At 35.6% G+C, this 72089-nt stretch overlaps 4 protein-coding genes across 6 annotated transcripts; 2 read left to right on the top strand and 2 right to left on the bottom strand.

Annotated features, from left to right (window-relative positions):
• Nucleotides 1-37811: 37811 nt before the first annotated feature.
• On the top strand, nucleotides 37812-38249 carry LOC132279624 (uncharacterized). The gene has a single exon (XM_059781650.1). It carries the CDS (start codon nucleotides 37812-37814, stop codon nucleotides 38247-38249), a length of 438 nt encoding a protein of 145 aa, XP_059637633.1.
• Nucleotides 38250-40157: 1908 nt separating this feature from the next.
• On the top strand, nucleotides 40158-48096 carry LOC132311483 (mannosyl-oligosaccharide 1,2-alpha-mannosidase MNS3). The gene is made up of 6 exons (XM_059809400.1): nucleotides 40158-40578; nucleotides 43642-44603; nucleotides 45532-45784; nucleotides 46790-46987; nucleotides 47159-47307; nucleotides 47428-48096. The coding sequence occupies exons 1-6, from the start codon at nucleotides 40501-40503 to the stop codon at nucleotides 47684-47686; spliced, it is 1899 nt and encodes a 632-aa protein (XP_059665383.1). The 5' UTR covers nucleotides 40158-40500; the 3' UTR covers nucleotides 47687-48096.
• A 113-nt stretch (nucleotides 48097-48209) lies between these two features.
• On the bottom strand, nucleotides 48210-52873 carry LOC132311468 (potassium channel KAT1-like). Of its 3 annotated transcripts, XM_059809376.1 has the most exons (11): nucleotides 51917-52873; nucleotides 51622-51837; nucleotides 51350-51505; nucleotides 51191-51248; nucleotides 50773-51090; nucleotides 50082-50321; nucleotides 49808-49906; nucleotides 49683-49715; nucleotides 49411-49596; nucleotides 48578-49313; nucleotides 48210-48361 (listed from the first exon to the last, which is right to left on the bottom strand). In XM_059809376.1, the coding sequence occupies exons 1-11, from the start codon at nucleotides 52099-52101 to the stop codon at nucleotides 48219-48221; spliced, it is 2370 nt and encodes a 789-aa protein (XP_059665359.1). In that variant the 5' UTR covers nucleotides 52102-52873; the 3' UTR covers nucleotides 48210-48218. The 3 variants fall into 3 exon arrangements, with proteins under 3 accessions (XP_059665359.1, XP_059665362.1, XP_059665369.1); XM_059809379.1 differs by lacking the exon at nucleotides 51917-52873 and having other exon boundaries at nucleotides 51350-51464; nucleotides 51622-51790; XM_059809386.1 differs by lacking the exon at nucleotides 51917-52873 and having other exon boundaries at nucleotides 51350-51431; nucleotides 51622-51790.
• Nucleotides 52874-60753: 7880 nt separating this feature from the next.
• Nucleotides 60754-65491, bottom strand: LOC132311458 (prefoldin subunit 6). The gene is made up of 5 exons (XM_059809365.1): nucleotides 65312-65491; nucleotides 65101-65171; nucleotides 64836-64960; nucleotides 62558-62618; nucleotides 60754-61047 (listed from the first exon to the last, which is right to left on the bottom strand). Exons 1-5 carry the CDS (start codon nucleotides 65388-65390, stop codon nucleotides 60991-60993), a joined length of 393 nt encoding a protein of 130 aa, XP_059665348.1. The 5' UTR covers nucleotides 65391-65491; the 3' UTR covers nucleotides 60754-60990.
• Between the last annotated feature and the right edge of the window lie 6598 nt (nucleotides 65492-72089).

Genomic DNA, 72089 nt, shown 5'->3' with positions numbered 1-72089 from the left:
GGAGTTTACCTTGGCATGCACAGAACACAGGTTCAAGGGAAGAAGTTAGAATAAGAACTTACCTTTAGGTTTCTGTTCAAAAACTTAAACCTCCATCTCTGAGTTTTCCGACCACTTCCTAGACTGCCGTTTTACACCTTCGTTGCTCTTGGTTCAACCCAGAAGCAGTCCGTCCCGTCTTCCTTAAACCCCTCTGTTAATCCCTCAAGTTTCACTCTCTATTTCTCTCTGCCTTTCAAAACTCTCTATTTGTGGAACTTAATTTATGTCTGAAACCGTAGACAGACATAATATGATAATATATATAGGCGTCTCTGAAAACCTAATTTTAATACCACACTAATTCTAAGGCGGCTAACTCACGATGCCATAAAACACAAAACCCTAATAGTATCTTATGTCGTTAAACAATTAATAAAACAAAGTTAATCAATTAAAACAATTAATTCATTTAATTAAAATAAAGAATACAATTAAACCATTAAACAATTAAAACATGTAATTTCATTAAATAAAAAAATAACACAATTAACTCAACTAAGCGAATAAACAATTTAATTAAATAAAAAAAATAACACAATTAACTCAATGAAGCAAATAAACAAATAATCAAATAAAAATACCCTAAAATAATAATTAAAATGCCAAGACTATCCTTTTAAAATAAGGGGTATTAAAGTCCATTACTACTATCCAAAGCCAACTCCTTTTTAAACATTAAAATTAAAATTAAAATTAAACAATTAATCATTTAAACTAACAAATAAGTTATAAGAAATTCCACACAATTAAACCACATATTTCAAATAAACAACTTATAAAGAAAACATATAGCCACATAAGCACATAGCTACATAATCAATTAAAAATGCACAAGAAATAAAAACTTAAATTTCAATTATATCATTTTGAAAACTAGGGGTATTATAGGGGTACTAAAGTTATATATTGTGTTTATAATTTAAGTTATATATACGTGTTGTTAACTCAAAGCATTATTGTTGTAAGTATTTTATCTTATTATATTTGTTTTATTACATTCCTTAATATGCATGCTACATCTGTTCTGGTTCTCAATAGGACTCACTTCTTATAATGGAATGATAAGTTAAGTTCAAAATTTAGGTGTGCTAAATCTTGATTTAGCATTTTAAATTGAGAAACCTGTGTCATTACGGATAAAGACAGCAATGAAGAAAATATTCTCCATAAAGCTTGGGAGAGATCGAACAGATTAAGTATTATGGTTATGCAAATAATTGTTCCCCATAGTGATAGTGCTAAGGAATATTTGACTAGAACAATGTTTTCTTATTGTAGATAAATTTCTAAAACAAAAATTATTGATTGATATCACCACTATGCATTTTTGTTGGTACTCATATGTTTTTTTAGATAACTAATGTTGCTGCAAAATTGAAAACCTTATGGATAATTATTAATGAGAATTTCCTAGTTCAATTTATTCTCAATTTCTTGTTTACTCAGTATGGGTCGTTTCGAATTAACACTCTTAAAACAAGTGAAAATTGAATGAATTGACCATTATGTTAATTTATGAGGAGACGAGGCTTAAGCAATAAAGTAATCATTATGTTCATCTCATGACTCAAGAAGTTAGAAAGATATTTGGGAGGAATCTTGAAAGGGCATTAAGTAAGTAACACCTAAAAATAAAAAGCTTTGGTCAGTCTATTAAAAGAAAGGAATGCAATAATGCAAAAGTGTCATTTGTGTATTGAACACTTTTAGAAAGATTAAATGAAACATAAAGAATGATTCGCAAAGAAAGAAAAGTACTTGGCTTTTGTATATTTTGAATTACTTATTGAAAATATTTCTAATACATGATGGATTAACTTAAGTACTAATGTTTATATTTTTAATAGATGAAATGATTTCTTATGACCTAAATCACAAATTTAAATGAGAATTTCTTATTTATAAGAATTGGAAAAAAAAAAAATTAGTTAAAACTATTGAGACATTTTGTTTAGTCTTAGATAATGGATTTTATTTTATTTCAAAACTTTATGTTAACGGTTTTTCATTTAAATTTGATAATGATGTTTATTTGAGAAATTCTAATTTGTAAGTTATTATATTCTTGTTGATATTTTTTATAAATTCAAACTTGATAGTTTATTTATTAAAACCATTTTGACCTTACATCATAATGTTATAATTAAGCGTACCTTAATTAATGAAAATTCAAATATATTATGACATAAAAGACTAGGACAATATTCAGTAAAATGTTACAAAAATTAATAAAGAATGTGATTCTTCTGAATATGAACTTTACTAATTTTGGTGTGTGTGTGGATTGTATTAAGGGTAAACAAAACAAACACATAAAGAAATGAGTCACAAAAAGTACAAAGTTTCTTAAAATTATTCATATAAACATTTGTAGACCTTCCGATGTTCCATCTTTTAGTGAACAAAATTATTTTATCATATTTATAGTTGATTTTTTAGGTTATGAATATATCTATTTGTTGTATGAAAAATCTCAAGCAGTGGGTACTCTTGAACTATACAAAAATTAGGTTGAAAAACAACTAGATAGAAAAGTGAAAATCATAAGATCATATAGGGGTGGTGAATATTCTGGAAAGTACGACGAAATGGGTCAATACTCTAACCGTTTGCTAAACTCCTTAAAATGTATGACATTTGTGCTCAATACACTATACTAGGCATGCCACAACAAAAACGTGTAGTTGAAAGGCGTAATCGTACTCTTATAAATATGGTTAGGAGTATGTTAAGTAATTTCTTGTTACCCATCATCTAAAAGGCATAAGTTTTACTATCCTAAACATAGTACGAGAATTGTTGAAACCGAAAATGTCATATTCATTAAGAATGGTGAAGTCAGTGGGAGTGATAAAAATAAGAATGTGATCATTCAAGAAGTTAGGGCATAAATTTCTTTGCCCGTAACTTTTAAGGAAATAATTATTCCTACAGTTGTTGAACTGTATAACAACGAAGAATAATTGAATGATTAACAACTCTATGATGAGATTGCCACCAATGAATAGATTATAGAAGAACCACAAGGAATAACATTAAAACGATATCAAAGAGAAATGAGATTTGTTATTCCGGATAACTATGTGGTATATTTGCAAGAATCTAATTTTGATATTGGGATATATATATATATAATGATCCGGTTACATATTTACAAGTCATTGACAGTAATAATTTTACTAAATGAATTAGTGTCGTGAATGAAGAGATTATAGAAACATTCTTTATAGTATCTAAAAAGAATTCTCTTAAAATATCATGGCATTAGTAGCTTATTATGATTTAGAGTAACATCAAATACATGTGAAAGCAACTTTTCTGAATGAGAGTTTAGGGAAAAAAAAAAAAAAATGGAAGCCTATATGGATCAACCTGAAGGCTTCACATTAGAGGGTAGAGAATTCATAATTTGTAAACTTAAGATGTCAATATATGGACTTAAACAAGCTTCCGGACAATGATGTATTAAGTTCAATGATTTCATTATTTCTTTTGGTTTTAAGAAAAACACTGTTGATCAGTGTATATACAATAAGGTTAGTGGGAGTAAGTTTATATTTCTGATTCTATATATATTGATGTTATTTTGTTTGCTAGTAGTGATCTTAGTTTATTATATAAAATTTAAAGTTATCTCTAAGAACTTTGAAATGAAAGATATGGATGAGGCATCCTATATAATGAAAATAGAAATATTGCATGATAGATCACGTGGATTTTTATGATTGTCTTAGAAAACATATATTGAAAGAGTTCTATAAAGATTTCCTATGAAACATTGTTCAACCAGTATTATTCCATACATAAAAGGGGATAAATTCAGCCTAATTCAATCTCAAAGAATGAGTTAGCTAAAAGGTAAATAAATGAAAAAATATATATATTTTATATGCATATATTGTGGAGTTTGATGTATGTACAAGTTGGTAAGGGATAAAAGATTATATGTTCACACTTAGGAGGACATTTTTATTAATATGTGGATAATAATTAAGTTACAATTGGTTATTTGTTCCTTTTGGCTGGAGGAATAATATTATGAAAAATTGCAAAGTAATTTATTATTACTTTGTCTATTATGGAGTTTTAATTTGTAACATGTTTTGAGGCTACAATTTATTGTTACATAATTTATTTCGGGACTTGGAGTTACGGGTACCATTTTCAGATTGCTGAAAATTTATACTACAACTGTTAATCTTCTTGTATGAAAAATGATATGTATTCTAAAGCTGAAATACTTTATATTAAATAAGATGTCTAGAAACAACGAGTGTTTATTGAATATATAAACACACAACTTATGATTGCAATCCATTAATTAATGGACTACCACCCAAAACATTTATGAGACATATTAGAAGAATGGGACATGAATGCAATCAATGATGATTACTATTTTTAGTTGATTGCTTAACAGTGCTTATATATATATTTGATATTTTGATCTCATTAAATGTGTTTTCTGATATTTCCTGTTAATTTATGTATGTACATGTACATATTATTTTGAATGAATGATAACAGGAATAGTCTTGGAAAAGACATTATTGTTAGACTATTATCAATACTTCTCATTTTTAGACTATATTAAATAGGTTACTAGTGAAGCGGTACATGAAAGGGACTATGTCATTTAGTGACATATAACCGCCATGACTCGCATTGGTAGTTTATTTACCATGGTATTTATAATGACCAGCTTAATTAATCAATCTGATTTATGGTGCACACTAATAACTATTTTACTGAACCACTACAGAAGTTATCATATGGGCCAAGTGGGAGACTTTAAGATTATTTATTAATTGTGTGGCCCACACTATTTGGATATATGACATTAATTAGTGGTTAAGTAAATAGATATCAGATTATTATTTGGTCAACTTATAAATTATCTTTTTGGTAATTAATTATTAGGGAAGTGTTATCCTATTTGTTCCTTACTTTGATGAAAAGTGGAATTAAGGTTACTAAAAGAAAAACTGGTCATCTCTCTGCCTTTATAAATGTACATATTTCCATCAGTTATGTATAATAATGAAAACAACACGTATAATGTCTATGTGTGTAAATGGCCAAGAGAGATAAATCGTTTTTCTACACGTTGTTCGTTCCATAGAAAGGATCTCGACGTTTGGCTTGATCTCTATGAGATTTACAATTACAGATCGAGGTATTTATATTTAACTATTTATTTATGTATTATAGACATGTGAAAATAATGAAGTTGTAAGATTTAGGATTCATGTTTATTTATGATTAATACTTGACATGAATAATTATAATTTACAAGGGTATGTTGGTTGACGTTTTATTTTTGCGTTATTGTTTTAACCCAAAACAAAACAAGCATAAAAATAGTATTACAAGTTAAAAAAATATAATGACTACTTAAAAACAGTCATTAAGAGTTTTTCGATTTGTTCTTTCGTGTACTTTACAGTTGGCCACCATTCATGAAATGTTTTGTCACTATACAAAACAAAATATTTTTACCAAACGTATTTTTTTTCCTATTTATTACTACACTATCCGACACCAATAACAAAACCCGAGGCTGTTATTTATAAAATACATAAAATTGAATAAAATTTTCTTGAATTTTTTTTTAACCCGGCAAAAGTCGCCATACGGCATCTACACGGGCAAGAATAAGGAACCACAGATAAAACAAATAAAACACTAGCAGCGCCAACCAACATTAAGCCCTCCATAAACAACACTAACACCCAGCAAGGTTAACAAAAACCTAAATCTTTAAAGGGTATTAGTAATGGTGGTAGTGCTAATCCTTCCCATAGAGACTATTTCGACAAAGGTGGTCACATTGGGCAATAACATCCACCGACAACACAATTGGCTCTTTCTCTGTAGGAGTCAGGATCATTCCTTGAAATTGCACAAGAAACTGTTGGTCCATCTCCGTCATCAAAGAATGAAACCAGAAGGAAATCAAAGGAAGAACCCACCACCGACATCGCCCGACCCAGGAAGAACTATCATAAAACGCTTCAAATGATGACCTCAAGAAAAAGGAACTGTAAGTTACAATAAGAGTAAACCAAGAAAATACAGTTATGGTATCCCAAAGATCATCCATATGGAAAATAAAGAGTCTCACCAACACGTCATCATAAAATGCGTATCCAATACGCCTTGCACATTTACCCACATAAGTCAGCAAGATAAGGAACAAAGGAAACAGAGAAACATAAAAATTAAAAATTGTACCTCCATAGATATGAACGTGCGCTGCCACACACAAATTCCAAGATTCCATCATTACCTGGCCTACCAACAAGAAAAATAAAACTTCTATATTACCTTTCCTGAACGTCAACCTTGATGTCAGGGACTCCCTAATCGGAGATACCAAAGCCGATCCCTTAAGCTGACTCACCGATAAACCGCCGAGCATGACAACACGGTTACCAAAGGTTTGGTACGCCGACGAAATAAGCAGATCAATCAACTCCAACCCCAGTTGCATAGCACCAAAACATACAATTTCCACAACAGATCTAACAGAGATCTTCATCCCCAACTACCAACAACAAGACCAGAGATCCCCTCACAACGCCAACAAAGGATACGCGTATTAACCCTATTCACACAACTGGGCAGTAAAGTAAACAGACCTGTATATAAAAACGTACCAATTACTAAAAGATAATTACCATCAAACAGGGTTCTGTAACCATCACGTGCCCCTGGCCCACCTCAATCCAGCATAAAGCTTCTATTGGAAGCTTCTAAGATGTCACCCATGACATCTCCCCCAACCTTACCGACAAATTATACACTAACCTTCGAAGCCAACATATCGAGAAGCCTAAAGCTACTCCAAAACCACCAAAATCTCCAGTGATCAGTAAGAAACACCAGCAAATGATCCAACTAGATCGCAACACTCGCTAAGAACAACCCTAAATATACTGGTGCAACCACCCCCAAACGGGTTTCCCAATCCAGATCCAGCACCGCAGGAGAACAAGTAAACCGAGGATTATACACAAACACAAAAACACCCAGATTCGATCACATCTTAGTCGAATCCATATCCAAAGCTGATGTATAGCACATAAGCACATCAGTACCCCATAACAGTAACAGACCACCGCCGCAAAGTATCCCACCATTATTACATACCAAGAGACGGAACAAAACAGAAGAAGAGAGAAAAAGTAAAGAAATAGTACACCGCCTAATATTCCAAAGAATAAGAAGTTTGCCAAGAGCAAACTAAAATAGGGAATAATGACCGAAAGAAGACATGCCTAAGAGAAAGGATTTAGATCACCCAATCCGATAATCGCTGAACACCTAATTAGAGAGAAACAGAACGACCTCCTAAAAACAGAGAACTCTGAGCACAGAAAACTTTACTCTGTGAGGAACATGAAAATAGTTAAGATCCAAAAAAAAACACAAAAGCAACCTAAGAGATGAGAGAGTAGAGAAGAAATCAAAGAAAAAAGAGAATTGGCAAGAAATCGAAACGAAGCAATTGAATTGGATCTGGAAGAATCATACTCTGACTAGCAGAGAAATCTCCAACAAAGAGGAAAACACCTGTATAAATGTAATTCTCATGATTAATTGTGTCTATATATATTCAAGATTATCTACTTTTTAATTATAGATGTGTCTATTTAAAATATTGAAAAGTCATTGTCAATATCTTTGAAAAAATGTTGCCCTATCAGCTCTCAAGCTAGCATATTACATGGTCAGAGCTATTATTTTCTTGTTGCATGAGAAATATAATATTTCCATATTTAAACAAGAAAGATTCATGTGAGGTTAGCTTTAGTTCCTAGTGAGGGCAATACAGTGGCTCACACTATGAACTAAAGCTATTATAGTGGATTCACACTGATGTATAGTTTAATTTTTATGACTTCAATGTAAGATGCTTAAATTGTAATGTTATAATATATATATAGTACTTCTGTAACGACCCGAACCCATGGGTTCGAATTGTTAACCGGCTCCTTACCCGAATCCGAGAACACACTAGGGGTAAAATGGCCATTTTACATTTTTAGAGGGTAATCCATCCTTCAAACTAGTCAAATGAAGTTAAGAGATCAAAGCTGATAAATTAGGTTTTTATTTATTATTATTTTTATTTTTATTTATTTATTTATTTTCAAAACTGGAGGGCTTGAACCTTATCCTAATATTTAGAACATGTTCCAAATGGGCAGAATACCAAAATGTAAATCTTGAACCTGATCCCAATATTTGGAATAGGTTCCAAATGGGCAGAATGCCTAAACTTGAACCAAAATACCCTCTGAACCTGTTCCTTGAAAACTGAACAGGTTCCAAATGTCCAGAACCTAAAAAAAATGCTCTGAAAGCCTGAGTTATGTATTTGTGCACTTAGGCACTCCTTTGGTCCTTTGGTAACCTTAATCCAAGTTCAAAACCTATCCCAACACAATGCAAAATAATGTTCTACATGCCATGGTCACTCTAATCAACAAATTAATGAAACTCAACATCATTTTTCCCATTCAACTAAAAATTAATACAAAGCTCTTACACTTGTGCCCCAAATTTACATCAAAGTGGAGTCTAAGCACACAATTATATTACAAGGTCATACCATACAACTTAATACATTTCAAGATGTTACTTTAAAAAAATGGCTCAAGACTACAAAATAGTTGCAAAACACACTCCAATCTCCTCAAGCTTGTGGAGGAATGTCATCCGCCACCTCCTTCCCGTGATCTGAAAAATGTTAATAATAAGGGGTGAACAAAATTTGCTCAGTAGGTGGTACCTAAGACACATCTCTTGTAACCCCGTGAATCCAACAATGAATAGAATAATAGGGAACGGGATCATGCTATACCGAGAGAAAATACAACAGTTTAATTTCAAATCCAATGAACAATATGGTGCTATGAAATGTAATGTTGTGCTATGTCGCTCCCCATTTTCAAAATCATCTATCACTTTTCAAGTTGTTAATATAACCCGTCCATTGGTGACTCTGCGGCGACACAAGAGAATGATTGGCTATTATCCCTGATGCTTGGTACTTCCGCGGTATCATTTGGGGCCTAGATAGCAGAACCACGCTAGGGTGATTTTCCTAATTCCCTCAGGTTATATTAACACCACGGTTCTTTGGTGACTCCGCGGCGACCGGGTTTTTCACAAAACCATTTTTATCAAATCTTTTTCCCAAAAATCCCTTTCTTTCATTCATTTCAAATCAACTTTCCCAATTCTGTTCCCTCCTCCTCTGTCGGTTAGCCTGTGGCTGACCCTGTCCTGCCTGTGGTCCCCCATTCTGTTGCCTCTGAATAGGTGCCCCATTCCGGTGAGCATCTGAACCTCCCTTGAGCTTCTTCCAAGGCTGTTGTCCCTGGAACTTGCCTTTGTCATTCTGCCGGTGACCATTGCCATTCCCCTTTTCAGCTGACTGATTAGCAGAGTCTTTATCACCCTGCTTCTCACCACGAGCCTGTCTGAGGTCCACAGTCAACTGATACTGTTGTAGAGCGGCGTCTACCACCTGAGCATAGGTAGTATAGGTTGGACTACCTGTAATAGCTCTCTTGATAGACCACATCAGTCCCTTGACGAAACTGTTGCGCTTCTTCTCCTCTGTATCCACCTCCTCCGGTGCAAAGAGAGACAAGCGTGTGAACTGCTGCTCATACTCCGCCACTGTCATGTTTCCCTGCTGCAGATTTAGAAACTCGGTCTTCATAGCTGCCCTGACTGCATAGGGAAAATATTTCTCGTCAAAGTGAGTACTGAACTCATCATAAGACAATGTCATCCTCTCCTCTGGGGTGGTAACTGATTCCCACCACTGTAGTGCATCCCCAACTAGCTTGAAAGTAGCAAGCATCTGCTTCTGAACCTCCGTGCACTGAACCAAACAAAGATGACGCTCAATGTCCTGTTTCCACTGGTGAGCTGCTCTCACATCGGTTGAGCCTGAGAACACGGGTGGACTCCCCTTTGTGAAAGAACTCCTAGCCTTTCCCCAAGAATCCGTCTGAACCACTGGTGCTGGTACAGGTGCCTGCTGAACCTGTGGTTGGTTCCGAAGTGCAGCTGTTACCCCAGCCTCTATAGCCCGAGCAACAAGGTCATTGAGGTGTGGAGGAATCTCTGGATCTCTGACCCGACCCTGAGTCTGTTGAACTTCCTCCTGCTCCTCCTGATACCCTGGCATTTGCTGCTCTTCTTCCATTTGCCGACGTTGTAAACGTTTCTGCTGTCTACTTGCCGCTCTCCTCTGTCGACTGTTCATGTTCTGTCCTCTTCTAGTGTTAACCATGCTGTTAACATAGAAAGACAGACATCAGTACGAGTTTAAACGAACCGTAAAAGAATTCAACGAATCCTAAACATGAGCTCTATATAAAAAAAACGCTACGCGGAAGACTTATTACGAAACGTCCTAAAGACACTTGAACCTGGAGTGCTCTGATACCAACTGTGATACCCCTTGGATCCAAAACACGGGTTGATCAGGCACTGGCCCAAACCCGAGGGAATATCAAAACAATTATAGTATTTTAAAACGAACACAGACGACAAAATGAAATAATAAAGATGGAAATAAAACTGAAAGAACATTTAATTATAAAACCCTCCATGCATAACTGAAAAATAAAACTCCAATCCTCCAAAACTCCAAGGTTACAACTTAGGAATCCATTGGTGGACCCCTAACCAAAAGTTCAACTGAAACTGAAAACTGAAAATAGATAACGCTAGAAACATTGAGAGAAGTCCTACGTAATCAGATGAAGGTGAGACTGTCCTCGACTAGCACGATCAAGCTCTAAGGCTGGAACCGTCCTGTACCTGAAAAGAATAATGAAGGAGTGGGTCAGACCCACGAGCAAGTTCTAATCTAACTGCAATCCATACAGTGACCCGATACGCAGATACATCGTAGACACCTCACAATATCTATCTAGTCCATACGTATAAATATATCCACACTAAGGGACATTCACTAGTCTATAATAAGAGTCTCAACCTAAATAAATGGCAACATGCGAATACGCACCCAAAGGTGGGCATGAGTACCTAGACCTAACAGGGTACACCTCAACCTATTATAACCAGCTACGCATCCACTGCATATACGCACCCTAACCAACGAGTCTGAGACTCAAGCTCAACTCGTGGTACCATAAACATATATATAAAGTCCGTCCAAATCCAGGGTATGCAATTCAACTATTTATTAAACTGACATACAATAAACCAACTAGTTAGTCACTCAACTTATTCAGTTGATATGACTTAACTACCATCCGTTAATCCAGGAAGTCATCCAACTTGGTTACAGCTGATCTAACTTAGTCACAATTAGGATTCGATATCTTTCAATCCATTCCATTAATCCATTAGGTTAGGTTTATGCATTTTGAGCTAAACCGTCCCTAGTATGTCACCGTCCCATACCGGTACATACAATCCTCCATATCCATGTAAATTACAACACATATATAACAGTGTAGCAATTTATAAACCAAAACTAATATCCAAATAATTGCAGAAAGAAGATTACAATCTAGCAATTAAAATACAGTACTAATCCATGTAATTGTAATAAAGAATTTAACATTCTAACAATTCACCTCCAGTGCATGTATAGTTCAAGTTTAAACATAAAATGATCTATCATGCATTCAAAATAAGAATTATAATCTTATTATACTCCATTATGTTGCCTAAAGTTAAGCTAAGCAATTGTATTCTTTACAACATATAAACAGTATGCACAATTTTATGTTTCCCACTGTTGTATCCTTTAACACGGTGACATAAACCATCTAAACAGAAGCTTAATTAACACTTACCACTTGAATTAAGTAATCTAGTATACTCTCAACTCAGTTCAGAACAAGTTAAGACCCCCATAGTCCAAACAGTATTCCAAAAACGACCCTGTACGCATCAAAATGGAATAGCTTGCTCTAAAACTTTGGAGCAGGCTCTTTTTAGAGCATGGAGCCGGCTCCATGCTTCTTGGAGCCGGCTCTAAACATCATAGAGCTGGCTCTTTTAGATGGGGGAGCCGGCTCCTTCCATTGTGGAGCCGGCTCTCTCCTCTTTGAGAGCCTACCGTCCGTCTGTTCTTCGTTTCAGTTTCCCTGCTTCGTCACTGGGTTACTCCTATCACTCTGTGGGTTTTTAGAACAAATCAAGAAGCCTTAATTAAGCCTAGAATCATCTCTAAGATTTGTTTACAATATTGGAAACAGTTACAGAGTTTAAACTAAACCATTGAACTAGCATGCTTGAAGAGCAACACTGTAAACAATTTGCAATATTAGTTATGATCCAACCCATCTGTTTCTCTTCACCCCTACACCTAGGAGTCTTATATCATCCCAATAACATCTCCATGATCCGTTTACAGAAGATGAAAACAAGTATGATAATTAAAACTACAACAAAGTTTAACATGCTTTACTGAATAGAACTAAAACAAACATGCACAACCTGTAAACATATTTGATTTTCAAGCAACCAGATCATCAACAGAGCATATAATAAACACGTAAGTTTCAATTATTAATTAGTTCATCCCTAGAGATAATCTAAGTGCACAGAACACGAGCCAAGGGAAGGAGGAAGATAAGAACTTGCCTTTGAGTTTCAGACTTGAAACTCTAAATTCCCAGTTTCTGTATTGCCCGTTCAATTCCCCACTGCTGTTCCACAAACCCGCGTTCCTTCTACCTTGCTCCTACCTATCCTTCCTCTCCTATCTCTCTCTATTCTCCCTCTGTATCCCATGGTCTCTGTTTTTTTTTTTTATTACAGAAATTACGTTTAATTATTCTAAAACCCTAAACCACCGTGACACACATACTTATAGGCTTAATGATTAAACCCTAATCCATGTATAACTTGGCTCATAAAAACCTAGGTTATACTCACTGTCGGCTCATAAAGCTATCTAGGTTATAAGATACTCGGTTTAATACAGTAACTGATACTAATTTAGTCTATAATTTAATCTAATTAAAATATTTAAATAAACTAATTACACATTAGAAAGACCAAACCAATCCAAATACAGAAAACAAGAAATAATTAACAAAAATAAAATTCATAATTAAACAATAAATGCCAGTTAAACAATTAAAACACATAAACAATAAATGCCAATTAAACAATTAAAACACTTAAACAATAAATGCCAATTAAATCCATGTCACATAGGTAAACAATTAAATAAAATAATTAAACTAAATAATCACGCAAAAATACAATAAAAATAATAAATAAATGCCAAGACTATCCTTTTAAAATTAGGGATATTACATAATAGCTGTATCACCCAATGATGTAGAAATACCCTGAGGTCTAGTGCATACCCTCGTCCTCATCCCAGATAAAGTAACAAAAGTCCTAGCTACAAATGAGTGTGTAGCACCTGTATCAAATAAAACACGTCCATGCAAACCATGAATAGGAAACTTACCCTGAATAGTCTGAGGTGCCTGAACATCCTGTGGCATAGGGTTATACACCCTGCCATAGTGCAACTGCTGTAGTGCCTGTCCCTGAGTCTGCAGCGGTGCCGGTAAAGTCAGATGTGTCTGTCCCTGAATCCGTGGAACCTGTGGAGCTGGTAGAGGCACTGGCACTCTCTGTCCCTGCTGCACATACTGTCCTGTCCCTGTCCTGCTTTAGGACACTGCCTGGTGGTATGACCATACTCTCCACAAGTGTAACAACTACCCTGGAAAGTACCAAATGGCCTCTTTTGTCGGTTAACCTGTGGCTGACCCTGTCCTGCCTGTGGTCCCCAATTCTGTTGCCTCTGAATAGGTGCCCCATTCCGATGAGCATCTAAAACACCCTTGTGCTTCTTCCAAAGCTATTGTCCCTGGAACTTGCCTTTGTCATTCTGCCGGTGACCATTGCCATTCCCCTTTTCAGCTAACTGATTAGTAGAGTCTTTATCACCCCGCTTCTCACCACGAGCCTGTCTGATGTCCACAATCAACTGATACTGTTGTAGAGTGGCGTCTACCACCTGAGCATAGGTAGTATAGGCTGGACTACCTGTAATAGCTCTCTTGATAGACCACATCAGTCCCTTGACGAAACTGTTACGCTTCTTCTCCTCTGTATCCACCTCCTCCGGTGCAAAGAGAGACAAACATGTGAACTGCTGCTCATACTGCGCCACGGTCATGTTTCCCTACTGCAGATTTAGAAACTCGGTCTTCATAGCTGCCCTGACTGCATAGGGAAAATATTTCTCATCAAAGCGAGCACTGAACTCATCATAAGACAATGTCATCCTCTCCTCTGGGGTAGTAACTAACTCCCACCACTGTAGTGCATCCCCAACTAGCTTGAAAGTAGCAAGCATCTGATTCTGAACCTCCGTGCACTGAACCAAACGAAGATAACGCTCAATGTCTTGTTTCCACTGGTGAGCTGCTTTCGCATCAGTTGAGTCTGAGAACACAGGTGGACTCCCCTTTGTGAAAGAGCTCCTAGCCTTTCCCCAAGAATCCGTCTGAACTACTGGTACTGGTACAAGTGCCTGCTGAACCTGTGGTTGGTTCCGGAGTGCAGCTGTTACCCCAACCTCTATAGCCCGAGCAACAAGGTCATTGAGGTGTGGAGGAATCTCTGGATCTCTGACCCGACCCTGAGTCTGTTGAACTTCCTCCTGCTCCTCCTGAAACCCTGGCATTTGCTGCTCTTCTTCCATTTGCCGACGTTGCAGACGTTCCTGCTGTCTACGTGCCGCTCTCCTCTGTCGACTGTTCATGTTCTGTCGTCTTCCAGTGTTAACCATGCTGTTAACATAGAAAGACAGACACCAGTACGAGTTTAAACGAACCGTAAAAGAATTCAACGAATCCTAAACATGAGCTCTATATAAAAAAAAAACGCTACGCGGAAGTCTTAATATGAAACATCCTAGAAACACTTGAACCTGGAGTGCTCTGATACCAACTGTGATACCCCTCGGATCCGAGACACGGGTTGATCAGGCCCAGGCCCAAACCCGAGGGAATATCAAACAATTAAAGTATTTTAAAACGAACACAGATGACAAAAAGAAACAATAAAGATAGAATAAAGCTGAAAGAAAAAAATAATAATAAAACCCTCCATGTATAACTGAAAATTGAAACTTCAATCCTCCAAAACTTCAAGGTTACAACTTGGGAATCCACTGATGGACCTCTAACCAAAAATTCAACTGAAACTGAAAAGTGAAAATAGATAATGCTAGAAACATCGAGAGAAGTCCTACGTAATCAGATGAAGGTGAGACTGTCCTTGACAAGCACGATCAAGCTCTAAGGCAGGAACCGTCCTGTACCTGAAAAGAATAATGAAGGAGTGGGTTAAATCCACGAGCAAGTTCTAATCTAACTGCAATCCATACAGTGACCCGATACGCAGATACACCGTAGACACCTCACAATATCTATCTAGTCCATACGTATAAATATATCCACACTTAGGGACATTCACTAGTCTATAATAGAGGTCTCAACCTGAATAGAAGGCAACATGCGAATACACACCCAAAGGTGGGCATGAGTACCTAGACCTAATATGGTACACCTCAACCTATTATAACCAGCTACGCATCCACTGCATATACGCACCCTAACCAACGAGTCTGACTCAACTCGTGGTACCATAAACATATATATAAAGTCCATCCAAATCCAGGGTATGTAATTCAACTATTTATTAACCAACTAGTTAACTACAATCCGTTAATCAACTAGTTAGTCACTCAACTTATTCAGTTGATATGACTTAACTACAATCCGTTAATCCAGGAAGTCATCCAACTTGGTTACAGCTGATCTGACTTAGTCACAATTAGGATTTTGATATCTTTCAATCCATTCCATTAATCCAATATGTTAGGTTTATGCGTTTTGAGCTAAACCGTCCCTAGTATGTCACCGTCCCATACCGGTACATACAATCCTCCATATCCAGGTAAATTAGAACATATATAACAGTTCAATAATTTACAGACCAAAAACCACCATCCAAATAATTGCAGAAAAGTATTTAAGATTTCAGCAATTTAAATCCCAGAATTAAACCATGTAGTTGCAGGAAACAGTTTAATAGTTTACACAACTAGCATCCAAAGCATGCATAGACCCAATCCAATATATCAACGACTCTATCATGCATTTAGAACAAATTCTATAATCTTATTATAGTCCAACAAATTGCTAAATTAACCTAAACAATTTATTTCGTCCCATCCGATAACAGTGTATTAAGTCATACGATTTTATACTGTTTTATCTTTTATCTTAGAGACTTAAACCATGCATCAACTAGTTTAATCACACTTAAAATCAAGTAATTAAATCCTCTGTAAAGTCCCCACAATCCATTAGAAACATCCAAAAGCTCAAACAGTGCCCAGAATACCAAACAGTACCTTAAAAACTAAAAAATAATAAAATAAAATCGTATATTGGAGAGGGAGCCTGCTCCAAATTTTGGGAGCAGGCTCTTTCAGCCTAGAGCCGGCTCTAGGAGTCCTTAGAGCTGGCTCTACTTGTTGTGGGAGCCGGCTCCCACATCCATGGAGCCGGCTCTCACCTCCTTTGAGAGCCTCTGTCCCCGTTGCTTCGTTTCAGTCCGTCTGCTCCCTCTCTGATCAGTTCCTGCCACTCTGTTGGTTTCTAAAACTAATCTTAGGAGTCTTAATTTAGTCTAGAAGCATTCCCCAAGGTTGTTTACAATAATTTTGAAAACAATTCCAGAATTTAATCAAGCCACTCAAACTAGCATGCTTGGAAAACAATACTGGAACAGGTTTCAGAAACTTTCAGGTCTCTACTGAACCCTCTGTTCCTCTTCACCACTGAACCTACGGATCTTATATCAATCCCAATAAAATCCCCATGGTTCATTTACAGAGTCAAAAAAACATAATCCAAAGACTAGAGTTACAACAGAGCAACATGCTTAAAGAACAGAAAACTGAAACGAGCCATGCATGAACTGTAACAAAACGGTTTTCAACATAAACAGATCGTTCATATGACATATATTAAACATATATTTTCCAGTTATTGATTGATTAAACCCTAGAGATTATCTAGGTACACAGAACACGAGCCAAAGAGAAGGAGAAAGAAAAGAACTTGCCTTTGAGTTTCAGACTTGAAACTCTAAATTCCCAGTTTCTGTATTGCCAGTTCAATTCCCCACTGTTGTTCCACAAACCCACGTTCCTTCTACCTTGCTCCCACCTATCATTCCTCTCCTATCTCTCTCTATTCTCCCTCTGTATCCCACGGTCTCTGTTTTTTTTTTTTTTACAGAAATTACGTTCAATTATTTTAAAACCCTAAACTACCGTGACACACATACTTATAGGCTTAGTGATTAAACCTTAATCCATGTATAACTCGGCCCATAAAAACCTAGGTTATACTCACTGTCGGCTCATAAAGCTATCTAGGTTATAAGATACTCGGCTACATGCGCGTAACCTCTTAGGGAACCCTACTGTTTAAAATTAGACCAGTTATTAATTTATTTTACTACAGTAACTGATACTAATCTAGTCTATAATTTAATCTAATTAAAACATTTAAATAAACCAATTAAACATTAGAAAGACCAATTAACCCAATTACAGAAAATACACATATAACTAAATACACAACCCAATTAAAGAAAATAAGAAACAATTAACGAAAATAAAATTCATAATTAAACAATTAAAACACTTAAACAATAAATGCCAACTAAATACATGTCACATAAAATTAATAAATAAAAATAATTAAACCAAACAATCACGCAAAAATACAATAAAAATAATAAATAAATGCCGAGACTATTATTTTAAAATTAGGGGTATTACACATTTAAACATAGTTCTTCATTACATATCAACTTAGCATGTAAATACATCTCATATACAACACATAGCAAAGTTTGTATAAATTAAATAAAAATTAATCATGTAATAATACAAATTATAAGGAATTGACTCACAAAAATTCAAGGGTTATGGATTAGAAACCTCTACCTCAAGATATGTAAAAACCCCCAAATTTGCTCTAGATCACGAAATTCTTAGAGTGCACCAAATAAGGAATTGCTCCGATCAACTCGTAGATCTCGCCGTTATCTTCAGTTTGCTGCAAACGGTATAAAAAATCTTTCAATGGTTTGAGAGAAATTAAGATTAGAAGCTTTGAAATAAAAAAGGAAAAGAAAAAGAAATTGAGAGGGTGGGAGAGAGAGACTCACGTAGAGAGAGAGTGGACAAGAAAGTGAGGCCAAAAATATGGCCTTTGGTCATTTTCTAAAAAATCTTGTGGGTCCCACCTATTTTATAAAATTTTCCTTTTCTTTTTCTCATTAATTCCCACCACAAATTTACATATAGGCACCAATTATAAAATATTCACATAGAGTACATTAAATAAAATGAACATGATGCAAATGAACCCAACCAAAATCCCCGTGTGCAACAATTCTGGTAGCGGGTCCCACACAGGACCGTCCTGCCCGAAAAACGAAAAAATGCAAAAATGATCACCCTTGCATTTCAAAGAGCCTTGAACTCAATGAAATGTTCCAATCAACTCTCAGACACACCCGGCACACCACACGATGTCTGACACGTAAAACGAGAAAAGACGAAAATACAAAATCTAAAAATTCCAAAAAATGAAAAATGGCAAAAATCAGAAACATTACAACTTCGACTTCTTAAGTGAGAAATTTATTTTGAGACAACAAAAATAAGAAAATGGATATTTATTTTGGGACGAAGGGAGTATAACTTAATTACATTTATTAAAAAAGAACTTTCTATTTACTGATGAAATCCTTCAAAATATGAAAATTAAGACATCTCTTAGTTTGTTAGAAAACTTTGTATGAAGATTATCTTGTCTGCCTCTATTGTTGTTTTGGTTCTATGTCAATTGCGAATTAAAGTGAGCAGGTGCGGTGCTAGTTCAGTAGTAGGGCATGTATTGTTTGAAACTTTTGACCCGTGTTCGAAATCCACTAGCATCATTTCTTCTCCCCCTTTAGCCTCTAACTCCCTAACCCCACTAACCATTGCAAAAGTGATCCAATTATATATATGCAGAGAGATCTTTGCTCTCTTTTACTATTCCCTCCGTCTCGCTATGATGCATAGATGTCTGAATCAAATTTTTTGACGATTACAATTAGTAGTGTCCCATTAGAACTCTTAGACATTAATTAATAGAATAATAATTTAAAGACCGAATTCGATAGTTACTGAATTCAATTTAAAGTGAGTGTGGTGATTGATCCGAATTCGATCCCTAAATCACTACTCTAATCAATAAGATAGACTTTCCCTCCTCTAATTTTTCAATCAATGTTTGACACTTCATGAATTTAAAAGGGATGGACACTTTTATACAAATACTTAATTTATTGTGCCATTTTAAAATTATAAAACTAGGCATTGAATGGAAATGAGTTGATACTAACACTACACATTTTTAAAATTTAGCAATTGAAATTACCTTTTTGCCATTCATTCTTTATCATCTTTTAAAATAAAGCCTATAGACTTTATAAGTACGAGAAGTGTAAATTTGTCATTTCAATTATCAAAATTAAGTGGTGAAGTTTCTAGGTCAAATGTGAAGTGTCAAAATCAGCTCCACAGAGAAATGTTAGGGCATCTCCAATGGACTTTCCGAATTTGCTACATCAGCATTTTCCCATAACCACATCAGTATTTCCCATAACCACGTTAGCGTTTTAGAATCTTCAAAATTTAGCTATCAAATATACTCCAATGGTGCATTTCCGTTATCCAAAAATATTAATATTTTAATATTTTTAAAATTTTTAATAAATTTTATTTTTTAACTTTTTCCTAACGGCTACATTTTTAAAACGGCTATATCATAAAAAAAAATTTAAATATGGAATTAAATTTGAGGAAAAAATATCATAAAAGATTGAGAAAATGACTTAGTGGTTGTAGTTGTAGGTCGAAAACTAGAGAAGATGGGTTGGATATGAGGTGAATAATAGTAGGGGTTGATGTATTTATAGAGAAAAAATGAAAGGGTTTTTTTTTTTTTTTTTAATAAATAAATATATATATAATGAATTTTTTCAAAAAAAAAAATTCAAAAAATAGGTTTTTGTGCCAATATAGCCGTTAAGGCACTATTTGGGTCAGCCAAACAGTGTCTAAAACGGCTATATGTCAGTAAGAATATTTTAAAAAGCAATTTTTTTAAAAAAAAATACTTTTATCTATTTTTTTTTTTAACTTTTGTTGCCCAAAAAAGCCTTTAAGGCACTGTTTGGCTTACACAAACAGTGCCTTAATGGCTCTTCAGTTCAATTATTTTGAGGGAAAAAAAAAAAAAAAAAAAAACAGACCAAAATCAATCAAAAAACTAATTTTTTTCTTCTTTTTTTTTTTCAGCCAAGCAAGCCTTCCCAAACAGTGTTTCAGAATTAAAAAAAAAAAAAGAAAAGAAAAAAAGAAACCTGATGCAGGCCAGCATGTCAGGCCCGCAATTCTCCAAACTAATCTTCGTTTTTGGAGACTTGGATCAAGATTGTGTTAATAGGGCCCACTTTTTAAAGAATCCATTGGAGCAACCCACTCTTTAAAATTGGCCTAAAATAGCCAAACTAATAACCATTGGACTTGCTCTTAGGGGCGACTAGCCAAACCTGGAAAGGGGAACAAAATATTGAGAGGGAGCCTATAGATATTATTTGAAGGTAGCCCTTCCAGAGAGAAGAAAGAAACATTATGGTATTAAAGGATAAGATTAAAAAAAAAAAAAAAAAAAAAAAAAAAAGAAAAAACCGAGACGTGACATTAATTAGATGTCCTTTCAAAGGATGATTTGAGTCATTGGAAAATTGGAATCCAATAACAAATTGGGGGTTCTTTTCAAATTCATTATGGAGTAATTTGTCTACCTAGGCTTTATAATAATAAGTCTACATAAGCTTTATAATAATAAGTTGGGGGGGACACCTCTTAATTGGACAGCACGTGGTCGTTAATAAGGACCGAGAATAAAAATGTGTAGAGGGAGAACACGTTCATTTGTCACCTAAAAGCCCTGACAAGATTTGAATGCGAACGATTCTTCATGGCCCCTCCTCATCCCATCAATTCTACCAAAACATCCCAATCAACTTTCCTTTGCTAATTTGTTACCGACAAAGCATGACCTTCCAATTTTGCTTATTTTTTTAGTAGGCAACGATCAAATGGTACAAGTGTATCTGCAAGTTTATGGAGGTTTCTTACAAAATTATTAGTATAGAGTACATGTCACGGTCAAATTTACAGCACAATTTTTCACCCTTTGATAGTATTCTGCAAGTCCCGTCCAATTAGTGATATATTTTATAAAAATATTGTGATATTCAGCTCCTCGTCACAACATTTTTATAACGAAAAATGGTCAATTTATTAGAACAAATGATTGAATATTTAATTAAAAGTATCGATGTTTTCATGTGAATCTTCACGAGTTTCATTTAAACCCACTTTAAATCATTGAGTGGTGTTGAATCTGATTTTTATTCCACCTCCATTTTCAGAGAGCCTTTCATAACTCTTATATATAATATATATAACACATTTTATTTATTTATTTTTTCATTTTTTTAATTTTATTTTTAGGTTAGCGGCGATTAGATGGTATGAGTGAGCGTATATAAGATACTGTAGGTTTCTACAAAAATTACAAGTATAGAAAAATATCACATGCATTTGGTCACACCAAGTCTCAGTCGTTTGCTATTATTCACAAAATAGTACAAGAACCCCTCAAAAATTGTCTCACCTGCTTGATGCAGGTCCATACATAACAATATATAATAGACATTACTCAAAACTGTCTCTAATAATTGTTCACAAGGTTGGTGGTTGGTGGGTGACAACCACATCCAACTGGGGTCATGCCGGCAGCAACGTACTCTTGCTACACATATTGTATTGTCATGCCCAGAATATGTGCCACCTTGCATAGGTGGTTGCTGCGCACCCCCACAACACTCGTTCATGAGAGCACAGGTGGTAGGGATTCGCCAGCCACCACTCCAACTAATGGGAATCATCTGTGTGTCTGTACCTAGTGTCAGCCTTTGCCTTAGCCATTGGCTCATGCCACAATACGTACCTTCCGAGTAAGCCAACCGAACCGGGCATTCCCCATGCCAAGCCCAATCTTTGTGGTCGCGCGCCTTGGTCTGTTAGGACATGCATTGGCGCGCGCCAAGCCCAGATGCAGTTTGGGGCGGTCATGCAAATGCAGCCCGCACATAGGGTCGCCGGAGTGCTACCACCTTAGGGTGATGCACAGGCATGCGCCTCAATAAAATCCTCTCTTCATGCCCAAATTAAATCCTCTAGACCTTTAAAAATTAAATCAATTGCAATTGATTTAAAGAGACTCCAATAAAATTACCAAGTAAGTATTTTTCGAACTTTGATTTTTCACTTAATTACGAAACTGTCAATGCCGCATGCACTATCCTTCTAACAGCCACTGCCACTTATGTCCACGGTGGTTGTCAAGGACCTTGTTAGACCTCCATTTGGTAAATCCCCCTCTGGGCATTATAGTACTGTATAGTCAATCCAATCGATTTTTTTGTTCAAGATGTAATTTTTTTTTATTTTTTTTTATTTTTTTAAGTTTAAGTTTAAAAGAGGTCGTCAAAGAATGATTAGAACCAAAAAAAAAAAAAAAAAAAATAGAGAAAATTAGAGAGGACAAATAAAAAATGAAAAAAAAAAATTATATTTGAGTGACTAAAATCAAATATAATAACTTTAAAAGTGATTATAAAATTTTAAAAAGATATATATAGTCATAAATCCTAAAACTATATTGTTACTTAGTGACCATTCAAGACTATATTCCATCAATACCTTTTATTGACAAACACTATGTTATGGTTATCTCCTCTTATCTCTTTTTCACACCAAATCCTTCGTACTCCAAAATAAGAGGATGCAAAAATAATTATTGCATTTTACAATTAATTTCTAAGTTTCGTTTATTTTTCTATGTTTTCTAAGCAAGAGGGTACTTGAAGATGCAAGGAATTCATTTCCATTTTTTCTCTCTAGAATTCTTACACTTCAACAGAATCATCCCCTTCTCTCTCCATTACTTCTCATATTTATAGATACTTACAAACACTAATGGACTGCTAGATCTGGGCCCGTTCCTCTGTGGGTTTTGGTCATCTTTGATGGGCTATTCACGTTCGGCCCATATGGTAGTATTTCTCTATGGGCTGGACCCAGCTGCTCGGACCGGATGCCATGTTCGCGGGTCATATCCGGCCCATGTCACTTCTGGCCTCCTCAACTGCCCCCATAATTACTCCCTTTTTAATAAGGGGATAATTATCAAAGGCGTCTCATCATGACGTTGACGGCTCGAGAAACTCTTATGGGGGAATGGGCGGTCGGATCCGAAATCAATGTTCCGGGATTCGATAAACTTCTCGCCTCCCTGACGCTTCGGCCCTCGGGTCCACTTCGTCTTTATAAGACTCTAGAATGCCACTTCATGCCTTTTTACCGTCTCCATCTCTCTCCATCATTAGTCAAATCTCTCGCTCATCCTTTTAGAACAGTGCTAAATTTCATCCGGTGAAATTCTTCAAGAGTCATTCTTTCAGCGATCTTGCAGTGCTCTTTGCTGTTTTCTACCCCAGAGGTTACTCTTGTTCCTTTTTACTTTCGGTAGACTTCTTTTTACTCTTTTAGATCCTTCATTCGCTTTCACCATGGTTGTAGATCTAGATGTTCTCCGTATGAGACTTAGACTTCCTGACAACATCCAAGTTAGGGTTTGCCCTAGAGATGTTAATATTATGACCGGTGCCGGCCTTCTTCCCGGCGAGGTTTTATTTACTAACCTTCAACTGAATGTCGTTAGGTTCCCTCTGCATCCCTTCTTTAACTATGTTTTCAATAGACTGGGGATATCCCCTCTGCAGGTAAACCCAAATTTCCTTAGAATCATATCCATTATGTTACTACTGATTCGTAACAGAGGTCTGGATCTTGACCTCATAGATCTTCTTCTTTGCTATAAGGTCAGTAAGATCCGAACTGAAGAGCCATTCTATCACCTTTACCCGTTTGACAAGATGTCCATATGTACGGACACAATCAAATCCGAAAAGGGTTGGAGGGATAACGTTGTGGGTGTTAGTGGGGCCTGGTCTTCGCCGGCTGCAGAGGATTACCCAATCCCGAGCGCCTTTGGCGTCTGTTCTGTTTCCTCGTATAAGAAATTCAAATCTCATAAAAACGATTGTCCCTGCGAAACATGTGTTCCTTGCTTTTGTACTTTCTTATGTCGCTCCTTAGGCATACCTTGTGATGACTTGAGCTACAGTGTTTGCAGGGATAGGAGTAATTACTTGAAGAAATACGTTCTGAACAATATTCCTTCTTGCTCAGACCTCCTTACTTCAGACAACCTTCTAGCGCTCTCATCCCTTGGCTATACAATGAACAGGCTTCAGATTCCTTCCTTTGGTAGGAGGAAAAATCCTCCCCCAGCCACTACTGCTGCTGGAGCAACCTTCTCTCCCGCATCGGCCTCTTCTTCAGCCACCATTTCTGACACTATCCCGAGTGTGGTGGCTATTGATCCTGTTGTTAGCACTCTTGCTACCAACCCGAGCACATCTCCACAAATCACTACTACCCCTGCTGCTGCTGGGGGTGTTCGGGACAAAGAGCGAGGCAAAAGACCTCATGCTGACGGTGGAGTCAACCTCGAGGAGGAATCTCTTACAAGGAGGACCCGAGTTTCTGGGCCGAGCGCTCTCTTGCATCGCCCAGTCAGAGCTCCTGCCCCCTCCGGGCCTGTTGCAGCTGTTGTTTCTGCTTCTGCTTCTGCTTCAGCTTCTGTCTCTGCTTCTACTCCTGTTTTACCACCATGGGCTCCTCGATACACCCGAACGGATGGGACGTTCGTGAAGCCGAACGAGACCATGTTCAAGGATGGCCAGACCGCCATGGCGTACTATAGGAGCATGTGGACTCCAAAAGACCTTGAGGCAGCGAAGGGTCTGTTACCGAAGAGTCTGTCACAAAAGGATGTGTTCAGCCGCTTTCCCCAATCTGCCATGGAGGTGACTTTTATTTTTTAACTCATGAATCTTCTTATAATATTTGCTCTTGCCTTCATCCGACCAGGCGATCGGTTTAACCAGTATTCATGTATATCTATGCAGACTTTGTTCGGTATGATGGCTATGCAGAAACAGGTGGAAATGGGGAACGCCAGGGCCTGTAAATTCTCTGATAGCCTGGTTTTGGCTAATAAGGAAAACGATATTCTTGCCAACAAAAACACCGAGATATTGGCTCGGCTTGAAAAAGCTGAAAAAGAGATAGATGCTCTGAAGAAGGAAACCGACTCTCCCCAGGATGAAAAAGATGCCCTTCAGCTTGAGAAGAGTGTCTGGCAGACTGAGCGCGATTCAGTCAGAAATGAAAAGGCAGAGCTCCAGCGCCTTCTGGCTGACGAGCAGTCTGCTCGGATGACATTTGAGAAAAAAGCTCTGGACGAGCGCAACACTCTGATTGACACCATTAGCAGAGTGAATGGTGGCATGTTGGCTCTTCATGCTCGGTTTTCAAGAGTTGAAGCTCTTAGATATGCTCAGGGATTCCGAGATGGTTTCTCCGACCGAGTTCCGGCTGAGGGCCAGACCAGTTCAACTCCGGATGAAATTGATAAGGATCTAGGGATTGACCCTTTGGGGGTCTATGTTGACCCAGAATCCACCGAAGCCGAGCACATATTTGATGAATGTCAGGAGATTGCTTCCTCCAGGATCACTACAGCTCCTTCTACCGTTCAGCCTCTAATCGCTCTTCCTTCGTCAACTGTGGTATCTCCCATAGTCATTGCTGACGTTGGGCCCCAGCAGAACGACTCTGTTATTCATCTCGATTCCCCACCTCGTGAGGGTGAAATGGCTAACGGGAACGAGGAGGTGGGTCAGCACAACCAGGAGGCTGTCGGTACTGAGGCAGCTAGCTAGGGCTCTTCCAGATACCTCGATTTCATACTCTTTCGTAGTTATGTGATTTGAATGCTCCACTTTTTGTAACCTCGAAGCTTATTATCAATGAGATGATAAAACTCTCTTCTTCTTCTTTTTTGTGCTATGCTCTGTTCAAACCCACTTTCAATATTTTTTCATATTGACTTTGTCGTGTGCGTGAGTGCCTGGTGTTCGGCTTGAATGCCACTTGCCACTTGGCTTGCTTTAGCAAGTGTCTGGCGTTCGGCTTATGGTGCCAGCTGCCACTTATCTTGCTTAAGTGCCTGGCGCTCGGCTAGAATGCCACTTGCCACTTGGCTTGCTTTAGCAAGTGTCTGGCGTTCGGCTTATGGTGCCAACTGCCACTTATCTTGCTTAAGTGCCTGGCGCTCGGCTAGAATGCCACTTGCCACTTGGCTTTTCATTTTTTCATCCATTTTTTTTAACCCCTTGAAAAGGAAAGCTATTTTTATAAATCTCAGGAATTTGCACGTTCATACGTACTTGATTGAAAACAAACAACATCCGATAAAACTGAAACTTAGCTTTTATTGATAGTACCTCTTCAGAGACGTAGCATTCCAGGGTTTGTTGACCAACCTTCCTGCCATGGTTTCTAATGTATATGCCCCCTTCCCTATGACTTCTGCAATTCTGTATGGGCCTTCCCAGGATGGCATCATTTTTTTGACTATCCCCACCTTTCTTTTCAGAACCAGATCGCCAGAGGCAAAATCTCTGTGTTTCACTTTTTTGTTGTGACTATTCGCCAATACTTGCTGGTATGATGCAAGCCTTATTACTGCAGCGTCCCTCTTTTCGTCTATCATATCGAGGTTCAATCTTAACATTCTGTCGTTCTGACTTTGACTCCATGTTAAGCTTCTGATAGTTGGGACCAAGTGCTCAACCGATATAACCGCCTCGGTACCATACGCCATTGCAAATGGGCTCTCCCCAGTCGGCCGCCTTGGGGTGGTTCTGTAAGCCCATAGGACGTTCGGGAGTTCATCCAACCACTTCCCTTTATGGTCCTCCAGCTTCTTCTTAATGCAGGCGAAAATTGTTCTATTTGTAATTTCTGCTTGTCCATTGGCCCGGGGATGACTTACTGCAGCCAACTTCTGATTAATTCCATACTCCTCCAGCAGCTCTCTTACTTGCTTGCTGTCGAGGTTCGTGCCATTATTTATGACTATTGACCTTGGAACGCCGAAGCGGCAGATAATATGGCTCCAAATAAATCGTCTCACATGAGTCTGAGTCACGCTTGGATATGGTTCTGCTTCCACCTACTTAGTAAAGTAATCCGTGGCCAGTAGCACATACTTGTTCTGAGCTCTTGCAGTTGGCAGAGGACTGACCACATCCATCCCCCATTGCGCGAAAGGCTATGGTGAGGCCATTACGTGCAATTCCTCAGGTGGTTGGTGGATCAATGGTCCATACCGTTGGCATTTATCGCACCTTCGAGAGAACTCCTCCGCATCTCTTAACATGTTCGGCCAAAAATATCCTTGTGTCATTGCTTTGTGCGCTAACGATCTTCCCCCAGAATGATTTCCACATACGCCTTCATGAATAGCTCGCAACACCTGCTGAGCCTCTGTGGGGGTGACACACTTCAAGTACGGGCCAGAGTAGGACCTTCTGTACAGCTGGTTATGCATTATGGCGTACTTTGCAGCATTCTTTTTTATTTTCCTAGCTTCATCCCTTTGCATAGGCAGAACGCCATCTCGAATATAAGTGATGATGGGGTCAATTCAACTCGGTTCATATGGTATGACATTGACTTGCCAAGGTTCAGAGTCTAAAGGTTCTTCAAAAATAGATGGTTGGGTCAGTATTCCTATTGGAATCACCCTCGCCAATGTCTCGCCAGAGCTCGAAGCACTACATGCTAACCGATCTGCATCTGCGTTATGTTCTCTCGGTAACTGTATGAATTCAATCTTTGCAAAGTCCTTGGCTTTATGCAGAACGACAGAACGATATGCGTCCATTGTGTCATCCTTGGTCGCGTACTCACCATTTACCTGCCGAACAATCAACTGTGAGTCACTATAAACAGTCAAACTTCTGACCTGTAGCTCTCTGGCCAACTTTAACCCATTCAGCAACGCCTTGTATTCCGCTTCATTATTGGTGGCTCGAAACTCAAGTCTGAGTGCTTGACTCAATGAAGTACCCTCTGGGGTTTGCAGTTTAACCCTAATTCCTGCCCCCATATGATTAGAGGAGCCATCCACATAAAGTTTCCAAGAGCCGCATCTAAGGTCTTCTTCCGTATCTTCAGAGTCACATTCTAGCAGGAAATCGGCTACCGCTTGTCCTTTGACAGCCGTTCTCGGCTCATATGTTATGTCAAATGAGCTTAACTCTATGGCCCATTTTGTCATTTTGCCCGAGAGTTCTGGCTTGTGCATAAGCACTCTGATTGGAAAAAGTTGTTAGGACAGCTATAGGGTGGGATTCGAAATAATGCCTCAACTTTCTTTTTGTGTTTACAAGTGAAAGTATCACCCGTTCAGCCTTCGAGTACCTTCATTCTGCCTCGTTCATTATCTTACTGACATAAAACACCGGGTGTTGCACCCCTTCCTTGCAACGAATCAGAACGGCACTTGTCGCAACACTAGATACTCCAAGATATAGATATAATTTCTCTTCTGGATCCGGGGCTGACAGGATTGGTGGATTCTACATATATTCCTTCAAATGGGTCAATGCTTGTCGTTGTTCATCCCCCCAGACCTGTCTTCCATGACTCCGGATTGTGTCAAAGAACGGCTTGCAGCGGTCTGACAACTTAGAAATGAATCGACTTAATGCAGCTATTCATCTTGTGAGGGCTTGCACTTCTTTGATCGTCTTTGGCTCGGCATTCTTAATCAAAGCCTTTGCTTGAGCAGGGCTAGCTTCGATGCCTCTGCGATTGACCACGTGTCCCAAAAATTGACCGAAACTCACACCGAACGAGCACTTGGTTGGATTGAGCCTCATCCCATATCGCCTCAGCACATCAAATACATCTTGCAGATGTTTCAGATGATCATCCTTCATCCTACTCTTTACCACCATATCATCAATATAAGCTTCCACAATCTTTCCTATTTGATCTTTAAAAATTTTGCTAACAAGCCTTTGATAAGTTGCTCCCGCGTTTTTCAGTCCGAAAGGCATAACTTTGTAACAGTATGTCCCTCGCTCGGTAACAAAAGAAGTTTTTTCTTCATCTGCCGGGTCCATAGGGATCTGATTATAACCTGAAAAAGCGTCCAGAAAGGTTAAACGCTCATACCCGGTGGTGGCATCCACCATTTGATCAATCTTAGGCAGCGAGAAGCTATCCTTCGGACAGGCTTTGTTCAAATTGGTGAAATCAATGCATACTCGTCATTTCCCATTCTTCTTCTGCACGACAACGACGTTGGACAGCCAATCAGGATAGTGCACTTCTCTGATGAATCCCGCATCGAGCAGCCTATCAACCTCCTCGGCTATGATCTGGTTATGTTCTGGAGCAAACCTTCGTTGCTTCTGCTTTACTGGTTTGAAATTGGGATTGACATTCAAGGAATGACAGGATACGGAGGGATTAATTCCAGCATGTCTAGGTGACTCCATGCAAATACATCGACATTGTGAGACAAGAAGTCAATTAGCTCCTGCTGCTATTCCCTGGTCAGTCTTACTCCTGCTCTGGTAGTTTGCTCTGGCTTAGACTGATCGATTTGCACATCCAGAAGGGGCTCTTCGGTCAAGTCAACTGGCTCCTCCACCCTATTCTGCTTGGGTGGAGGTTCCTGTAATTGCTATCTTGAGCTCGCCGAACGGATGGGCGCCTTCCCTTTCCCAGCATATTTTAGTGTGACGGAATAACACTCTTTGGCTGCAACCTAATCCCCATGAATGTCTATCACCTGATTTCCATCGGGTCCGAGGCACCTCATGACCTGATGCAGAGTTGAGGGCACACCTTGGACTCTGTGAATCCATCCTCTTCCCATCAGGAGATTGTACGAGGGGTGAATCTCCACAACCACAAAAGTTTCCATAAGAGCTCGTTCTGCAGCTTAAACTTTTACTTCCACCATACCGATGGGTTCCACCCTCTTACCATCAAATCCTAACAGGGGATTTCCAGTGGGCTTGAGCCTCTCTGGCTTAATCTCGAGCCGATCAAATGTGTCCCTCGGCATGACATTCGCACTACTTCCGGGATCGATCAGAACTATGCGCACCAGGCAGTCCGCCACTGTCAAGCTGACCACCAACGGATCTTCATGGGGGATTTGAACACGCAGCAGGTCTGTCCTGTTGAACTTTATCTGTATCGATGTGATCTGTTGGTGCAGAGTATTCACACTGCTGACCCTTTTCTTCATCTGCGCCTGTCGTAGGCGCGTTTGGAATAGCTCATCTGAGTCTTCGCTAGGCTCGGGTCGACCGTGAATAGCATTGATTATACGAACTGGCTGTGAATTGTGGGAGCTTTGCTTCTGACTCCTTTTTACTTGCTCCATCGGTCGATTCTGCTCTATCGCCGAGCCTTGAACATAACTCGCGAACTCCCCTTTAGCTATCAACTTCTCCACTTGCCTTCTCAAATTCCTGCATTCGTTAGTCTGATGACCGAAATCGGAATGGAAAGCACAATGTTTAGTCTGATCCCTCTGTTCGAGGGGTTGCCTAATTGGCAGTGGTGGATGAAACTTATCTTTGTTCTCCTGATATAGCCTCGCCAGAGTAACCTTCAACGGAGTGATTAGCTCTTCCTCCCTGGACCTCTTTTCTGCCTTCTAGGAGGTCTGACGTTGCGGCTGAGCTTGTTTTTGCCTGATCTTTGCCTTGGACTTTTCCTCGATAGACACGACCGACGCTGTCCGAGCATTGGCTGCCTCCTCTTCTTTTAGGCGCACAAAGCCATCGGCTCTTTTATTGAGTTAATCCATAGTTGTCGGCGTGTTCACTACCAGACTGGTATGGAACGGAGTGCCACGTGTCATGGCCAACTTGAAGGCTTGAACCGCTGTAGAAGGGTGGCATTCGATCACCATACTCTTAGTGAGGTTAAACCTGGTGAGAAAAGCCTGGAGACGTTCATCTTTGTGCTGTTTCATTGTGAATAGGCTCGAGATGTCCTTCGGCGGACGCTTGTTCCCATAGTACTGGCTTATGAACCGATCGCACAGGTTCCGAAAGCTATCAATGGAGCCCCTAAGCAAGTTCTTGAACCAGCTAAGCGCCGGTTCGGCTAGACTTATAGGGAAACATTTGCACATTAAAGAGTCGTTCTCCGTATTCAGAGCCATCTTCAACTAGATATGGTACACATGATCGATCGGATCGGTTGTTCCATCAAACAGAATAAAGACTGGCATGGCAAACTTCCTTGGATGCGGAGCATTCAGGATCTCATCAGTGAATGGTGAATCAACCGTCCGAGCCGCTGATCGGAGTGCTTCATTCTCTCTCTGGAGCCCAGCGGTAGCTCTATGAGCTACAGATCTGCTCTCCGAACCGCGATGAGTGAATGTGGCCATGGAGGGCCGGTAAGACGGATCGAATGACCGTTCCTCAATGAGCTCTCTTTGCCAAGGCGATACAACTCGGCGGCGATCAACCTCTATTACTTCCTCTCGGTTGAACCTTTCCTGATGCGGATCGAAGGTCATGGCTTCGTTCTATCTGATCTGCTTATGTCGCGGATCAACGTGAGTCGATCCTTCGTGATCCTCAACTCGACGAACATTTGGCGGCAAATCGTCCATCCTCCTTTCATCACGGTGGAGAGCTGACTAATTGTTCTCGTCCTGTTCGCCTTGATGTGCGATATTAGATTGAATACCTCCTTCACCGGCCGGAAGTGGACGCGGAACCGCGGGCATTTGCTGATGCTGCATTCCAGCTTTCAATTCTGCATTCTCTTTTTTGAGAGCTTCGATCAAGTTCATCAACTCCTCAAGCTTCGTTTGCAGGACGGCCTCCATCAGATTGGAGCTTTCATCTATCATTATTCCTGAACGGAGTAAAGGCATTAAACTCAAGTTCTTGAGTAGATCTGAGCTTCGTGAGCGCGAATTTTTCAGATCTGGACTCGAATTCTCCGAATTATGCTTACGGTTGACGAGATCTGAATTCTCCGAATTCTAAATCCGTCAGATCCGGCCACAATCGAACAACTCGTTGTTGCGTAGATCTGAAGCCACTTCCGTCAAAGCAACAGGAACTAAAATTCCTCCAGAATAGGTCACAATCGCTCAGATCTGGATCCAATTCCCAAAGATCGAGTTTCGTCTTCACGAATTGGTCTGAATCCACGCGATATTGATCAATGATCAATCAATCTTCAACGATTCCCATAGACGGCGCCAATTGAAGATGCAAGGAATTCATTTCCATTTTTTCTCTCTAGAATTCTTACACTTCAACAGAATCATCCCCTTCTCTATCCATTACTTCTCATATTTATAGATACTTACAAACACTAATGGACTGCTAGATCTGGACCCGTTCCTCTGTGGGTTTTGGTCATCTTTGATGGGCTATTCGCGTTCGGCCCATATGGCAGTATTTCTCTATGGGCTGGACCCAGCTGCTCGGACCGGATGCCATGTTCGCGGGTCATATCCGGCCCATGTCACTTCTGGCCTCCTCAGTACTGTGTTAATAATTGTACCCAGCACAACTAATATTAACAATGGGTATACTATTCTTCTCCTTTAATTCCATGTTATTTTTCTCTTTCTCTCTTCATTTTCTTCTCTCTCCTCCCACGTTAATAGCCATTGACAAGCTCCAAGTTTCCTTTTTTTTTTTTCTTTTTTCTTTTTTTCAAGGTACTTTTCTTATATTCGTTTTTTTGTTTTTATTTTTGGAAGATAGGTTTCCTATTTTCTTCTATATTCAATGGCACTGTTTGTATTTCCTATTTCAATCCTTCTTTCCTTTTCTTTTTTGCCAATCTCAACTTAAAAGAACCGAAATAATTATATAATTATTTTTAGCGTTTAAAATGTTTGACAAAATTACTCTTAAATGGTCCCTAAAGAGCAATATAATTTGAGGATTGATAAATATTTATATTTTTGTAACTTTATGATCACTTTACAGCTATTATCTTTGATTTTGATCACCAAATTATAATTTTTCCATAAAAAATCAACCAAAAAGTTAAGAAAATTAAGTGTGTGATTCATTGTTAAATGACTCATGAATAAAATATAGTGAGAAAAGAATAAAATAATGCTAAAAATATTATGACATTATGTAGATTTTATACTATGTTATACCGGATTATCATCGGATCAAATTGATCATACTCCATATTAGTTTGTTTACTTAAAGGATTATAGATTTACTTTTACTTATGATGGCATGTTGATGATCAAAGTGATGGCATGATTTTTTGGAATGGAGTTCTATATGCTTTGTAATTTTTATTATATGGCAAATTTTTATAAGTATGCAAAGGAAAAAAAAAAAAAAAAAAACTATATATATTATAATGGGCGGGCCAGTGGGCATTGGGCATGTACTGGTTCCTCCTTGACAACAAAACACATGAAACAAAAGCAGTTCTCAAACAAACCTTAAATATTTTGTTTATGTGAACATGATTTGAATCAACATTTGAACTACTGACATGTATAGTATAAAGGGTTAATTTGTAAAAGAAGTAAAAGTTTCAAGAATATTTTTTAAAATGTTCAAAAATATTTTTTATAAATATACATATACAAAAACTATAAATTTCCTTAACTGACTTAGAAAACTTTCTTAAATCAACAATATATATCCTCGACAATTTTAGTTATAGAATTTCGAAGATAAATTAAATTAATAGTATGTACCGTTGTAAAGATTATTATTATTATTTTTATTTTTATTTTTATTTTTTATTTATTTTTATTTAAAGAGAGACATTTAATTTGAGAAAATGAGAGTGCTCTTACCTTCCTATTTGTTTGATCCAATGCTTCATGATGTCATACACTCGATCAAATACATAAATATGTGAGCTCATGGTAAAATATCCTTAGTCATAGGATGCTAAACTCTTCAACCTTTCAACCTCCCACTTACTAGACTCATAGGGATAATTTTAGCTCTGTACATCAGTCTCGCCCCCATGAACTATTGTCCCTTTCAAAAAAAAAAATCTATCTGAACTAAAAATATCCTTCGAAATATTAATTTTTTACAATTAAATGACAAACCAATCACATAATACTATTTTATTCTTTCTCATTAAAATTTTAATTTCGTATTAAATTATTTTTATTATCTTTTCTCTTATCTAAATATTAATTATACTATTTACCTTAATTTTATTATATGTATCAATTTATCATAAAAATGGAATATATATATATATATATATATATATATATATATAACTACCATATTTTAAAATAATTAACTTATTATTAAAATTTTATTATTTATAATAAAACTTATTATAACCAGTTTAACAAAGTAATAATATATTGATGAAAAATTAATAAATTACTTAAATAAAAAATACCTTCCTTTTTATGTAATATATTCATGAAAAATTTTAAAAATTAATTAATTTAAAAAATAAAAAAAATAAAAAATCTGCTAGAGATTTTTATTTTAAAAAAAAAAATTAAAAAATTAAAGCTAAATTTATGCAAATTTAATGGAGAATATGTCATTATATTTAGTATGAATTTTTTTTTATATAATTTATTTCAATAAGTAAAGTAAATTAAGGTAATTCAATACAAAAGGGCATTATGGTCATTTAATGAAATATAGTATAGTCATTGAGGTATTTTACAACAGAATGTGATAGTTTAGGGGGTATTATGCACAAAACATAGTTCAAGTTTTTTTTTTTTTTTTTTTTTTTTTTTTTTTTTTTTTTTTTGCATTTTACCAAAAAAAAAATTATAATTAAAAAAATTAATGTGGTCGCCATAGTTCGTAGTCGATGTATAATGGTCATCGGTATAAACTGGTAGAACCGGCCAATTCATGGAAGTGTGTAACGGTATCATGGTCATTGGTGTAAACTGGTAGAACCGTCAATTCATGAAAGAGTGTAACGGTATTGAACTTTTAAAAAAAGATTTCCTAATATCATCTAATTAATTATTCACTTGTTCATGAAAAATAATTAATTATTCCTTTATTCATGAAAAATAATTTTTAAAATCACTTGAGAGGTCAAAACCTAATAAACTGAGATTCCACACACATTCATCAAATGACCAAAATTACACTTAGATTTGGTCATTATTTGTTTGGTCTTACATATTGATGCCATGTTTCAAAGACAACATGACATTTATTTGTTTGGTCCCTCCAATGATTTTTAAAGTCACTCAGACAGACCAAAACACCACACCATTTGAGGCATGTATTTGGGACCCCTACACATGTATCAAATGACCAAAACACACTTAGATTTGGTTATTTGGGTCCAATTTGATTCGTCTTTTATTTTTGACGTTTTATTTTATGAGAAAATAAAATAAGTATTTTATTGTATAGTGTTTTAAATAGTGATAAAATAAAATATTTTTTATCAAACATTTTTTTTTTCACTATTTATTATTACATTACTCAAAAAAAAAACAAAACGTATACATACCAAACAGACCTTTAATGACTTAGTTGATCTAAAATAGCAGTCTAATCCCAGTGAAAAACTAGAGAGACCAAAACACAAAATGGAGTATATTTTGCCCTTTTGATGTATGTGTGTGAAACTTTGGGACTCGAGTGGTCCCCTACACAAAAATTGGATCCACACACATCCATCAAATGGCCGAATCAAATCTACCCTTTGATTTGGCAATTATATTGTTTGGTTGATGTTAAATAGGATAAGTCCTACTCCAATACAAGTAATCACATTCAAGTCAAATGCAAGAAATAGAAAGTTTTCCATATTTGCCTTGAATTTTGAAATTTTCTCCAACTTAACAAAACACGTCTTCTATTTTTTAAAGAGTAATTTGAAATTTCTTAAGTAAAATCATAAAAGCTCCGGGTATTACTGACTAATGTGTCCATTGTTGATTTAAACACTTTATATATATATATATCTATTATTAATTAAGAGTTTTTGTAGGAGGTGATTGGAATAGAAAAAAATAATAATAATAAAAATTAAAATTAAAATTAAAAAAAAAAAAACGAAAGAAAAAAAAGAAGAAAAGATTGTAGTAGTACTCAATTTTTAAAGGGAGAGTTGTCTAATGAGGAAGATGATTCATAGACCTATTTCTTAGCCGATTTGTCTAGTCTATGGCTTTTTTATCCTCTGATGTTAGTGGGTGAGACCATGTTTGAGTGTATCTATTACATTCAATAGATAAAAACTATTTAAGCCAAACAAATCGAATTAGGCTTTCGTATCATTACTTCTCTATTAATTACATATTCCTTAAAAAGAAAGAAGAGATTAATACAAATATATTGTGTTATGGACCTATATTTACTATTTGATACAGTCAAAGTCGTCATGATGTTTCAAAAAAATGAAGTGGACCAAAATATTTATGTGAACCAATTAAGGCCCAGAGGGGGCACGTGTCCCGTGCCCTTGCTCCAACTTATTATACATAGGTACATATTTTTGCTATATATATATATACATACTTTATATGATAATTTTTAAATAGTGCTCCCCTAAAATTTTCAAATCATTCTAATATCCTTTTGAAAAGAAAAAAAATACATATATCCCCCTTTTTCAAGTACATCTTATATTTTTCCTTTTCTACTTTTTGTTTCCTTTTTCAAAAATTTGCAATTTTCACTTATCTATAATTATGTATTGTTCCTTTTTTTTCTTCTTTTTTCTTTTTATCAATAACATTTGTGATTGTATTTAATAAAAATATTATTAATCAAGATTTTGATTCTTATATTTATTTGTCTAACTATATATATATATATATATTTTTTCAGAACTTATTTAGCATATTATTTTACAGCTATTTTTTTTTTCTCTTGGTTACCTTTTGATTTTAAAAAATATATATTTGTCACACTTGTTGATTTATTATTATTTTTTTCCCAATAAGTGCATTGTACCCCCCGAAATAAAATCCTAGCTCCACCCTGCATGTAGGTATTACTTTTTGTGCACTTATACATGACATGCACATAAAATGGCACAAGAAGGGTACTTATATAAGTTATATGCACACAAATGGTACATGGAAATAGTAAGGATAGTTTTGACAACGAAAATGATTTTTCATTTCTAAATCAGTATTTTGGTAAAAAAAAAAAAAAAAAAAAAATCTTTTCCCGATGACTTCTTTAACTCCATCAAATAGTAATAATAAAAGAAAAAATAATAATAATAATAATAATAATGGCCTTTTACTGTTCATTTTGGGCCTTTAATGGTGCGATGTATTTTTAATAAAAATCCAAAGAGAGAAAAACAGTTGGATTCCTTAATTTCTAACGTGGGGAATCTCATCGACTAGTCAATGACAACATTAAAGGCCCAAAATGAACAGTAAAGGCCATAATTTCAAAGTTATTACATTCCCCAAGTCCACAACCACGACAGACAAATCAAGCCTATATATATTTAAATCCCAACATGTTACTACATAGTAATCCAACAACAACAAAAAAAAAAAAAAAAAAAAAAAAAGGCCCTGAAAATGTCGTCCCAAGAGATCATCGCCAGCCAAAGAGAAAACGCGGAGATATACCACGGCGACGACCTCTTCAAGGAGAAATCTCGCGAGCTGCTGGAGAGGTGCTCGCTGCCGAATGGGCTCCTGCCCTTAAACGACGTCGTTGAGGTGGGGTACAACGAGTCCACTGGCTTCGTGTGGCTGAAGCAGAAGAACAAGAAGCAGCACAAGTTCCGGAGCATCGACCGCAGCGTGACGTACGATACGGAGGTGACGGCGTTCATGGAGGACCGTCGGATGAAGAGAGTGACGGGTGTCAAGAGCAAGGAGCTCCTCATCTGGCTCACCGTCTCCGACATTTTCATCGACGACCCCTCCTCCGGGAAGATCACCTTCGCCACCCCAACCGGGTTTTCGCGAACGTTCCCAGTCTCGGCCTTTGAGGTTGATGATGAGAAGTAAAAAATTTAATCAATAAGATAGTGTCTCTGGCTCTCTTAAGTGTTTAGTTCAATAAAAACCGGTAGAGACTTAATTTTATCATTTTTCAGAAGTCTTTGTTTAGTGATAACTAAGAGAATGTGAAAGTTTGTAATGTCTCTTTTGAGGTTTAAACTATTTCAATTCCAGTGTTCTGTCACGAAGGAGTACTGTGTGATTTGACTCCAACTATAGTTATATTATTTTATTTAAAAAGTGGAGATAGACGAAAAAGATACTATAAACAAATCTGATATTTTGTAAACACCAACATTTTTTTCCTTTCGATTTGTTTTTCCATAAATAAAAATAAAAAATAAAAAAAGCCCACCTTGAATCCTCAACTCTTACTTTGGACTTTGGAACAATAAGAAGAATTATTTTAATAATTCCATTTCACTAATAATAATTAGGGGTGCTCATTTTATTTGTAAATTCAATCGGCACATTTTGGATTATTTTTAGTCCATCCATTTTTATTTTGGAGTGTATTCAATAGTAATTAAAATGTGATTTTTTTAAAGCAAAAACATTATATCATGCCAATTTCTGTTAGGTGCAAATAATTCTTTGAGGGAGTGTGTGAGTACCAATTAAGAAAAAAAAAAAAAATGTTAATATGTTAAATAAAAAAATTGTTTGGAGTTTGAAAAATAAAATTGCTAGCTCAAAAGGTCATTTAAAAGTTTGGAATGATTCCATAAAATGGAGTTTTGTGGCTGTGAAATTTTGTAGGATAAAAGAATGGAGTCAAAATTAAAATTAATAAAATTTTCTCAAAGTCTGAGGTAAACATGAAAATTTATTTTACATCATCTTTTTATTCCCAAACAAACCCATTTTTTATTTTTATTTAAAAAAAAAAAAAAAAAAAACCTATTTCATCATCAATCTCTCTCACACCCCTAAACCAGGGCCTTTTGAATGTGTTCACATGCAATGGCAAGAATAATTCTTTCATTTTGATTGGCCATCTCTCTATTTCACCTACCAAACCAGCAAACCCATTAAAAAAAAAAAAAAAAAAGCAAATCCATTTTATCATTAGAAAAGTACAAATGACTAGAAATTTTGGATGAATTTCTCAAGTTTATTGATTGTTCGTTTGGTAAGAAAGGTTGTCATAGATGGGTTTCTGTCTCTATATACGAGGGGTAGAACATAATTTCATAACAACAATAGAAGAGTATTTTGGAAATAAAAATATGATGTACAGTAAATTTCCATGTCCATGTCAGGTTTAGAGAAAATTCCATTAATTTGAAAATTTTGATTTTGACTCAATTCTTTTATTCTTTTAACCCCCCAAAACTTCATTTTTATGAAATTATTCCTAAAAGTTTTGGTTATTTAAATCCTAACAAATATTATCAAACACACTTTGGTACTTTGTTGCGCTACAAGAATAAAAAAAAATAATAATAATTAGCAAAAGTGGTTGCTAAACAGGACTTTAAATGTTTTATCACAATTTCACTTTGGGTAAAACAAAAATAAAAAATTTCTAACACTTTTTATAAAAACTTAATATTAGATTGAAATTTAATATTTCACAATTAAGACTACCATAAGATGGGATTAACTTAAAATTTTATGAATTTATTGGATCGGATTGGATTTTATTTTATGTTTAATCCGATCAATCAATGTGCACCACTGATTTTAATTGTTTGATTCGATTTCAAATTTTGAATCTTTTAATAATAGTGCAATCGGTTAAGTTCTGATACACCTCAAAATCGAATCAAACCAAAGTTTGTGTACCCTAGGTATTGTCTGACTGTTTAGAGTTAGCGAATTTATGAACCTCAATGTCACCCGAGAGTTGGTCTCAGTAAACTAGATTTCGTGTACAAGTCAACTAATCTAAACGTCCAGATCCACACACCCACCCACCCACCCACCCACAGACTAGCAGGAAGAACAACCCCTTGTTTCAATTAACCGGCGCCTATATTATTCGGAGTCTCTGCCCCACTTTCACTCTCTAAACATCTTTGCGCGCCTCCGCATTCCCGCGAATCAAACCCCCCCGCACAATTCTCTGTCTCTTCTCTCCCAAATTTCCCTCTCTAGATTCCTTTCATGTCTGATTCAAATTCTCTCGCTCTCCTCGTAGCTCTATCTATCTAACAACACTCTCTCTCTATAGATATATATATATATATATATATATATAAATTTTGAGGATCGCGGATCAAAAGCCCATACTTGCTCATAACTCGATCCGAGTATGTCGAAATCTTTACCTTACTCAATGAAAGATGTTCACTACGACAACGCCAAGTTTCGCCACCGATCGCTCCTCAAGGTCTGCTCAATCGATCTCTATTTTCTCTCTGTTAGATCGATAACTTTAATTGTGTTTGGTTGTTATAATGATATGCGGTTTTGTAAGATTTCAAATAGGCCATTGGTGTATATATATGTTAGAGTGTGTTTTGTGGAAATGAAGGGAAATTACTTGCGTTCAGCTGAATTGTATTTCATGTGAATGTTTTAGGAATGCTTAGCAAATATATTATATATGTTAGAACTATGCCTGTTTTATTGGAGAAGGGAAATTGTTTGAACAACATGTCAATTATAGAATTATTGTTTTTGATGTGTATAAGAGTTTTCTCTATTAACTTCATAGGTCTTTGGGTCTCACTCTAATTTTATATTATATGATTTTTGGTGTTTTTTGCTGTCAGAAGTTTTAAAAACCAAAAATAAAATAAACGGAAAAGAAAAAAGAACCATGCAAGTATTTGCAATGCACTGTAAGATGGAAATTTTCTAGATTTTATAAGCTGAAAACCCCATAATAAGCTCCTAGAGAAGCAATTAGGGACGCTACATTGAGTTAGACCATCCAACTATTTGCAAAGCACTGTAAGATGGAAAATTTCTAGACTTTATAAGCTGAAAAACCCATAATATGCTCCTAGAGAAGCAATTAGGGACTCTACATTGAGTTAGATGGTGAATTAATTATAGAAATTCCACTATAGATTCCTTGACAAAATGTATCATGTTTAAGCATTATAATTCAATTACTTAGGGCCCGTTTGGCTAATGTTTTTGCTTCGTGTTTTTGCTTTTGCTAGTGTGCTGTAGTGAAACAAAAGCACGAAGCATGTTTGGTAATATTTGTTGTCATTTGAATAGTACTGAAGCGCTTCCAAAATTGAGGCCAAAATCGGAAGCATAAAATGATGTTTTTGTTTGCTTCCGTACCGTAGCAAAACACTTTTAAAAAAAAAAAATTATTAATTTATTATTTTTTTTTCTTTCTAAAATAACATTTTCAACTAGGCATTCAATTTTTCAAACTTGCTACACTTTTTACCAAACATGCTTTCATGTTTTTACTTCCAAAAATCTTGCAACAAATTTACGTTACCAAACAAGCTTTGAAATAGTGTTAAACACACACTAAAGTAGAAACATTGCTTTTGCTTCGGGTCAAAGCACAAGCTCAAAGCAACTTTGGTTGCCAAACAGGCCCTTAGCTTTCTTTGCTGTTTTTAGAGAGGTAGCGAGGAAAAGAGACTTTAGCTCAAAATTGTCCATAAAAAAGGCTCTTTAGCATAAGGTAGTTATTTTACAATACTTCTCTTGGAACTTGGAAGATAGTTTTAGTATATCAATCTTCCAAATGCCCTAATAAAGATGTCCGGAGTTGTTTTGCTGATAGCACTGTTATACCAATGTTATTAATGGCAAAAACACAAGGCTGTTCATGTAGATCCTTTGCGCTCAATGTATGTCTCAATGTGTTGGCTAGGGGCATGTGGCATGCATATAAATGATCTTTGGGGATTTTGTAGAGGATGAGTGAAGCTCCATATGGGACACGTGGCCTTTTGACAAGGCCTTCATGTATCATTAGGACTTCCTCTTTAAAAATAAGCTAATTTTAGCGTAAATAATAAATATTGCAAGGAATGCCTCTCTGGGGATGAGACTTGTTGTGATAACATCATTTCCTTAGACAACTCTCGATAATGTATCCCAGAGTTGGGTGGCTAATGTTTATGATTTGAAAGACCTTCGAGTACTTCCTCTATACAGATAAGTCTCGAAGAAGAAAAAATGTTTTTGAGGTTGAGGACTAGATTTGACTGGCAGACATGTTGTTTGTCACCGTTATATATTGGCATTGATAGGAACGATTAGCATAGTGATAAGTACCAGATTTTTAACCACACTTATTTTTCATGTCTCGAGCCTCTAATACACATCTACTCTGACGTTGATGGTACATATTGCACTTCATTTTTGGGGCTTTTATACCCATAAAAGGTTTTATCAATCTATCTCATTCAATTCTCTCTTTTCTTTTATTTTTTCTTTTTTTTTTCGGAAGGTTCATTCGGTACTTATTTACCATATTCATTTTTGTGGATTTCAATTGCATGTTTTGCTGAGGGACGCGATCCCCTTTTGAATGCTTCTTTTATACAATCTTTACTTGTCAAAAAAATAAAAAATAAAAATTGCATGTTTTGCTGAAGGAACAAAAGCATGCGTAATTTTATTTCTCAGCCTGTTTTGTGTGTTAGGATAGGTATCAAACATACGGTCAATTATTTACAAGCATGTTTAAAGGAAGGTAAATAGAAACACATTATTATTCAATGTTATATGTTTGGCTCTTTATGATTTGCAGATTAGTGAGGAAAAGGAAACGAAAGGATAAAGAAAAGAAAAAAGATTTCCATCAGATTTTAACTCATCCTTGAAATGAAATTAGAAATAAAAATTTCTCCAAAATGGCTGGAAATAAGGAAAAAGAAAAGGAGCATGACTTGTAAATTAATTATTCCTCCCTTGCTTTTCCCTTATATTTTCTTTTTTTCTTCTTTTCTTCTTCCAGGGTAACCAAACAAAGGAAAAGAATTCCTTTTGCATTAATATCTTTTCTTTTCCCATCTCTAAATTCACGAACCAAATGGAGCCTCGGGTAGACTTCATTTATAAAATGTTTCATGGACTAAAAGATCTGTGAAGTTGCCATGTAAATTATGTAATACACCATTATGGACACTTCATATCATTTCACACTATAGAAGAGGAGATGTCCAAAAATTGGGGCAGCTTTTTCTATACTCTTGTTTCTTTTTTCCTAGTTGGTTAAACACAACCCCAACACACCCCCCCACCCCCCCCCCCCCCCCCAAAAAAAAATGGCATCCGGTCTAAGTTCTTATCCACTTGAGCCAACCCCTTGGGGTTTATACTCTTGTTATTTTATTGATTCCCCTCCTCTGAGAAGTATCTTCTTAAATCTTGAACCCCTTATATGCTATATTTATGCTTGTTTATATCTTCCAGAGCGCAGATTTCTGCTTTGAATAGATTGTAAGTTGATATCTTCTTTCTGCAGGCGATTACTCAGACTTTGCTCACCACAAATGTGAAGAATCGCTATATGAAATGTAGTACAGGAAGGTTTTTGGTGTTATTAATGATTGGTGGTTTAGCATATCTTATGCTAACCCGCACGAGCCCCATCCATTCTGTTTCTGATGGTCTAGCACAAGATATTGGGACAAAGGATGGAGATAAGCTCATGACGGGCGGTGGCAGCAGATTTGGCAGATTTTGGAGAAAACCACCAAGGCTTCCTCCTCGGTTAACGCCTGATGAAATTGGCAGTAATAATAATTCCATTCATGATCCTGAGAAGCTAAATGAAGCTCCTAAATGGATAGCTAGGCAACAAAGTGTTAAGAAGGCATTTATCCATGCATGGTCTGGCTATAAGAACTATGCAATGGGTTATGACGAGCTTATGCCACTGAGCCAGAGGGGAGTAGATGGCTTGGGAGGTCTAGGTGCTACTGTTGTGGATGCTCTTGACACGGCCATGATAATGGGACTTGATGACGTTGTTTCTGATGCAGGTTCATGGATTGAAACTCACCTTCCAGATAGGTTTAGTCAGAAAGGCCAAGTTAATTTATTTGAAACTACCATCCGTGTTCTTGGTGGTCTTCTAAGTGCTTATCATTTAAGTGGGGGAGAACAAGGGAAAATTCCAATAAACAAGGGCCCTAAACCAGTTCTCTATCTTGAAATTGCTAGGAACTTGGCTGATCGTCTGCTAACTGCTTTTACTTCAAGTCCAACTGCTATTCCCTTCAGCGACGTTGTTTTGCGTGACCGCTCTGCACATCCTGCTCCTGGTGGACTGAGTAGCACTTCAGAAGTTTCCACTTTACAGCTTGAGTTCAACTATCTCAGTTCTCTTACTGGTGATCCCAAATACAGTTCAGAATCTATGAAGGTTTTGGAGCATTTGAAGACTCTCCAAAAGGTGGAAGGATTGACTCCTATTTACATAAGGTATAACTTTAGCATTTAAAGTTTTTCATAATTAATTTATACACTTGTACCCCAGTTTTCTTGGACATGAAGTATCTTCCCTTTATTCATTCTACCCTTGAACTGCTACAATTAGGGGTGGCAAAATCCTTCCTGACCCACAAATCCGCCAGCTTTTTAAAGGATTCGGGTGAACCATTTTAAAATGCGGGACAAAAATGAATTTTGCCTAGCTACAATGTTGCTTCAGTTTAATGGCTTTTTTGCCCCTAGAATTTTATTTATTTATTTATTATTGTTATTATTTTGTTTTTTGGTGGTCACAGTACCCTGGTAATGTGGATGGCCATGGGGTCTCATCAAGGATTATTAACTATTCATTGATAGATGGTAGGGATGGTCACAGGCTGTGCCGCCTTGGGGTAGACATTAGCCCAACGGTTCACTCAGCCCAGCCATGCCCAGGCTTGGGCATGGTTTATAGGCCTTTTTTTATAGTGCTGCCCTGTAGTTAAGGGGTTGGGGAAGAGTGGTTCTCCATGCTCGACCTTGGTATCCATGCAGGAACTGATTATTTTAATGTTGAAACCATCTATCACTGGGTGATGATGAATGGGTGTAAATTACAGTTGGTTAACGCCAATATCATTAGCATCTTTATAATGGTGAGATATTATCTAGATTTTTTTCTTGTTGATATAATTTTTCCTCAATCTATAATCATCAGTACAACACCAAAGATTTGGGATTGAGGCTTTGTTGATATGACTTTAATTCGGAAGTATCACGTTTCGTGAGTGGTATTAACTTGTGTATTTATATTGTTTGGATACTTGCTTTTTTTGTTCTATTTTCTTCTAATTAATTTTTAACTTTTTGTATATAAATTAGATTTTTGGTTAATGTGGGTTTATCATGGCTATTAATTGGTATCTCCTTGTGATTGCAGCCCTCACTCTGGTGAATTTAGTGGAGAAAATATCAGATTGGGATCTCGTGGTGACAGCTACTATGAGTACCTTATAAAAGTATGGCTTCAGAATCGAGAAAGCAATTGGACGTACTTATATCATATGTATGAGGAAGCAATGAAGGGTGTCAAGCACCTTCTAGTTCGGAAATCTATCCCAAATGGATTGGTTTTTGTGGGCGAATTACCTTATGGGCCTAGTGGTGCTTTTAGTCCTAAAATGGATCACCTGGTATGTGCTACTTAATTTGTATGTCATCCCCAAGCTGATCAATTACCAAAATATCCCATGGTTACTTGATACACACTAAGAAGTTGGGAGATTAACAAAACAGTTAACACTAATTGGGTTTTTTTTACTGGTTTTCCACTTTGATCAACATGGCATCATTAAATCCTCATATATCCTAGTTCTTGCAATATGAATAATTGTGTTTTCATCAGCAAAACTTCTAGTGCTGTACAAATTTTTATATTATATTTGATAAATTCAACAATGTGCTTACCAGATCTTATGAACTCTTCCAACACCCCCGTCCCCTTTGCTAATATGTAGATTTTGTATACATCATGCTATAGCTTTGCAAAATTTTAGATTTTTAAAAAATGAAGCTGCTGCAGAATTTTTTGTTGGACATCTGAGAACAAAGTTTGTGTGCTAGAAACATATTCCAAGTATTTTAACTGAGCGCTGTGGGCTATTTATACAAAAGCATCTCTTGACTGGGTGAATTTATCAACAAAATAGAAAAGAAAAAGGGAAGCTGGCTGCACATAATTGAGATTCTCTGCCTCTCTTAATGTGTTAAGTTATAGTTATCGAGTTAAATGTGATAATATACACTTTGAAATGGATGGTTCCTTTATCCTTCCTTTACTTCCGCACAGATTTAAAAATCTACATTATAGAACTTTCCACATGAATCATATTTTTGGAGCTTGAAGTCAGATTTTAGTTTGTGATGTTCTTGGTACCATTTTACTGACTGATGTGAGGAAGCGGCCGGCATGTTGAAACAGAAATTTTTTTTGTTTTAAATGCATAGAATATGTAATTACATAATTTACATGTGTATTTGCACAATAATTTAAAGCATCAAGTTCATGTTGTGATGTTGTTGCTTGCTGGTAAAAGCAACCATTTTTTCAATGGAATAAACATGGATAAGCTCATCTTTGGTCTCTCAGTCTCCTTATCCAAGTTCTTGTTGAACAAGAATTTTAATGCCCTGTACAGGTTTGTTTCCTGCCTGGTACTCTTGCGCTTGGTGCCACCAAAGGCATTACAAAGGAAAAGGCTATGAAAAACAATTTGCTCACCTTTGAAGACTTGGAAAATTTGAAGCTTGCAGAAGATCTGGCTAAGACATGCTTTGAGATGTATTCAGTCACTTCTACTGGTCTTGCACCAGAAATTGTGTATTTCAATATGGAGGTTTGTTGGATTATAGTCTAAATCTTGAAATCAATGTTCCATACAGCAATTATGTTTACTCTCTGAACCAGGCTATTGTATTGTTTGTCTACTTGTATTTTGAACTGTCTTCTTGCATTTCCTATTGTCTATGGGGAATAGAGATTTGATATCTGGTTTTAATTTAAGCAGGAAAACCCTGAAGGAGGTCTTGATGGTGGAAACAAGAGTTCGAAATATGTAAATGATATAATAATCAAACCTGCTGATCGTCACAATCTTCTGCGTCCTGAAACTGTTGAATCATTGTTTGTTTTATATCGCATTACAGAAGATCCAAAGTATGCTCCGAAATTTTTTCAGCATTCAGTTTTTCCTGTATTTTTCTCTACATGTTTTCTTCAGTGATGTTTCTAATATTTTGCCATTCGTTTCGACTTTTTTGTAATGTACTCCTGTAGATATCGTGAATGGGGTTGGGAGATTTTTGAGGCATTTGAGAAATACACAAAGATTGATTCGGGGGGTTACAGTTCTCTAGATGATGTCACCACACTTCCTCCACAAAGAAGAGATAAGATGGAGACCTTCTTCTTGGGCGAAACACTGAAGTATTTATATTTGCTGTTTGGGGATAGTACAGTAATTCCTTTGGATGAGTTTGTTTTTAACACGGAAGCTCATCCTTTTCCTATTAAAGTCTCTGCTAGGAGGGAATAAATACTGCAGCCGAAGTGCAGTACGAGTTAAAGCATGTAAGAACTAAGTTGCATGTCAGTGAGCACAGATTGAATTACTGGTGTACATTTTATATGGGTCCTATTATCACATCGGAAAAGGAAATTTGGCCATGACATTTGAAGTATTAAGGGCAGCTCAACTTGATTTTTCCTGGTGATGTGCATCAGTGTTTTTATCTGCATCCTTGCGTATCACATTGAAGACCTAGGAGGGAAATTTTGGGAATTCTCTAGCTGTATTGTTGCTCACAAGATTAGGATTCATGACCATCTTGCAATATTTATTTCTTTAAGTAGATACAGTCATATGATTGGACAGAGTTTTTCCTCCTGTAATCTGTTGAAGGCATCCATATTTAATTGATTTCCCCAGTTGTCCAATACCTTTTATTGATTCGGAGAACCAATTTTGATAAATTGATGTATGCTACTTTTGTTAGAATATCATAATATACAAATGCATCAAAGCTACAAGCTATCTGCCTGTCTACAATGTATGCTTTCAATAACAATTAGGTCATGTCACAATCTGGACTTCCACACTCGTTGTGAAGGAGAAACAGATGATCCCCATCCCGGATTACACTTAAGTCATCTATTTCTGCATTCTCTGCACTTACAACTTTTGTAGGATTGTAGCCTCCAAATTTTTTACCTGCAGTTCCACAAGGTGCAGGATGATGGCATAAATAAAGCATTAAGAAAGGAACATGCTTTGTTGCTGAAACATTACATCCAATTTGTATTCAAGGTTTGGATTTGTTAACATGTTGGCTTTTCATTTTCATTTCTACTTGAATCTATTCTAATGATAATGAAACTAATTAATTCAAAATTTTCAGGTTTATTATTGAAGTCAAACAAAGCTTACCGGCAATCTTGAATAGCTCTTCTAGTGAATCAGGTAGGACTATCAGCTTCCCCAACTGCTTTTGTGATGTATTGTTCTTTTGAAACTTCATGTGAATGGTGACTCTCCTCTTGGTTAATTTTGTAAATTCTCTATTAGTTGGACAGTTAGAATTGCTTGAGCTCAAGGATGTGACTACGTTTCTAGAACAAGATTTGGAACAATTGGGGCCTCTATTTCTTGTAGGTTTGAATTGACCTTTCCTGGTGTTTTCAGCTGTTTCTGGCCCAATAAAATCTATTTTGTGTTCATTTAATATACTTCCTTTTTCATAACCTAACAAAAGGTCATATAACCTTTTGTTTCCTTGCTGCTCAGCTAAAGCTTTCGGTGTCCACCCCCGCACATCTGGTTTATTCACATTTGCTCCTCTTTCCAGCAGAGCCCTAACCATTTCAAGATGCCCCTTACGAACGGCAACGTGAAGAGCTGTTTGGCCATCCTCAGCTGTCGAATTTACATCCACTTCATTTCTAGTAGAAGCATGAGCTTTTCCTTTTTCATTCTCTGTGGCGACTGAACTAAGGAAATCTAAGTCCCTTTCTTCCGATATCAATGGATCTCCATGTGGATGATCTTGGTATACATCATGAGAATAGCTTTCTCCTTTCGGTCCTCCGTCGAACCACTCACTGAGGGACAAATATGGATCTGTTTGTTGGTCCACAAAGCCAAAGCTTTCCAGTTCTTTCAGTCTCTGTTCATGGTGAACAGGGAAAATCAACTAATGTTGCAAATTAGAGGAAGGGTACAGCCATTGAAATATATCTTACTTAATTTCATCTTAAATATACCTGGAAAAGATTGTTCATAATAATGTATCCGTCTTCTGTATTTGCCTGAATAATCTTCATCAGTGTTTTTCTGTTCAGCCGTAATATTTGAGAAATATCAGTAGTTCGAACAGTGAATGGCTGTGGCCTATAGCATAGAACCCCTATTTCTCCTACCATGTCCCCTGCCACAGCCTTCTCAAAAATCTGTACAGTAAATGAGGGAATGTGAAGTTAGATTTACTGCGTGCTTTTTTTGTGATAACGAGTAGTATAATATTGGAAGTACATACTTGGTCACGCCCATTAATAAGTGTAATCAAATCCTGCCACCACAAATCATTCCCGAACCAGAGGTGTTAGAGATAAAGCACTGTTGAGGATTTAAATAACTTTGTGACAGAAATTTTAAACTCACCACTGCTCCTGATACCAGTATGTAAAGATCTGTTGGAGTCTCATTCTGTAGAATCACATCTTCCTTGGGTGGGAAATACTCAGCTTCCATTTCAGAAACCTTTTATAAAAGAAATATGGTATTGGTTTTTGAGAAGACCACACAACGTTACATATAAAAGAACACCAGAATTTATGGGTTTGCTCTATGTCTTTTGCTTTTTGATTGCTCTGTAAAAATTACATTTTTTGCTTACAAACAGAGAAAAGAGAAACAAGAGAGGAAAGGAAAATACCAATTGAAAAAGGAAATCGTGAGAAACACCTTGGAAAAGACGGACATTTTGAACAATAGGGGAGAAGAGATAGTGTGCAATGCTTGAACGAATGGCTTTTGGCAGACCATTCAATGTTTCTTGCTGCTTCAATCCATCTGTTTTGAACTTGAGACATATATGAGACAAAATTTGATCCTGTATGCAAGAAGGCAACTGATTTCTTGCTGCAAATTCTGAAGCAGCTCTGATTGAGTCCCTCTACACAGAAGCACAAGAAAGTTTTTCGACAATAGCACCCACAAGTTTGGAAAAGAAAAGACATTTCATAAGAAAATAAATTTAAATCTACTTAACTGATGGCAAAATTCAGATGCTTAAAATAATTCCGGAAAAAGAATGATTAATTTAATTGTAATATGTAGTATGCACAAATATTTCCTGGTATTTTGTTTTAGTTGGCTGGTTTCGAGTTTGAAAATTTTCATATAGAACTGTCAAAATGTAGAGAGATGATGTCTTGCTGAAAATTTTCTAGTTTTCACAGTGGCGGGAAATTTAGTAGTAGCTGTTGATTGGGACTTGGGCCTATTCTGCTCCATTTAAAATCCTTTTAATCTGTCATTTTTCTAATAGGAACTTTTCTCTTTCTTTTTTTATGAATATACAGGTACTTTTTGGAACAATGTAAAAACCTTGATAAAGTACGTACAAAATTTCTGGTGCGGCTGGTCCAGTGAACTACGAGATTTGTCATGTTCCCAATGAGGTAAGCTGTCAATCCCAAGTTGAATAGCATGTAAAATATATCAAACAACATCTCTCTTGTGTTCTCAGCATGCAAGTCCCCGTAACCAGTTGTAGTTAATGTTGTGATAGACCAGTACATTGCAGTTACGTATCTGTCCCAAATGCGAAAATCTTTGAAATTTGGATAGACCGCACCAATCCAGGTTCGTTTTGGATCCGGATATCTGTCTGCAATCAAATAGTTAAAGCATCCAGCACAGTGTACTGCAAACAGAGTTACCTGAAATCAAACAGAAAGGAGAGCAACACATTTTTTTAATGCTAATATATGCTGGACATGATTTTATAGAGGAGCAAAATGAGGTTTTGCAATGGCATACAGAGATGAGCTTTGTGCACCGAATCCAGAAATAGTTGAACCTAATGTCTTTCTCAAGTCTGCAGGAAATCAAACCAGCTTGGTGAATATTATGGTTCTTCCCATGTAACTACTTAAACTCCTGAAGAAAACCAAAGACATTTAGAGTTTGGTGGTGGACCTTGCAAACAAGGAGCTGACTCGTCTGAGACGCCAGAGTCTGAGCATGTTGAGTAATTTAAAACCAAGTCCGCTGCAATGATCTGTGAACATGAGGCTGAGTGATTGAAATGGCACTGTTGAACAGACATCGAAAATAAACCAGGTCATAATGTACCTGTAAGTGGGAATAAGTAATATGAAGTTCAGTGATTGCTACGGGAATAGAACTGAATAGCCCATTGATTCTAATCAGTTTTAAGTAAAGAGTGTGATGAAATTCTGCATATTGACCTGATTGCGATTTTCTTGGGATCATCAACAAGAAGGTATGATTGGTTATCGAGGTATGCCACAAAGAAGGTGAGAATAATGTCAATGGCAAAGAAGCCGTTGACAATGTTGTCAATCACAAAAAGTGCATCTTGTTTGCAAGTCAAAAATGCAAACTCAAATGGGCAGATCCAGGCTGAGTAAATGACTAGAATAACCAGCAACATCTGCCAAGCCCTGAAATGAAGAATCAAAAATAAGGAACAGTGGTGGTTTATTGAACAATTCATGAGTAAGCAGGGGCAAGGGTCATCACCTGTAACGGGGATTGAATGGAGAAATGATGTATTTTCGAAGTATAGTTGCTTGGTTGATTCTGGCTCCTAGGGATGGAATTAGGAGGAGATCACTGGAGAAGAAGTTGATATGGGTTCCAATATTTGCACGGAACTCTTCGACGCAGAACCTTTGGAAGAAGTTCTTTGCACAAGAGAACGACATTCTATGGGTTTGAATTACTCAAAGCGTACAGTAGAAGCTGTTAAACATTTTGCTGGGGTTAAGTTGCTTTGGAGGGCTTATATATAGGAAAAGTGTTGGTTGTTGACACGGGTAAAGGCTCTTTTTTCTACTTTTCTTTTAATACGCTTGCAACGTAGTTGGAAGGATTATGCAACTCATGCATCATTTAAGGGTAAAAAGGATATAGAATGAAAAAGTTGAAAAGGGATTTTTCCATTGTGTTTGAACAAGAAGTGAAAAACAAAAGCGGGACAAGTTGCAGATAGAAAAACGTGACGGGGTAGAGCACTTGAAATGGCAGACGTGGATTTCTGTAATGCAGTTGCAGAGATGGAAATCTGTGTGCGTAAGAGAGAGAGAGAGAGAGAGAGAGAGAGAGAGAGAGAGAAATGGTGATGGTGGAGGTGTTGGTGTTGGTGGGAGCTCCATCATCAATGAATGTTGGGGTGATTGATATATAGATGGGTCTTTTGAAGGATGGATTTGAGTGAAAATGTTTTGGTGTGTTCATATCAGGAGTATAGGAATGGAGCAGACAGCCGTAGTAGATTTCGGAAGGGGTCTGTTTTATGGATGCCACGTGGACCAATAGGAGCTTGTTTTAGAGGAGTGACGCGCTGCAAAGCCTCCCCCAACAACTCAATTTCATCTCTCTCTCCCAACTCCCAAGGACCAGAGAGATTAATTGTTTATGCAAGGGCAAGCAGAACCATACGTGTGAAAATGGATTCCCTCCATATATCCAACCGTCTCTCTCTGTGTGCGGATATGCATCGACTCATCTCCAATTAGCGGACGCGTGGTATGGTTGTGAATATTTGCGGACTTTCTGTTTATTACTTGAATGATGTTGATAACATATTTAGGACCCCTTCTAAGATGGCCGGGCATTGTTACTATTCACAGCTCTCTCGTGGAGTCCACTAGTCAGGTGGGTCCCACAAGAAGGTTGTGAGTAGTGATAATGTTGAGAGTCCTTAAGAATTCAATTTTTTTATATTTAGTGCTTCTCCACTTCAAAATTTGCCGTGAAATTCTGAATTGTTCCTTAACGTTATGTTATGAGTCTGATGACCCATTCCAAATTAGATTAACTTTAATAGCCTCACTTTATCTGCATATGGACGACCCAGTGAAGATTAAACCCACATATGTGAGTATTATAATTATTACATTATACATGCTGATTTCTTCTTGGAAGCATTGTTATATTGTATGATTTCAATATTTAAAGTCACGTGCTTCACATGTGCAGCCGGCAGAAGCAGAATCAAATTTAGTTCCAACTACTTGAGTCTACCCCCCCTCTCTCTCTCTCCCTCTCCCTCTAATTGCGAGTTGGGGAAAAAAGGGATGGATGGCTTTGGACCTCAGTATCGGTAGGGCCTACTCATGAGGCCCGTGAGACATCCTACGCTTTGGGAGAGTTATATGATATGGACAACTCTCTCTATGTATGTGTGTATAAACATATATATATATATATATATATATATATATAATATTATATTAATTATAAAGTATGTGGGTTAAGCGTTTTGTATAACCACCACACAGGAAAAGGCTCCATATGTTCATGAATAGTCAAGTAAACCAAGAAAGTCGTTTATACTCATCCCTAATAAAATCACCTGAAATTTTTGCATACTTCTAGATTACATGGTCTTGATACGTAAATAAATGTGTTAATTTTATATAAATTTTTACTTAACATATCATATTGTGATTGGTCGAATTGTATAATTTCAGTGTAATAATTTTTTATAAATTATAAGAGGACGAAGAAGATGATGATATGTGGAACCAAATTTATACTAATGAAATAGAAACTTTCTTAAAATATATATAATAGTATAATTAATTAGTATCCCACTAAAGATAAGAAACAAAAGGTACACGTAGCATTCTTCATGTAATTCACAAATTGTGGACTTTATAGCGATTTATGGTGAGATCATGATTAGATAATTGAAGGAAAGTTGAGAGGAATCGCACATACGCTATTGTGATTATATTGATTTTAGAGGTCACAAAAAGTGAATTTTTTAGACGGCTAGAGTGCCGTCTCTAACTAACTCACTCATGAATCATGACCAAAATGTTACTTTAAGACTCGCAACAATATTCTTGTGATCGTTTAATCATCTCAACCATATCATCATCATATTGTTGGCCTTTTCTTCTTAGACACATGTTTTATATCCAATGATCAAGAAAGAAAATAATAATAATAATAATAATAATAATCCGTGATTGAAAGGATGGCCACGTGGCGAAAAAGTAGTTGTCATCGTCCGAAAAATGGTGGTCCTCTTCCATGAAACTTCTACTTCTCCAATCTTTGTGGTCCTTAATTTGATTTGCATGATAATTTTATGCTTCCCTAGCTAACATAAAAAAATAATAATAAATAAAAAAATTTATATTCCAAACAATTTACTACATTTAGGCCTTTTGATAGTGATGGATTGAGCAAACTCATTTTTGCCACCCTAATAGAGACTCGATTATTTAGCATCTATGCTTTGGAAATTGGTATTTTCCAATCAATCATTAGATTTTTACTTAGATTGGACTATTAGAGTATTAGTGGTTGAGATGAATTCGAAAGGATAATGTCATTTCAAAGTTAGGAGCATGACTTCTAGAAATAATTTGGAGAAAAGTTAATATGAACAAGGACAAATCCCGTTCCAATAACTGAAGAAACGAGTTCACGGTATAGAGTGTGTTCATCATAAACTTATTGAATGGCTCTCCATCCATCCATGTGCTTGCACAAGTGGGTTTTGCTTAACAGAAGGGACCATTCATAGAGGACATGCCTTTTTAAGGAGGGTGGTTCACATATCACTTCCCATCAAACTACACATGATATTGCTTCTTGTTAGTTATCTTTTTGCCTTCGCCAACTCAATCAGTGGAGTATCTAAGGCTATGATTTTGGTGTCTGATGCAGAATCTTACTTCACTCCTTCCAACCTTGGTGGGTTAAGTATTCCTTAATATCTATAATTACATATTATTTTACTAACATATCTTATTAACTAACAAACCAAAATCAAAATCAATAGGCATTAACCCAAACAATATATATATATATATATATGTATGGTCTCTTCCGTTTTTAGGAAAGGTAAATGTTGTGAATGTTGTGAGAACGTGCGTTTACTTGAATTTTTGAGAAAAATAAAATTACAGTTTCAGTAACAATTCATAAGATGTAGCTATGATAATAATAGAGTAATAAAAAACATTCTAATGTGTGTATGTGTATGTGTGTATATATATAGTAGATGGGCCCGGGTCTTATAGAAGAATGTGATGATAGAGATATCATGTGGGATGTTACCTATGTGTTTGTATATATAACTATTTGAAAAATGTGTTAGCATTAATTTGGGTATTGCGAGGGAAGACTGAAGACTGGTCTAAATGGTATAAGCTTTCTTCTTCAAATGAAGAGGTTGAATATTCAAATCTTAAAAGGCATAATATATAATGAAGCGGTTACAGTTTATATAGGCAATAACGTTTATCAAGCTAGTTAGCTTTGTTCATGTTCCTACTTGAAAGATTTCTATTATAAATGATTCAACTGATAAGGGACACCCCTACAACTTGGAAGTGACTGGCCAGCAAAGACAAATGTTTTATGAACCAAGATTCTGCATTGCCCTTGATCCTAGGTTATGCATACAATATTAACGTGGCCAATTGTCTACATTATATTAATGATGCATGTTACATTATTAAAGTGTGGTTTTTTTTTTGGGTCATTTCATGGTCCACAACTTAATAATGGTTGGCAATGAAACTTATCCTTTCACTGAATTGATCAAAATTGGCTCTTAGGATTCTATCCAAATATCTCAGAAAATCGATCAACACGTGGTAACCAGATTAAGGCTTAAATGTGATTTTCAAGAATTTCCTAAAAATATTTTGGTAGGGTTAGATGGCATGGGTGAGGTTGAGATCAAAAGGAGAGAATATAAGTCCTTTCCACTTTGGGTAATGCTTCCATCTCATAATGAAATTGTGTTGTGAACTTTGGCTTTACATTCAAAAGAAACATTCTCTCTTTTCCAACCCAATTGATGGGTTGATTGAGTTTAATTTAGACAAGACAAATGAATGCAATCCATATATATATATATATATATATATATATTCATCCAATTTATTTGTATGGCTAAGGGTTGAAAATTTGAAGTTGAGTGGTCCTTCTTATTGAAAGTGCCAAACATGGCCTTGTGATTCTTTACACCTTAGGTTCTTTGCACTTTAGATTAGACAATGAAGTCCCGTCTCTTTTTGTCTTAGTTGTTCTGTGTTGTACGTGCCGTTTGGCTTTGGTTGTGTTTTATGGTCATGTTTTTTTGTAGATGCCGGGGCTTTTGTTGTAAAAAAAAAAAAAAAAAAAAAAAAAAAACTTGAATTATCTATTAGCTACAATTTTAAAATATATTGAATTATATATGAAGTTTAATCAAAGATAAAAGGTGGCATAAAGCAATTGGCAAAGCTGGTCATTTCATGTGTCCAATCCAAACATTGCCCGCTGACTATAATTTTTTTTTTCTTATTCATTAAGACCGAATGAATTTTGAGGAGAAAGCTCTGACTCTAAGGTGCCAAAAAGTAGGTTGCTTTGGAAATTATAGCCTAAAAGTCAAACCACTTTTATTTTTTTTTATTTTTTTTCGTCTCGGCCCATATTTTCAGTAGTGTGCAGAATCGAATTGTGGTCTTCTTTTAAACACTAGTTAATGTTTGGTATCCCCTTCGGATTACGTTCCCGGTCAAAAATTGCAGAAAAATTTAATTGTACCCGTTATATAGTATAACGAATATATCGAATCATTCGTATAATACATATATAAGCTATATGTAATAATGAACGATTTGATGCAGCTGTTGTACCATTCAACGGATGCAACCTAGTTTTTTATCAATTTTTGATAAATGTCATGTCCAACACAATAATTTTACATTATCAACAGATTTATTTCATTTCTATTGATGATTTATAAGTTATTGCTGATTCGAAAGTAATGTCAATACCAACCCAATAATGTTATTTCTGTTTTTTTTTTTAAATAATTATTATTATCCAAAAAAATATTAAACTAAGTATTTTTATACTGTTTAGATAACAACTTTATATCACTAATTCAGAAACAAAGTCTGTCGCGTTAATGGTACATGAGGTAAACGCATGATTTCTGATCCAGATTTTTTTATATTTTATTATATAATTCAATTTTTACTATATCTCTTTCAAACGCATAAAAAGTTGGTTTTATTTGATATAACTTTTGTCGTCTTGTAAGTCAAGTTGGTCTAATTTGATAAGATTATTATGTTTCCACAACATGTACCAGTTTTGAATGACGAGGGAGGCTTCAAATTAGTGACAAATGTGCAGTCTTTAGTATCATGTCACTGAATTTTTAAATTTTGAATAATAAACAATCTTTACATCTCAAAATGTCACGCTAAAGAAGGCAACATTATTCAAATAAAAATATCTTATTAGCAAGATTTTTATAGAAAATGGTTGATAAGTTTTTGACTTTGAGCACTTGTAAGTAACACCATAATGACTTTAGGCTTAAATTCAATATAACCAACTGCAATCCTCTTTGATTTACACTATATTTGCGCACTTGATACGTTACTTGGGATGTATAGTACACCTTTAAGTTTTAAGGATATATTTGTTTGAAAAATGATAAATGAACTATTTTTTTTTTTTTTTTCTTTTTTAAATTAAATGACTTTAAAGCCCCCTTTGAATCTCATAAGTTAAATCAAAGTAAATGATGTAGAGGTAAATTGCATTGATATTATACGAAGTTTGAGCAAATTGCACCGCTCATCGTTTATTACTTTGACTGTCCCTAAACTCGATCATCGACAGCTGAAAAGTGACTTTAAAAGTCAATAATGCCCTTATATTATAATAATATATTATATTGCATTTTATATAAGAGAGTGGCAAAATTATCATTTTATAAAATTTGGTCAACAAATCTGCTGAAGAAAAAAAACACTAAAAGTGTCGTGGAGCACACGTCAGGGAAGGTCAAAATATTAAACAATGAATAGTCTATCAGTGTGTAATTTGTCAAAATATCAATGAACATTAGTGTAATTTAAGCATAATGTATCACCTCCCTATTTATTCTTGAAAATTTATGACAGGATATTGTTAGAGAATATAAATATTTAAGGGATTTTTTTTTATAAGCTAAAAATAGAAATATTAAAGTTACACCATTTCACGAGCAGATGGTGTTGACAAGGCATCCCAACTACTCGCTCCATCCAAAAATAATTGTCCAGAACAATGTGACCAACAATTTGGCATCCCAAAGATGGAGTTCAGACTCACTGTGGATCAAAGAAAATCACACGTGAATAAATGTGTATGGGATATATAATATATTAAACTCATTGCCCTCTGTCCTCAAAAGCACAATGAAAATGCTGGAGGAAGCTTTTTCATATGGGAAATTATTGTTAATGTTATTGGATAGAACATAGCTCTAACTCTGTTGGAGCACCTTTTATTGAATCATCCCAACCAATCATATCTAAGTGTATTCCTTCTCCTGCAGAGAGAGAGAGAGAGAGAGAGAGAGAGAGAGAGTGTGTGTGTGGGTGTGTGTGTGTGTGTGTGTGTGTGTGGACTTGTTACAGATGGAGCTAGTGGGTTCTGGCGATGGATGCTCTGAGAGTACAATGCGATAAGAAGGCGTGCACTTAATTTAGATGGTGGAATTACTAGATAGAAAGAAGGATAGATGATTCATGGTTGTCTCTCTGACTCAGGTCTAATGAATATATGACACACCCAACTTGTAATTCTTGTACGAAAAGTTCTGAGATTTTTTTTTTCTGATCAAAGATCACTGTTTTGTGATTTCAAATATTTTCAAAAGAAAATTCACACACTACATGATGATAAGGATAATGATTGGAGACATTGGGTTTGACAGAACCACGTGAACAATGTGGTCCAATGTTCATTTGCCAAATGAAGTCAATGGCTCAAGTCAGATCCAAACGCATGAAATCTCAAGAGATTTCTACAATAAGACTCTGTGCGCGGGCGTGTGTTTTGCCAAATAACTCACACAATGTTCTCGTTAGACTCGAACTGACTCGAACTTTCTATCTTTCGCTTTAGAAGGAGAGGAGAGGATCTTAGTAGTTTTTAAGACAATGATTATACAAAACGCTCTTTCTTGCTGTTAATTAAGGAGTTCTATAACATATCAATAGTTACTATGCACATTTACCTTTTAACATGTTATCTATTTGCATCTTTATCTCTATCTTAACATGGTTCATGCCTCCTTTTCTGTCTAAATGTTTATCTATAACATGTTATACTTACATTTTATCTGTCTAATGTTATATATCTGACTAATGTTATCTATATAACATGTAATTCATGTGCATATTTATCTGCCTAATGTTCAGGAGCATTACCTTTGTGTCTTTTCCACTTGAAGAAGACATGAACCATGTTGCAAATGAAAACAGATTACTCAAATCAAAATGTAATGTGATTGTTCACAAACCAAGCAAAACTGAAGACAAAAGGCTTAAAGACTAAAAATAATAAGGGGTTTAAAACCAGGAAGGAAGAAACACTTCAAGCCCAAAATTCATTTAGTTGTGGATAACTCTTAGGATTACAAAAATTCAATATTCAACCAAATAGGAGATTCCATCTAGGTATATCCTATATTCAGATATATATGCGTGTCTGTCAGAAACTCAAAGGTTGCATCTGGCTTCAGATTCAAAACTTAACAATATCTACTAAGAGTAGTCCCAAAACCATCCTGGATAATAAATTATTAGGTCTTTAAATGCACTAGATCAGTATTTTTCCCTCTGAAAACTTGAATCATTAGTCAGTAGTCCTCCCTCCAGATACAATGTCCTAATAAAGCAACTCACTCGAGCCTATGTACTGACTAATTAAAACTAAGCTAACAAATCTTATTCCCTAATTAAGACTTTAGAACCTATGTACTGACTAATTAAATTAAGCAAACAAATCTTGTTCCCTAATTAAGCTTTTAGGCGCCACACCTTCTTTGAAAACTTTATACAAGATTCTATTTCCAACATCTAGACAAACATTCACAGACCATTCTCTTTAGTTTTTCACATCTTTGCACATTCATCCTAAATCAAATTTCTCATTGGTGCATTTAACTTTCTTCAAGACACCATGTAAAATTGATTTTCATTCATCTTGTCCCCACTTGGTGCTAACCCAAAGTTTGGGTAGAAAATTCATCTCTAATTGTTCGTTATGGATCAGAATGCTAAAAACATCGGCGATTCTTGTTCTTTTTTCCTATTTAACATCAGCAATTCTTCTTGTTTTATATAGAGAACTCTTAATTAAGACTACTGCTGATTTGTTGGTAGCAAAATTTTGAGACCTAATGATTTTTCACTGATTCTTTCTCTCTTCACAAATGACTTTCAAGATGAGGATGGCTAAGTTGCACAATGATAAGACATTTGTTTGATAACAACCACTTTCCTCCAGCTTTACATTCCACAAGCTAATTCACTGTTTATAAATGTTTCCAGATATAATACAAAAAGTAAGCAGCATAGCATTTGTGATATCAGAAATAGTCTACACGTGTCATCCAGAGACAAATAAGCACCGCACTTTGCCTTGAAAATAAACAGCCAACAAAGTGAACAATGACAGTAGCGAGAATGAGCACAGCTATTTCAGAAACATACATAATAAAAACTACATCCAAGCCTTAAAATAGAACAAAATTACTGCTGCTGATTAAGTGCACCAACCAGTTAAGCATATTATGCCTTGGCTTTTCCAGCCTGGAGAGATTGAATTCTTTGTTGCAACTTCAATATCTGTAAAATGATGAGACAAATGAATGCTATAAGCAAAGCCGACCAAATTAAGAGCAATTATGGTCTAGAATGCACAAGAATGGCTTAAACTTGCAAGTGTGACCTCTCAGAAATTCACCAAACTACCAAGGTGAAACAAATGTTTTCTTTGACACAGGTATTTTGCAATAATTGTTAAGTCATATTTCTTAACAAATTCTAGGGTAAAATCAACTTTGCTTCAATGAATTTCTCTTCTCTCTCACACACACGCGCGCACAAATGTACAAAACAATATTAAATAATATTTCAAAATTCAAATTGCCATGTATTAGTGGTAAGACTTATCAAAAAAAATGTATTAGTGGTAAGAATTAAAAAACAATAAATAAATAAATAATGGAACACTTCAGACTTCCTCCATCCCCAGCAAGAACGGTCCCTACCCCAGCCCACCCCAAAAAATAAATAATTGAAGAAAAAATTAGTGGAAGAAAAAGGGGGAAAGGCTATATTTCAGGTGAGTTAATTCCCTTGTAGGTTGGTAGGTTGGAGAACTCAACAGTGAAAGTGCAGATAGAGGATCTTAGGCCATTCGAGCAAGTTAAGAGGGTAAGCAGTGAAAGGACCATTTTTCATACACTAGTTGGTTGTGACGACAAGTTGCACAACTAAGCATCATCGATTGTGGAAGTTACATGAATGTGCTTTTAACCTCTACACTTGAAAGATTGAAGCCTCAACTAAACCACACTCACAAGTCACAACCATATCATATATAGCTTAAATGAACAACAGCGATTTACTGATAAATCAACGTTACTTCTGGTTGCCATAATGATTTTATTTCGTGTGACATTGTACATTTTAATCGTACAATTATTGGGCTGACCTTGAATCTTCAATCCTGATGTTTATCATTACAGGGAAGAGAATACTCACTAATATATCTCCAATAAGGAAGATATCACCCTCTACCCAATGATCACTAACTAACACTGTTTAGTAGGGGAAGAATGAAGGGAAGAAATGGGGTACGACTTGTTTGGTAGGGAAAATGAAGGGAGGAGGTCCCCCACCAAGTCCACCACTATACATGCATCCAAAAGTGAAAGGAAAAAAGGAGAACGTTTTGCATCTTTAAATTTTTTTCACACTTGCCATTAGCTTATTTTTACTATTTATGGGTATAATGGTCAAATCAAACAACACCCATTTCTTTCCTTCTTCATTTCCTTCCTAACCATCCAAACAATATGGAAAAGGACTCCTTCCTTTCCCTAGGGGGTTATCTTTTCCACCATCTTACATTCTTACCATTCCTTTCAATTTTCCTTTTTTAGTACCAAACAAAGCATATCAAAGATCAAGATAAATATGAACCAGCAACAAAACAATCTTACACAATTAATTCCAGCTTCAACATAAATTTCTCAATCACCATGAGAAAACATAATCAAAGACCGGTTGAACTAGCAGAGATATCATAAGAATGCAAATATGATACATGTGGAAAGGAAAAGATACCAACCGCATCTTTCTTGCTATTTTGCTTTTCTTCCAGATCTTGAAGAGTTGCATCCAAACGCTTCCTATTGTGAAGAAACACAATTTTATACTCAAAGGAATTATGAATCAACAACAAATGAAGAAGAACAAGAGAAGGTGCAGAAAACATGGTTTACATGGTCCATCAAACTGGTCATAAAATCCACACGCTACATGACATTAGCGGATTAGCCCCACATGAATATTGCTTGTAAATTTACTAAATTGAAAATTTAATGAAGAAGAACAAGACATGACGAAATATATATACAAAAGAGTGATAAAATGATGAAGACAATGGCTTTTTTTTTTTGGAAGTTATGGAGATAGTGACTTCGAGGCTATGGCCTTAAACAGAGCAGAATGGAAACATGGGATTCATGCAGTGTTATTAAAGGCCCAAGGCGCACACCAAGGCGCTAGAGGTCCTTTGGAGCCTAGGCGCACAATTGAAAATTTAAACTACCATAAAAACATTCATAGCTCATAAGTCATATCAATACTCTAAAAATTAATATCAAATATAAAAAAGAAAATCCTTCAACCAAATAAGCATCCAACAATCATAAAATAGAGCACAAATTTGTTTTCTTGAAAGGCAAAGCAGGATTTGTTTTTTTTGAATGGCAAAATAGAGCACAAAAATAAATAAATATGTTAACAAAAAAAAAACTGTTAACAAGAAAAGAAAAGAAAAAACAGAGCCAAAAAAATAGACGCAGAGACAGAAAAAGTAAATGAAGAGAGAAAAGTAGACGAGAAGAAAGAACAAGTGTTAAAGAAAAAAAAGAGAAAAAAGAGAAAACCGAGGCCGCCCAAAAAAAAAGACAGAGAGATAATAGAACTAGACGAAGAGAGAAATGTAAACAAATATAAGAAGAGAGGAGTAGAAGAGAAGAGAGGAGAGGCAAGTAGAGGAGAAGAGAGAGAAGAAGAAGAAAGAACTGACATGGCTTCGTCGTTCGTCTCACTGTCTCACTCTTTCTGTGTTCTGTTGACACTTGACTTTCGGGCTTTCTTATTTGTTTATTATTTTGAACAAAAGTTTCTTATCTCGTATGCTTGGGCTTTCTTATTTATTTATTAAGTTGCCAAAAGTATCCTTTTTGGCTTAAGAAATAGAATAATCATAGTTTTTTAAAATAAAATAAAAAATCAATGAGGCACGCCTGACAAACAGGACGAGGCGCACCCGAAGCGCGCGCCTAGTAAACATCAGTAAGCCTGGAATGACAATAGGCGCTAGACCGGCGCCTTGAGCCTAGGCGCGCCTTTAACAACACTGGATTCATGTAGCCGATCCCAAGTAACTTGGAGAAAGGCTTGGTGGTGGTGGTGGTGGTGGTTGTATGAAGATAGTGACTTTGTAATGACAACTTCACATAAAAAAAGGCAAAATCCTTGTACAACCAAAACTAGACAATATTTTGAAGCTTCCACCTTTTCTATGAAGTGCCAAACAAGTGGACATCCATTGTGTCAATAAGTGCCCTTTATACTCTGGATTTGAAGGTGTTTCACATATCATAGATAATAATAATAACAAATACAGAAAAAGAAAAAGAGACTGTATCAAATAGGAAGTTAAGAACATGACGGACCATTACAGGGATTTAAAATGCTAGACAAACTAAAAATGGAATGCAGTCAGGAAAAAAAAAAAATTCATAAAGAGCTGATTAGACTTTCAGCAGGATTCCAAATATTTTTTCCCAAAGCTACAAAGGGTACCAAATTACCAATCACTTGATAACATGGGCTCTAAACCCATGTACTATTAATATTTCTCCACCATACATTTTCATTTTTGTTTTAGTTTGCTGCCTCAATTGAATTCCATATCCAAAATGTCCACAGTATCACATGTTGCACAGATAGAAAATTGTGTAAGATGGCTACCTAAACATCCTACCCTTCATTTCTCATCTAGTCAACCTCCTCCATTCCCACTCTGAGACAGTAGCTAGGAAAAACATATCCTATAAAAGACTCCACAATCCATGATTATTTTTTTGACGAGTACACAATCCATGAAAATATTATTAAAGGGTCTATTATAAAACAAATAAATAAACAACAAAATTGTGTTTTATCACCTAAGCAGAAAACAAAAAGAGAACCCACACAGGAACAATTAGCAGATTTAGAAATTTGGAACGCCCATATTTATTCAGCTAAACAATACTAAAAATTGCCAGAATTAAGCATAAATTATACCCCAAAAAAAATTAATATTGAGTAACCAATATAGAGAAACATACAATTCAGCAGAGATGTACTCAATTCGCTTGCGAACATTGGCATTTGCTTCCGCCAAATCCTGCTTCACTAGAACCGGTCCTATCAATTTGTACACATTGGCATCGTCTTTCAACAGATCCAACTCCTTCAAATTAACACAAAGCAACAAATTACCCATTAATCACATAACATAATAAAAATCAATGATCATAAAATAATATAAAAACTTATCAATGATCATAAAATAATGCAAAAACAAGATCAATGGTCATAAAAAGAACATACCTTGAGGACGAGCTCGTTTTCACCGAGCTGTATGGTGTACTTCTTTCTGACCTGGTGGTTTTTTGCGATGTCTGAAGAAGTGTACAAAAGATTAGGGCTTACACACAGACATATATACATATATGAATGTAGAGATGTAAGTGAAATTGGGAAAAGATTAGGTTCTAGGGTAAGGGTTTATTGGAGGATGAAAAATGGATGCATGAGTTACCTTTCTGAAGTTTGTTCAGATCGTTGGCTTTGTTCTCCAGCTCGCGCTGTAGTTCTCGTTGAGCAGTTGAGGAGGCCATTGCTGTGATTCTTCGTCTCCTCTCTCTGCCTTCTAAGCTACACCCTCTGTCCCGTAAAAAACGTGTCCCGATAACCGTGACTTTCACAAATTGAATTGAGATAATATTACATAGTGTGTTCCAGAATATAAGCCCAATGTGGGGTTAGAATCAGTGAGAAGTGATGGATCTAGAAATGAGAGCCCACATCATTTACAGGCCAAAGCCCAAGGTCCAGATAACATTTGTACAGAGGAATAATGGATCTAGTAGTGACGGCCCACATCTTTTACAGGACAAAGCCCAAGGTCCAGATAACATTTGTATGAGGAATAATGGATCTAGAAGTGATACCCCACATCATTTACAGGCCAAAGCCCAAGGTCCAGATAACATTTGGATAGGGGAGTAATGGGCCATTCCAGTTTGGATATATAGACTCCCAAACAACTTTGACATGGCTCTGCCCATTAGGTTTGCGATAATTTTTGTGAATAGGGCTTGTGATCACAATTATTTTGATTCAATTTTTTTTTTTTTTTTTTTTTCCTAATTGATATTCACACACACATGTCTTCATTAAAGTTCAATTTTTTGACCTCCCTTTAAAAAATAAGAGCCTGGTACCAATAGATCACAGGCATGTTGGTGATTATTTGTTAGCTTTTTATTTTTTTATTTATTTATTTTTTTTAATATTATTTATTTATTTTATATGAAAAATGATACATAATCTGAACATATCCAATTTTTATGTTGACGTCGAGTTCATGCCCCCACTCACAAGAGCCCCAGTGGCTAATGTATCATGCTCCTTTTTCTTTCTTAAGAGTTGTTGAGATTTACAATCAATTTTTACTGTTATCAATCCTAGCTAAGAAAAAACAAAAAAAAAAAAGTCCCTAGTTTCAAAGTCTAGAAACAGACAATTTTCACTTACTACTACAATTATTGGACTTTTGACTCTAAATTATTACTATCTTATATTTTATTGTGATTGTTTAGACTCGGAAACAACTACGCTCCTAAATTTGTCAGTGTAGTCTCGCTCTTTCAATCCAAATTACGCTCCTAAATTTGTCAGTGTAGTCTCGCTCTTTCAATCCAAATATGTAATTTTCACAATAAAAGTAGGGAAGGGGTACTGATTTACTTATTACTCTACATTTACAATGAAACTTTTGTTATATATATATGGATAAATAAGTTTGGTTATATTTATAGGGTATGTAAACACTAAAACTTTATTACATCTTCTATTTTAAAATAAGAAATTTTACATAAAAATGGTAGTAACAAACGTATATTTTCAACTTATGAACGTAGTTTGTATATTTACTAGACCATGAACCAAAAGTGAAAACCTTCATTTTGAACCCTTTTATAAGCTAAAATTATATTTTCACCCCTAAAGTTTATTTTATGCATAACTTATTCAAAGAACAACTTTTAGAAACTCTAGAATTTTGCCAAATAGCACTAAGAAATTGTTACATTTCACTATAAATCAGTAATACAACACGTAGCCTAAAACGAATAATAGAAAAACTTAGATCTATAATTATTCTTATACAGAATATTCTAGAAGTTTGAAAACAAAGATTTTAATTAGGTTTATGAGTAGAATATAATTTAATAACTTAGATAACTCAGTAAAACGACTAAGAGAAAATCTAGATTATATTAAAAACCAAATAGACCAGAATTCTAGTCTAAATAATCTAGACAACAAAATAATATTAGTCGCAATTAAAGACATAAACAACGATATTAAAAATATTACAGAAAATCAAAAAATAATTATAGATTATTTAAAATCTTTGAAAATAGATATTCAAAGGTTATTACAATAGTTTTATGAGCATTAGTAATCCTGATTATCTAGCAACTTAAGCAGAACTTTATAAAATTGACAAAGACCCTGTAGGATTTACATGTTTTAAGACAGACGTTCAATCAACTAATATAAATATTATACAAAATAACTTTGTAATCCAGTTATTACTTCAATTATATGAAAAAGTTAATAAACTTGAAGAAAAATTAGATGTAATACAATAAAGTATTCATAGAGAATCCTCTAAAGAATTATCTGAACTATCCGATAAAATAAAAGATATAAAGTTAACAACTAATCCTTTCTCAACCCCAACTACCAAGCGTATAAATCTTTTACAACCACATAAAGAATGGCCATTATCCTTAGAAAAGCCAGAGAAATAATGAGGGTAGAAGATTTATATGATAATGAACACGATGCTCAACAATATATCAAAAAAAGAATGAAGAAAGTATCGAATAAAATTAATCTTTATTCTAATAATTTATTAAATTTCCAGAGCTTAATAACCAGGTAATTTTAGATCTCATAACTCCAGAAGCTTGTCAAGAGCTGGAAAAAAATAATTTAGAGCTTATGCATTTAGGAGTAATAATGATCGGAATAGTAGGATTAAATAGATCAGAAGTAGGAACCAAAGCACTCGCATATATTTATGATGATCGATGGAATAACCATCAACAAGCACTAATAGCTAGCGCTGAAATAAATCAAGCAGTCAAAACATCCATTGTAAGACGTATTCCTAATTTCCCGATGACCACTAGAAAATTTAGTAAACATATAAAAATAGTTATATCCACAAAATGATATAATATGACAGGACAGTATGAAAACTTATTAATTAATACTTTATTTATGGAAAAACAGTTAATCAAAATAATTTAAAATTCAAAGCTTAATTCAGTGAAATAGTTAAACCTTTAAGTAACAAATATATCCAGATTATAGAGGCTAGAAAAGTAAATAGTATAACCCACGAAGGAACAAAAGGAGAATTGCTTAATCTTACTAAAACAACAAAAAAAGTTCCCAAAAACAATATGATATATGTAAAACATAGTGGAAAAGCTAGTATAAGGTTTAGTAACTATAAAAGACAAGATAATTTAACAGATGATATCGAAGAAGAATTCTTAACTACATTAGTAGAAATAGAATCTCTCGAAGAAATAAATGTCCTTTATGATAGACTAGAAGATAAAATTATAGATAAAATAATGTATGATTTTGACAACTTGGAATTAAAAGCCTTGCAATACAAATATTTAGAACCTAAATACCAGTTTATAGAAAGTATTTACCTAGGACAAGGAAATAACGATGATATGAAAAGAAATATTTTAAACGTATGATTTGAATCTTTTTATACAACATGTTAGTTAAACACATTAAAGGAAGAATTGAATGTAATAGAACCTAGAGAAGGAAAAGAACCAAAAGGATTAACCTCTCATTGTCAACCTACAGAATCAGTGGACCAAGAAATGCATAACACTAATAGTACTAATATAAATGATGACTATGGTACTGGACAAATATTACAACCCTCACAAGAAACGTATGTAGAAAATAGAAATATACCAGATACGTCTACCTGGATACCAAATCATAGAAGGTATGAAAACATACCAGCCCATGACGCAGGAACTATTTTAGACATATCAAGACATGATCCACAAGATTGGGCAAGAGTAATTGAAAATTGGGAACAAGACTGTATTAGAACATGTATTCTAACCATATTTGATAATAGAACACAAGCCCTAACATATTGTGAAACCCTATTTAGAGGACCAATTTATGATTGGTGGCAATCTTACAAAATTAGTTATGCTAATGATTATGCCATCTTAAAAGATAATTTTACAATTTTGATGTTTATTGGCTTAATAAAAAAAGTTTTAATAGGAGAAGATAGACTATTGGAAGAAACCCAAGTAAAGCAAAACGAAATTTTACGTAATTTAGAGTTATTACAGATTTGTGACTTTAGATATATAAAAGACTATATAAATAAGTTTTTCGAATATTTTGCCACCACAGGAAAAACCAGAGACAAAACTTTACTAGATAGATATCTTCAGAAATTACTAAGAAGTATAGGAACTAAAATATGGGAAAAGTGGCTAGAAAATCCCAGAAGAGAAAGGTTAACCGTAGGAGATAGAGTAAATTATGTTTATAATATATTAAAGGTAGAATGTAAATTTTGAAAAGAATCTAAACAGATTAAGAAACAATTCTATTTTGCATGTAGACAATTCGACTTTCCGCCATAATATGGTTGCATGCCTCAAAAAACCTATAAAAGGAATAAACTTAGGAAATATAATTTGCAAAAAATTAAAATCTATAAAAACTATCGTAATAAAAAATTTTATGTTAAAAATAACCTCAGACCTTTTAAGAAACGTCTTTGGTATAAGAAACAAAAAATAAACAAAGATAAGAAGGATTGTAAAGATACTAAAGATGGAAAAATTAACACTCTACCCACAAGAAAGAGCAATTGCAAATGTTTTGTTTGTGGAGATCTATGTTATATAAGACCAAATTGCCCCTATAGATATAAACAAAAGCATATTAAAAGAATTCAATAGAAAATCAATATCGTCGAAGATATTGAAGAACAGATAGAAGAACTATATGAATTAGAAACTATTTATGATTCAGACGATGATACTGAAAACATATATAGTATCGAAAGCATAGATAATGTGATACATCTCGATTCTAGAGCCACAGGTGATCAAGTCCGAGCACAGATTCAAGGGATACCAAACAATTAATATTTAAATGAACACATAATACAAAATGAATTAATAAATAAATAATAAAGGCTGAAAGAATTTTAAAATATAATCCTTAAAATTAAATTATTAAAAACCAATAATCCAAAACCTCCATTAATTAAACAATTCGGGAATCCATCTAATGGACCCCTATTAAAATCCAAAACAGAAAGGTACACAACTGAAATAAACTCTAAAGCTAAACCATGAAAAGAAATCCTATTTCGTCAGAAGAGTGAATGATTGTCTCTACTCGGCACGAACAAACTCTAAGTCTGGAACTGTCGAACACCTGAAAAATGATAGTGGGTCAGGCCCACGAGCAAGTTCTATACTATTACAATCCAAGCAGAGACCAGATACGCATGTACATCCTAAACAATTCAACAATAATTATGTAGTCTGTACATATATATATCCACACTAAGGGACTTTCACAGGACTACAGGCCGGTCTCAACCTGACTAGTAGGCAACATGCAAAAGGCACCTGAAGTGGGCATAAGTACCTAGACCTAATAGGGTACACCTCCAACCATCATAGCCAGCTATGCATCCCAATGCATATACGTTCCCTAACAGTCAATCCTGAGACTCAAGCTCATATCGAGGTACCATAATTATATATTTAAAATCCATCCAAAAACCACAGTAGTGCCGCTCAACTATTCATTGCCTTGACACGACAAATCAATAGGATTTAACTTTATAGTTAATCTATTACTTTATTCCAGAGTATGTACGACTTAGCGTTTTAAGCTAATCCCCCTAATATGCCACCTTCCCATTCCGGTGCATATAATCTATAAATCCAACAATTAATGATATAGATAATAAATGTAAGCATCAATTGATCCGTAATAATCATAATAAAATTATGTAAATAAACATACTTATTTGATACTACTCCACAAAATCCAATAAATTGATGAATTTAAATCAGAATATACTTAAACATCAATTCACATCCAAAGAGCATAATTAAAATACATATAATACATGATCATAATATGCTGCAATACAAGCCTCAAACTGTATTATCATTCACAGAAAATTGCTAATAAATAGGGTTAAGCAATTTAAATCCTCCACCTCCAAAACAGTATACCAGTTTATTTAAAAAACTATATACTGTTCAAGTGATAAATATCAGTTGGTTTATTATGTATTCTGAACTTTAACTTGTCCTTCTAAATCATTTAAATCCTACCATAGCAGTTCCTATTTGAATTTGAAACCCCAAAATCCATTTCCGGTAGCAAAAACATTGCGGAAAACTCAAAAATATCAAATTTCAGTGAAGAGCCAGCTCCCTAACAAAGGGAGCCGCCTCCACTTTCATAGAGCCGGCTCCCTTTGCTAGGGAACCACCTCCCCACACACCTAGAGCCGGTTCCCCACTAAGGGGAGCCACTTTCACTCCATGGGAGCCGGCTCTCTCCCTCCCCTGCTTCGTCTTACACTCCTCCGACGACTTTCCCACATCCAACTCCTCTCTGTTAAGGTTCTTAGCAGTCATAGCTAAGTCCCAAATTGTCCCAACAAGTTTGACAGTCCATAATGTATTACTAAAATTAATTTAAACAGAGAATCATGCAAGAAAATATAAGTTCAAGCAATTAAAAATCTATTAGCACCTGTGTAATATCCCTAATTTTAAAATGATATTTCTGATATTTAATTTATGATTTAATTGCCTTTTTAGTTGATTAATTGTTCAATTGTTTTATTGTGGTGATTGAATTGAATTAATTGTGTTATTTGTAATTATTTTACTTGGAATTGCTTGTTTAAGTGTTTTTAATTATTTAATTGGATTATTTAATTAGAATTAATTGTTTAAGTGTTTTTAATTAATTAGTTGTTTTTACTGTTTTAAACTTAGGTAATTAATTACTATAATTCTTGTAGTGTTAAAATTAAGTTAGTATTTTTTAAAAAATTATAGTTATAACTTTGGATTAAAATTCACGTATATGTAAGCCGCCATATGTTACAACTAAGATAGTTTCATGGGCTGGCTAGGATTGGAATTAGGGCTTAGTCTCTAATTGTAAATGGACTAGGGTTATTGTTAATTTACACC

The sequence above is a fragment of the Cornus florida genome, unplaced genomic scaffold (assembly GCF_030987335.1).
Source record: "Cornus florida cultivar Cherokee Brave unplaced genomic scaffold, ASM3098733v1 CherokeeBrave_3.0.0_Hap2_Chr01, whole genome shotgun sequence".
In the NCBI taxonomy this organism is placed as follows: Eukaryota; Viridiplantae; Streptophyta; class Magnoliopsida; order Cornales; family Cornaceae; genus Cornus; species Cornus florida.
The sequence above is the reverse complement of the archived record's forward strand: the minus strand, read 5'-3'. Positions and strand labels throughout refer to the sequence as shown.

Coding starts and splice junctions, on each gene's coding strand:
- LOC132311468 (XM_059809376.1), bottom strand. CDS start 52,101: ATGTCGTTCTCTTGTGCAAAGAACTTCTTCCAAAGGTTCTGCGTCGAA. Junction 51,249..51,349: donor GTCAGCTCCTTGTTTGCAAG/GTCCACCACCAA, acceptor GATTTCCTGCAG/ACTTGAGAAAGACATTAGGT. Junction 49,907..50,081: donor ACGATTTCCTTTTTCAATTG/GTATTTTCCTTT, acceptor CTTTTATAAAAG/GTTTCTGAAATGGAAGCTGA.
- LOC132311483 (XM_059809400.1), top strand. CDS start 40,501: ATGTCGAAATCTTTACCTTACTCAATGAAAGATGTTCACTACGACAAC. Junction 45,785..46,789: donor GTCCTAAAATGGATCACCTG/GTATGTGCTACT, acceptor TGCCCTGTACAG/GTTTGTTTCCTGCCTGGTAC. Junction 46,988..47,158: donor TTGTGTATTTCAATATGGAG/GTTTGTTGGATT, acceptor TAATTTAAGCAG/GAAAACCCTGAAGGAGGTCT.
- LOC132311458 (XM_059809365.1), bottom strand. CDS start 65,390: ATGGCCTCCTCAACTGCTCAACGAGAACTACAGCGCGAGCTGGAGAAC. Junction 65,172..65,311: donor TCTGAACAAACTTCAGAAAG/GTAACTCATGCA, acceptor ACACTTCTTCAG/ACATCGCAAAAAACCACCAG. Junction 64,961..65,100: donor AAAACGAGCTCGTCCTCAAG/GTATGTTCTTTT, acceptor GTTAATTTGAAG/GAGTTGGATCTGTTGAAAGA.
- LOC132279624 (XM_059781650.1), top strand. CDS start 37,812: ATGTCGTCCCAAGAGATCATCGCCAGCCAAAGAGAAAACGCGGAGATA.